The sequence below is a fragment of the Miscanthus floridulus genome, chromosome 10 (assembly GCF_019320115.1).
Source record: "Miscanthus floridulus cultivar M001 chromosome 10, ASM1932011v1, whole genome shotgun sequence".
In the NCBI taxonomy this organism is placed as follows: Eukaryota; Viridiplantae; Streptophyta; class Magnoliopsida; order Poales; family Poaceae; genus Miscanthus; species Miscanthus floridulus.
Window position 1 is genome coordinate 27,097,661 of NC_089589.1, and position 72,089 is coordinate 27,169,749.

General features: G+C 44.3%; 3 protein-coding genes and 1 pseudogene across 3 annotated transcripts; 2 read left to right on the forward strand and 2 right to left on the reverse strand.

Annotated features, from left to right (window-relative positions):
* The first annotated feature begins 4,323 nt into the window (after window positions 1-4,323).
* Window positions 4,324-54,583, forward strand: LOC136488287 (putative disease resistance protein RGA4; annotated as a pseudogene).
* On the reverse strand, window positions 39,288-40,268 carry LOC136485370 (uncharacterized). The gene is made up of 2 exons (XM_066482271.1): window positions 40,077-40,268; window positions 39,288-40,000 (listed from the first exon to the last, which is right to left on the reverse strand). The coding sequence occupies exons 1-2, from the start codon at window positions 40,188-40,190 to the stop codon at window positions 39,680-39,682; spliced, it is 435 nt and encodes a 144-aa protein (XP_066338368.1). The 5' UTR covers window positions 40,191-40,268; the 3' UTR covers window positions 39,288-39,679.
* On the reverse strand, window positions 40,738-43,014 carry LOC136487153 (uncharacterized). Its single transcript, XM_066484280.1, has 6 exons — window positions 43,003-43,014; window positions 42,808-42,916; window positions 41,873-42,722; window positions 41,383-41,788; window positions 41,099-41,291; window positions 40,738-41,007 (listed from the first exon to the last, which is right to left on the reverse strand). Exons 3-6 carry the CDS (start codon window positions 42,702-42,704, stop codon window positions 40,738-40,740), a joined length of 1,701 nt encoding a protein of 566 aa, XP_066340377.1. The 5' UTR covers window positions 42,705-42,722; window positions 42,808-42,916; window positions 43,003-43,014.
* A 13,746-nt stretch (window positions 54,584-68,329) lies between the features above and the next one.
* Window positions 68,330-71,651, forward strand: LOC136488289 (putative disease resistance protein RGA3). The gene is made up of 3 exons (XM_066485274.1): window positions 68,330-69,370; window positions 70,889-71,329; window positions 71,535-71,651. Exons 1-3 carry the CDS (start codon window positions 68,330-68,332, stop codon window positions 71,649-71,651), a joined length of 1,599 nt encoding a protein of 532 aa, XP_066341371.1.
* The last annotated feature ends 438 nt before the right edge of the window (window positions 71,652-72,089 follow it).

The following is a 72,089-nucleotide window of genomic DNA, read 5'->3' on the forward strand; positions in this document are numbered from 1 at the left end:
ATGTTAACTTGGTATTGTAAATGTTAGTGTTCTTCTCTATAAATTTAGTCAAACTTAGAATGGTCTGATTTAGGAGGCAGGGAGTATATATCCATCCTGGTACCCTCCCGGTCTGTTTGGTTGCCTTGTTTGCTACTTGTCCAGCTATAGCAATGCAGGTGGTCCTATGGTTGCCTCGGAAGGGCCTGCAGACTAGCTCTAGCAATGCACCCAACACCCCTTAGCTTATACTTCGTCTGTTGATAGTTATACAAAAATTGTATGTTGTCCCCTTCTATATTCGGTTCTTGTTTGCTTGATTCATGTGCTTCATCTGTTGACGGTATAATAAGGGATTTTTGTCCACAGGACACTAAAAAAAGAGTGGATTTGTGCACAACGCACTGTACTCATTGAATTAGTCACAAACACGTTGCCAAAACATTATTTTTTTCCATGACACGCCATGCCCAGTCAAAGGACCATTCTGCCCTTGACACTCTCTTCCCTTCGACTCATTTCCACATTGGACCATGTTGTTATCGCCAAACCTCCTTCTGTTGGGCTACGCCCGGTAAGCGCCATCGCCCCCGTCCTGCATCCTGCACCGCCAGCTCTAGATGTTAACGCTCATGTGGGCCAGCGCCACATGCTCACGCAGTGTACTATACCGGGGTGCCAAGAACAAAATGTCCACACGCCCGCATCCATGGTCTTCTCCGTGCATGCCCTTCAAATTAGGGCCACCAGTGGCGTTGATTCAGTAGCTTCTTGTCAATCCCGGTGGCTCAATGGTGGACAAATTGCAGCAGCCAGCGGTGGAGCTAGAAACTTATAGGAGTCTCTCTTTGGTACAAACAAAAAAATCCCATTGCACTTCGCCGATGGGCACCTGTCGGCCCCTCGGGGTCACCGGACGGTGGCACCACCACTGGCAGTAGCAAACCATTTCACCCTCGATTGGAATCGAGAGTTCTTGCTGATGTATTACTGCTCAGCGGCAAAGGAGAGATCATAGTCATTTTATTCTTCGCTGTGTTGGAGACATGAAACACAAAATCATGGTGTCCAGCGGACAAAATCGATGAATCAAGTGTGCTACGCACAAATCAGCCTTGTGTTAACAAAAATCCCTATATATAAACATTCTCCTATTCCTTGTGGTTGTGTGTGTTTTTGAAAGATCTGTGTGTTTGTATTATCATTCACAAAGACAAAAACAGTTTCTAAAATGTATACATCACTAATACCATACTTTTTTTTTGTCCTGAAATATATGGATCTAAGGTTGTCCTAATTAGTCAAACTATCCTAATTTAACTAAGTTTATAGTGAAGAGTATTAACATCAATAGTACAATATGAAAGAGGCGAATTACATATGAAACTAGATTTCGTAACTTATCTAATGCTGTTAACCTGGTATTGTAAGGACTTTTATTCTTTTATGTAAATTTTGTCAAACTTAGAATGGTCTGATTTAGGAGGGAGGGAGTATATATACGATACTTTTGGGCAAGCTAAGACACCATATTGAACACAGGAGGCTTCGACCATCAATATCCATGCTTGTTTGCATGTCAAAATTAGATTTGGTAATACTCCGTCCATTAAGGTCTCTAGAGGCTTGTTTGCATGTCAAAATTAGATTTGGTAATACTCCCTCCATTGATGTCTCGAGAACACCTAACAGGGGGTGAATTGGGTGTCTAATTTTAAACTTAAATCCTACAGCTTAATTTAAATTAACACAAGAAAAACCAAGCTACTTTAGCATGATGTGCATTTATGGTTTTTCTAGTTTGGTCTAACTAACCATTCCCACAAATAGTTTTGCAACCTAGAGCCAATTCTATGAACTAGTCTAAACCTAAATCCAATCCTACCACCTGCTAGGCTCCAGCAATGCAGGCCGGCCTATTTGGTTGCCTAGAAGGGCATATAGATTGGGTCCAACAATGCACCCAACACCCCTAAGCCTGTTTTACTGGAAACGACCTCTATAGACATTTCCATGGAGCCCGATTTGACTAGCACATGTCTCACCTCAAGGCCATCGGTCCCTGCCACCTCACCTCTAGTCCCTTAGTCCCAGCTTGGTACCCCACCGTTGAGCACCAGCCGGAGAGCACGACAAGGACCGAGCACCTGCCAAAGAGGAGAGGAGCGCCAAGAACCCAGGCCGAGCACCACGTTGGAACCCTCCATAGAGGAGGGCGAGCTCAACATCATGGTCAGAAGCATTGGCCTTAAAACTTGAGGACATCATGGTCGGAGGCGGTCAACAGCACCCGTTGGCTCGACAGTCGTGCTAGCTCTGCACAAGGTGCCTCGGCCCCTACCTACGATTACATCACCACCATTGCATCTGCGATACTCCGTCCTCATGCTCAACTGCTTCTTCCTACTTTGGCCTGTGTGTTGGAATGGCGTAGGTGCCCGCCTGTGAGGGGGTAGAGGAGCATGCTGGCAGTAGAGATGGTTTGGCATGTGGCTGACCACCTGTTCGATAGAATGCCTCAAAGAGGTAACTTACTAGCACAAAGATGGGTGATTATATACAAGGCAAACTAGACATCCAGTCACACCATTTCTTGTGCATGCTAAGCTAACCAATGTAACCTAGGCTTTGTTGGCTAGCCGAGCCAGGTCTTAAACACGAATCAAACACAAATACTCTCCCTGTCACGGTGTTTGACTTGCGATAGAAAGCTCCCAGCTAACCTAAGGCTATCCCTTGAATTATGAAGTTTCACCACCACCACCTGGCTCTTCTAGTTGCCTTGACCCTGTATACACTATGGATCTTCTCCAAACTAGGGGGGTCTCCTCGTCCTTTGCACACAGACATGGGCGGATTCAGGGTGGGCTGCAGCCCCCCGTGGCCACAAATACAAGGAGGACATCGGCCCAACTCGCTCTCAATTCAGCCCAAAATCCCTATGAAAGCCCAACTCAAAGCCTTTTCCTAGTATTTAGCCCCCCCCTGGGCTGATTTTGGATCCGCCCCTGCACACAGATACGCCACCACTCCACACCAAGAATGGATGATCACCGTCTCGAAGATGTTCAAACTAAAGGGTACTAAGACACACACAAGCAAGTGAAAGGCAAGTTCATATACATAGCCCATCTGTAATAACCACCGGAAAAAGTCCGTCAAATTTCCTGTAAACACTGGACTGATTTACTGTCTTCAAAAGATCCATCACAAGATCATACGGTGTTACTAGCTATTGAACTACTCGTTTACTTTTTCCAATTGTTGGACGATACGTTGTTTGATTTTTTTAATTAATATCGTCGGGTCCTCTGGTGCTTGCAAACACCTTTAGTCACTCCACTGGACCACACCGGATGATCCACCAACTTCACGGTTCATTTCGCTGGGTGGTTCAATGCTCTCTGCCTACCAGGGCTACACAGTGGCCAGGTCTCTGGTCATCATCGAATGATCCATGCTTCTGCCTTTCTACTGGATTGTCCGATACTCAAGCAAGGAATTTTTTTCGTAGGCACTTCTATCTTCAATTGTCAGGTGCATATATTTCTCCCATCGCCAGACTGTCCAACATGTGCTTCTTCAGCGCACCAAGTACTTTTTGCCCCATTTCATCACCGGTTTTCATGCTAATTTCTTTTCTTCCACACCTAGGAACTATTTTCAGTTATCTAACATATATTTAACATATATATTAGTCCTTGTCTTGCGTTGTCATCTAAATCACCAAAACTCAAAGATACGATAATGGGCACATTATCCTTACAATGTCCCCATTTTTTGTGATTGATGACAACACAAGCAAACCAAGCATAATACTAGATAGAATGTAAACAAATGAAATACATATGCACCATGCGTACCACAACTTCCCTGTTCTCTCCCCCTCTCTATTTTTCTGTCCATCCACTTTCTTTCTTTCTTTGTTTCTTATTATTGTTAGATATGTTAGTTATCTTCCACACACAAACATACTCACACGCAGGTTGATATTGGTGTGACTCCTTTCAGATTTTAGGTGCCAAGTATATATAGCAACATCATCCATAGATCAAACGTTCAAATATTTACATCTTCTACTCACTAATTTTTCAGCTCCGTGCTTTTATCTTGTTACTATGTAACAGATCTGGTACCAAAGCCAGGCCCTTGAATTATCATTTTGTGATTAGTTGCAACATTCCCTACTATCAACTCTGTTCTAGTACTTATCTAGTGCTACAGTTTTGCCATTTGAGTAGTGCCCATGTTACGGGGCCTTAATGCGTTCAGCATCTTTAAACAAACCATATTATCAAAAAATGACATTTTATCTAATATTGATTTTCTAGATACCAAACAACAATGGCGGCGGTATTGGATGCTTTAGCATCATACTTCAAAGACATGTTGTTGGAGATGAATAAAGAAGAGGTGCATCTGCTGTTGGGTGTCCCTGATGAGATAAAGAAGATGGACATCAAGCTTGGGGACCTTAAGAGGTTCCTTGCCGATGCTGACAAGAAGAACATCATCGATGAGAGTGTACAATCATGGGTGAGAGAGCTTAGGAATGTCATGTATGATGCCGGCAACATCCTTGATTTGTGCCAGCTCAAGGCCATGGGAAGGGGTCCAAGCATGGATATCGGCTGCTTCAATCCCTTGCTATTTTGTATGAGGGATCCTCTCCATGCTCATGACATTGGTAATCGCATAAAAAATCTTAATGAGAGGCTAGATGACATTGAGAAGCATAGCAAAACATTTAACTTCATTAACCTTGCATCTTATGAGGATAGCAGGCAAAAGTTAGAATCCTCTCGTCGTGCTAGGCGTGAGACAACAGGGGAGGATGAGTTAGGTGTTGCTGGTGAGAAGATTGAGGAGGACACAAGACATCTTGTGGATTTGCTCACAAAGAAGGAGAAAAATATACATGAACACAAAAAAATTATGGTCTATGCTATTGTGGGAGTTGGAGGGATTGGCAAAACCACCCTTGCCAAGAAGATCTTCAACAATGACATCATCAAACTAGAATTTGAAAGAAGAATATGGTTGAGTGTCAATCAAGAATTTAGCGACATTGATCTATTGGAGAGAGCTATAAATGAAGCGCAAGGAGACCATCAAGCAGCTAGAAACACAAAGGCTGCACTAATGCGAACCCTGAAGGAAGCCTTGTAGGGGTGCCAGACACTATTGGTGATGGATGATGTCTGGGACCACCATGCATGGGAGGGTGTCCTCAAAACTCCATTATTAAGCATCCTAGAGCAAGGTAGTTGTGTCCTCGTTACCACAAGACATGACATGGTCACTAAAGGCATGATGGCGGAGGTGCCCTACCACCATGTCGACAAATTAGAGCAAGAAGATGCCTGGTCTTTGCTCAAGAAGTAGGTTCGTATAAGTTAATTTATAGATTTATTTTGTTACAGATTCATGCCTGCACATTTGCATCACTACCTATTTAGATGTTGGTAATCTTGCGCATGTGATTCACATTTGCTTCACCATGCTTCACTATCTATTTATAAAATTGTGTCCTAAGAGGGATCATTTCACTCATCAAAATGATGTGGCACTCTTACAATCCACATAACGAAACTCTATACTAAGAATGCCCTTATGCACTTGGTTGTACAAAATTGTTAAGGGCTATAAATTAACCTAGACATTTATTTGTCTTAGCATTAATATTAGAAATCTAGGGTTTGTAAACCACTTTCAAAACACTACTACACAAACATTATCTCCGCCGGCTTGAAAACCACCACCACCACTGGTTTTGCGGTTCGGCAGTGATGCTCACCTTCATCACCGCCACATTGAAACCGATATTGAAAATTGAATAAAAATAATTAAAAAGTACACATGTCATGTGTGCCTGCAGTCGTCTATGCTGGTCTGCGCCAGCTGCCCCAAGTGGCGAGGATTGTGACATCGAGGTCCATCTCTATGTTGGGTGGTGTCCGCCATGCTGCCGAGGACCATGGGTGGTGTCTGCCACCTGCGCCGATGCTAGATCCAGTCTTAGGGCCGTGGTGGTACCGTGGAATAGAGAGAGGGCCGGGAGGGAGTGCGGGTGAGGGAGAGATGGGGCGGAAGGAAGTGCTCGGGTAAGGAAGAGAGAGGTGGTTGGGAGGTGGTGTCGGTGAGGGAGAAAGAATGGGCTAGGGTTTCTGGCCGGCTATATAATCAAGAATGGGCTACGGAAAAATACATCATATGTATGCTCATTGCTTCAAGCATTCTTATTATACACATGTTCTTTTTTTAATATGACAAATATAATACATTTATTACTTAAGTGAGTAATTAAGAAGAAGAATATGTGGAACATTGACTGTCATATTTTTTATAGTAAATAATAAGTAGGTGATTTACATACAGATTCAGGGGTTTTTATGTTAATTTTAGTAACGATGGAGGTGGATAATCTATATAAAATTACAAATTTAGGGGGTTACTTTACAATATTTTCACAATGTCATACGCGCGGATATTTCCACGCAATTTCTCGTCCTTGGTACGTACTATAGAGCTTGCTTGGCAGCCTACTATATATATTACTGCCTCCTCTCACAGTCACCGCCGCATACCTAAACCTCACCATTGGCCTTAATTTGATTTGATCTCGCCCCTTACACACTGGGCTACCGCCTACCGGAAACCTCACCATTGGCCTTCTTCGCTGCCTCCACGGCCTCAGTCGAGCTGTAAAATCAGATCTCGGAATAAACCACAGCGGCAACTGTTCTGGCCACGCCAACCTCAGGTTCGTTTCTAGCATGGCCGTTTGTATTTTCTTGCATGCATGCATAGCTCTGCCTCCCATTTGTCAACAACAGGTTCTCTGCTTGTTCGTGACGAGTAGGATCAATCAAACCACCCCAGAGATAACATCTGATTTGTGATTAGTTGAGAGACATATGAAACTGCAAAGTAGCCATTGTATCAGATTACGATATGTTCATTACGGCAACGAGTGCGTTATTATTGGACTCCTATGCCTCTGTCAAAAAAAAAGGAATAATGCTATATTTGTTTTAGGGCCTCCCATTTTACATCAATTATTAGAAGTGTTGTACTGCATAAGTCGCATTAAATTTATGAATAATTAGCATCTGCATCACCGGCAAAAAAACATGCAATGCAGAGAATCAATACTTTAACACTACCGTCCCTGACTTTGGGTAGGAAACAATAATACACATTTTAAGAGGCTAGAAGATATGAATTGTTCCATATGCATATGGTCACCGAATGTGAGGTGCAACCACTCCAGTGCTCCCTTCGTCCCAAATTAGTTCAACTTCTAGAGTTGTATTAAGTCGAACTATTTAAATTTAACTAGATTTATTGAAAAGAGCACCAAAACTTCTATCACCAAATTAGTATCACTAACTACATACCTCATGGAATATATATATATATATATATATATATATATATATATATATATATATATATATATATATATATATATATATATATATATATAATGTACGTATTTCGTGCTATAGATATTTTCACCCTCTTCTATAAACTTGATCAAACTTATACTGTTTAGGGTCATTCTAGGAATTGATTTATTTTTGGATGGACCGAGTTTATAGGCTATTGAACCTATAAATGATGGTTTTCTTTTGTTGCAGAAAAATAGCCATACAAGCTCACTGCCATGGTGGCTGTCCTTGCTGTTTTGGCATCCTACATCCCACACATGTTGGTGAACATGGCTAAAGAAGAGGTGCATATACTACTAGGGGTCACCCGGGAGATTGACAAGATGGGAGTCAAGCTTGGAGATCTCAAGAACTTCCTCACAGATGCTGATAGGAGGAACATCACTGATCTAAGTGTGAAGGCATGGGTGGGAGAGCTTCGGGATGCCATGTATGATGCCACAAACATCCTGGATCTGTGCCAGCTCAAGGCCATGGAGCAAGGCCCAAGCCGGGACATGGGATGCTTCAACCCATTGCTATTCTGCATGCGGACTCCCCTCCATGCCCATGATATTGGAAACTGCATCAAGAACCTTAACAAGAGGCTAGTGACATCAAGGCACGCAGCGCGTCATTCAACTTCATCAACCTTGGTTCCTATGAGGACGATGGAAGTAAGAAGGCATCATTTGGTTCAAGTACACGTGAGACATCGGGGACCCTCGATGGATCAGGTTTGGTTGGTGAGAAGATTGAGGAGGACACAAAAAATCTAGTGGCGATGCTCACAAAAGAGTATCAAACACAACAAGAATATAACAGAATTATGGTTTTCGCCATTGTGGGAGTTGGAGGGATTGGCAAGACCACCCTTGCCCAAAAGATCTTTAATAATGACATAATACAACAAGATTTCACAAAGAAAATATGGTTGAGTGTCAACCAAGACTTTGATGAGATTGAGGTGTTGAGGAGAGCAATCTCTGAAGCTGGGGGATACCACCATATTGCCGGAAATGCAAAGGCACTGCAAGAGCGAGCTCTAATGGAAGCCTTAAAGGGACATAGGACCTTATTGATAATGTATGATGTCTGGGACTATCGTGCATGGGAGGGTGTGCTTAGAACGCCCTTGCTCAATGCTGCCCTAGCTCATGGTAGCCGTGTCCTCATCACCACTAGGCATGACAATGTCGCACGACGAATGATGGCAGAGGAACCCTACCACCATATCAATAAACTTGACCCTGGGGATGCATGGTTGCTTCTCAAGAAACAGGTCCATACAAGCTCACCCATTCTTTGAAAATTTCCTTTGGTTTTCATTCAGACGTCGTGCTTGTTAGCTGCATCACATTATATTTGGTGCACTCTTAAAAGTAAGGGCTCGATCTTCTACCACTCACTACTAGAGAACAGACTTTAGAACGATGTCCCAAATTAGCATTAGCCTCGGCATTTTTTGCCCCCGGGACTAAAGGACCCTTTAGTCCCGGTTGGTAATACCAACCGGGACTAAAGGTCCCTGCCCAACGGTCGTCCGCGGGGCAGGGATCTTTAGTCCCGGCTGGTATTACCAACCGGGACTAAAGGTTTACCTTTAGTCCCGGTTGGTAATACCAACCGGGACTAAAGCTTTTAGTCCCGGTTTGGGTGATGCCCCGGGAATAAAGATTAATCTTTAGTCCCGGTTTGGACCCCTAACCGGGACTAATTATCCCGGCCTATAATCCAGCTCATTTCTTCCTCCCCGAGCCCGAGCCATTCCATTCAAACTCACTGCCTCTGTTCTTCAGCTTGCTGTTGTTCTTGCTCTCTCCCCCTCCATTGGTGTTGCTCTTCGATTTTGGAAGTAACAAACTTAATCCTCTTATGTTTTATCAGTAGCTTATCTCATTTTGCGATGTAGATGCATGTGTAACTTTATATGTTGGACTTTATTATGATTTTATATGTCATTTTTAGCTCAAAATCACATGATGATTTGCATATATGTTTGGATAAACAAAAGTTAAATTAGTTCATCAAAATCACGCCTCGCTCGTCCTCGCTGGAGCACGCGCCATCCTCGTTCCCGGTGGCTTATGTGATCTTAGAATTAATTTTTCCATGAAATGAAAAACTTAGAAAATTGTTAGAAAATTGTAGAAAATCCGTACTAGTTGAACTTGCGGACCGTATTCAGCTCGGCAAGCATGTTCTCTGCCGAGCGGTAACGGACGTCAAGGAGGAGCTTTGATTCTACGAGGGAGAGCGGCAATGGTCGTAGAAGACCGTGTTCCCTTTCTCGTAGAATCGGAGCTCTTCCTTAGCAAGTACGGTGCCGTCCGGTGGAGAAATGCTCGTCGAGATGATCACGTAAGCAAGGTCAACTAGTACGGATGGTTATTTATTGAAACATGTTTTTGAGCTATAATTTGATGGATATTTGATAACTTCAGACCTACAAATGTCATCTACAAATGTTACTATCCTCGGCAACCTAAACGCCCACGAGCTCGCCGATGTCGAGCAGGTCACTTAGAATTATTTTTTTCATGAAATGAAATACTTAGAAATCATGCCTTTTATTTTTTAGAATTAAATTTTCCATGAAATGAAAAACTTAGAAAATAGTTAGAAAATTGTAGAAAATCCGTACTAGTTGAACTTGCGGACCATGTTCAGGTCGGCGAGCATGTTCTCTGCTGAGCGGTAACGGACGTCAAGGAGGAGCTTTGATTCTACGAGGGAGAGCGGCAACGGTCGTGGAAGACCGTGTTCCCTTTCTCGTAGAATCGGAGCTCTTCCTTGGCCAAGTACAGTGCCGTCCGGTGGAGAAATGCTCGCCGAGTTGATCACGTAAGCAAGGTCAACTTGTACGGATGGTCATTTATTGAAACATGTTTTTGAGCTATAATTTGATGGATATTTGATAACTTCAGATCTACAAATGTTACTATCCTCGGCAACCTAAACGTCCGCGAGCTCGCCGATATCGAGCAGGTCACTTAGAATTATTTTTTCCATGAAATAAACTACTTAGAAATCATGCCTTTTTTTAGAATTAAATTTTCCATGAAATGAAAAACTTAGTAAATAGTTAGAAAATTATAGAAAATCCGTACTAGTTGAACTTGCGGACCGTGTTCAGCTCGGCCAACATGTTCTCTGCCGAGCGGTAACGGATGTCAAGGAGGAACTTTGATGCTACGAGGGAGAGCGGCAACGGTCGTGGAAGACTGTGTTCCCTTTCTCGTAGAATCGGAGCTCTTCCTTGGCCAAGTACGGTGCCGTCCGGTGGAGAAATGCTGGCCGAGATGATCACGTAAGCAAGGTCAACTAGTACGGATGGTTATTTATTGAAACATGTGAAATCCGTACTAGTTTTGTTTAAATATATCATTTTAGAAAATATGAAATTTACACTAGTTTGCAAAAATAAGTATAGAAAGTAGATGACAACTGGTACCGGATCATCGGCCTCTCGTTCGGTTGCGAAACGACTGAGGCCAGAACTCCCTCTCATTATCTGCGGCAAGTGTAAGTAGAAGATTGTGATGGAGTACCGAGTCAAGAGACAGGGACCCAACAAGGGTCGTGTTTTCTACAAGTGCCCGGATCGCGATGTGAGTTTCTTACGCATTTTATCTTTATGGCTAATTGACCTGCTTTTCTTGAATATTTTTGACTAAATATTTTTTGGCTTTAATTACAGTGGGAGGGCAATGGATGCGATGGTTGGTACTGGGAGGAAGATTATGCTACATACGTGCAGAATTTGGGTGCGCTTGAGGTAGCGGCTGCTGCTGATGAGGCAGTGAGCCAGCAGGAGAAGCTTATTGATATTCAACAGAAGAATGATTTGTCTGTTTTAGTTGCGTACGATCACGAAATAATTATGTTACTGAAGTGCATTGTAGTTTTAGTTTGTTTAGTGATAGTTGGGATTGCTTACGTTGTAGCCAGACTTAGTTAATTAATCAACCGTGTGTGTGTCATTTATGTTGTGTAATAAAATACTAAATTATGTTCAAGGTTTTCATAATTTGTCGTGTAATACAGATTATGTCACGCCATTGGATGTACAATGCTGATCGCCGCTCCCAAGACTTTATTGAGGGCTTGCACTATTTCTTAGGTGTGGCTGAGGCAAATAAGCGGGATGGTTTCATGTGCTGTCCATGTGCCCTATGTAAGAATTTAAAGGAATATTCAAGCTCAATGAGTCTTCATTCACATTTGCTTAAGTCAGGTTTCATGTCAAACTATATATGTTGGACTAAGCATGGAGAAAGCGGGGTCATGATGGAAGAAGGTGAAGGAGAAGATTTAGACATTGATGACATTATTGCTCAGTATGGTGCCTTTGATGATACTACAATGGGGAGAGATGAAGAAGAGGTAGCGGTAGAAGATGATCTCGGTGATGCTCTTGGCGATGCCATTCGTGATGCACAACAAGAATGGGAAAGTGAAAAAGAGAAAGTTAAGTTCGAGCGCATGCTTGAGGATCATAGGAAGTTGCTATACCCGACGGCCGAAGAGGGGCAAAAAAAGCTGGGTACAACACTGGAATTGCTACAGCGGAAGGCAAAGAATGGTATATCCAACAAGGCATTTGGGAATTTATTGAACCTCATAAAGAAGATGCTTCCGAAGCCAAATGAATTGCCCACCACTACGTACGAAGCAAAAAAGGTTGTCTGCCCATTGGGATTAAAAATCCAGAAGATACATGCATGTCCTAATGACTGCATCCTCTACCATGGCAATGAATACGAGAATTTGGATGAATGTCCGGTATGTAAAGCATCGCGGTATAAGATCAGGCGCAATGATCCTGGTGACGTCGAGGGTGAACAACGTCCTAGAAAGAAAATCCCTGCCAAGGTTATGTGGTATGCTCCTATAATACCACGCTTAAAATGTTTGTTCAGAAATAAAGACCATGCAAAGTTGTTGCGGTGGTATAAAGAAGACCGTAAGGTAGACAATATGCTGAGACACCCAGCTGATGGGTCCCAGTGGAGAGCGATAGACAGGGAATTTCCAGAGTTTGCAAATGAGGCTAGAAACTTATGGTTCGCCTTAAGTACAGATGGTATGAATCCTTTTGGAGAGTAGAGCACTAGTCATAGCACTTGGCCAGTTACTCTATGTATCTACAACCTTCCTCCATGGTTATGCATGAAGCGGAAGTTCATTATGATGCCGATCCTCATCCAAGGTCCGAGGCAACCTGGCAACGATATTGATGTCTATCTGAAGCCATTAGTTGAAGAACTTCTAGTTTTATGGAACAAACCAGGTGTACGTGTCTGGGATGAGTACAAACAAGAACACTTTGACCTACGAGCAATGTTGTTCGTAACAATCAATGATTGGCCTGCTTTAAGTAATCTTTCAGGTCAGACAAACAAAGGATATAATGCATGCACACATTGTTTTGATGACCTTGACAGTATATATTTGAAAAGATGTCGAAAGGTCGTGTACCTTGGCCATCGTCGATTCCTTCCGTTGAATCACCAAGTAAGAAAGAAAGGGAAGCATTTTAAAGGTAAGCCAGACCATCGGAAGAAGCCTCATAACCGAACCGGGGAAGATGTACTCGCAATGGTCAAGGATGTGAAAGTAGTATTTGGAAAGGGACAAGGCAGTGAATCTGTTCCCAAAGATGCTAAGGGACACGCACCCATGTGGAAGAAGAAGTCCATCTTTTGGGAGCTACCCTATTGGCAAGTCCTAGAGGTCCGCAACGCAATCGACGTGATGCACCTGACAAAGAATCTTTGTGTGAACGTGTTAGGATTCATGGGTGTGTACGGGAAGCCAAAGGATTCACTTAAAGCACGCCAGGACTTGCAGGGCATGAAAGAATGAGACAACCTTCATCCAGAGAAGATAGATGATGGACGTCATTACTTAAGTCCTGCTAGCTACACGCTTAGCAAAGAAGAGAGGGACAGCATGTTCGAATATCTAAGCAGCATCAAGGTCCCATCGGGATTCTCCTCCAATATAAAGGGTATAATAAATGTGCCAGATAAGAAATTCCTAAACTTAAAGTCCCATGACTGCCACGTGCTTATGACGCAATTGCTTCCAGTTGCTTTAAGAGGAATTCTACCTCCACATGTACGTCTAGCCACCGTGAAGCTATGTGCATTCCTCAATGCAATTTCTCAGAAGGCAATCAATCCAGTGGAACTAGCTACTCTACAGAATGATGTGGTTCAATGTCTTGTCAGCTTTGAGTTGGTGTTCCCTCCATCCTTCTTTAATATCATGACACACATCCTAGTTCATTTGGTGAAGGAGATTAGTATTCTTGGACTTGTGTTCTTACATAACATGTTCCCCTTTGAGAGGTTTATGGGAGTCTTGAAAAAATATGTGAAAGTCCGTTCTAAGCCTGAAGGAAGCATCGCCCAGGGCTATGGAACAGAGGAGGTCATTGAGTTCTGTGTTGACTTTATTCCTGACCTTGCCCCGATTGGCGTTCCCGAATCACGACACGAGGGGCGACTCAGTGGTAAAGGAACTTTAGGGAAGAAAACATATATCGTCATGGAAGACGATTATTTCAATAAAGCACACTACACAGTTCTTCAGAACTCATCATTGGTGCATCCGTACATCGAGATACATAAGGAGTTCTTACGATCCAAATTTCCAGGGAAGACTGAAGCTTGGATTAGGCGTCAGCACATGGAAAGTTTCAGTGGTTGGTTGCGAAAAGAATGTCAAGGCGATGACAATATTGATGAGCAACTGTATTTGTTGGCTAGGCAGCCATCGTGGCATATCCTCACGTACCAAGGGTACGAGATAAATGGGAATACATTTTACACAGTTGCCTAAGATAAAAGGAGCACCAATAAAAATAGTGGTGTTCGCATAGATGGAACAGATCCAAATGGGAATATACAAACATATTATGGCCGCATAGAAGAGATATGGGAACTAGACTACGCACCTAATTTTAAAGTCCCTTTGTTCCGGTGCCAATGGGTGAAGCTGACCGGAGGAGGGGTAACAGTCGACAAAGAGTATGGAATGACAACAGTGGACCTCAACAATATTGGGTACAAAGAGGAATCATTCGTCCTTGCTGCCGATGTGAGTCAGGTGTTCTATGTGAAAGACATGTCTACAAAATCAAAGAGAGGAAAAAACGAAGACATCAACTCAATGATCAATGAGCCAAAGCGCCACATAATTCTTTGTGGGAAAATAAATATAGTGGGAATTGAAGACAAGTCAGACATGTCAAAAGATTACGAAAGAAATGTCCGAATTCCACCCTTCATAGTGAAGAAAGATCCAAGCATCATGTTAAATGATGAAGACACTCCATGGTTACGACAAGATCATAACCAAGGGTCATACGTCAAGAAGAAATTCACTATTGTGCCCGCATGATACAACGATGCATGTTTAATATATTATGTTTTAGAGACAGATATTATGTAATATGTTATGACTTCACAATTGTAGATCTTGCTGAGATGATCAAACTTGGTATTCAAAGTTTTTTCATCTGAGGTCATTTAGTGTCTCATTTGAGCAAGTTTGACCAAGTCAAATTTGGTCAAATAAAAAAACAACACTTTGACTCTAGTATTATGAACTCTAAATGACTTCAAACTGAAAAGTTTTGAATACCAAGTTTGTTAAACTCAAAAAGATCTACAATTGTTGTTTTGGTCAACTTTCCATTTGAGAAAGTTTGGACGGTTTAAATTTTTTATTTTTAAATTTCGACGCCTACAAACTAGTTTTCAGGACCCTAGATTGTCTCAAATTGAAAAGTTTTGAATACCGAGTTTGTTAAGCTCATCAATATATACAATCCTTATATAGGCCATTTTTTCATTTGAGAAAGCTTGAACAAAATGTAGTTCAAATTTCACAAGTGTGACATAGTTTTAGAAAGTATTTATGAGATTCAAGAAGTTGTGACTAGTGTTTGATAAAAAATTCACAAATGGGAAAATAAGCTATGTAACAATTGTAGATCTTGCTGAGATGATCAAACTTGGTATTCAGAGTTTTTTCATCTGAGGTCATTTAGTGTCTCATTTGAGCAAGTTTGACCAAGTCAAATTTGGTCAAATAAAAAAACAACACTTTGACTCTAGTATTATGAACTCTAAATGACTTCAAACTGAAAAGTTTTGAATACCAAGTTTGTTAAACTCAAAAAGATCTACAATTGTTGTTTTGGTCAACTTTCCATTTGAGAAAGTTTGGATGGTTCAAATTTGTGATTTTTAAATTTTGATGCCTACAAACTAGTTTTCGGGACCCTAGATTGTCTCAAATTGAAAAGTTTTGAATACCGAGTTTGTTAAGCTCATCAATATATACAATCCTTATATAGGCCATTTTTTCATTTGAGAAAGCTTGAATAAAATGTAGTTCAAATTTCACAAGTGTGTGACATAGTTTTAGAAAGTATATATGAGATTCAAGAAGTTGTGACTAGTGTTTGATAAAAATTTCTCAAATGGGAAAATAAGCTATGTAACAATTGTAGATCTTGCTGAGATGATCAAACTTGGTATTCAAAGTTTTTTCATCTGAGGTCATTTAGTGTCTCATTTGAGCAAGTTTGACCAAGTCAAATTTGGTCAAATAAAAAAACAACACTTTGACTCTAGTATTATGAACTCTAAATGACTTCAAACTGAAAAGTTTTGAATACCAAGTTTCTTAAACTCAAAAAGATCTACAATTGTTGTTTTGGTCAACTTTCCATTTGAGAAAGTTTGGACGGTTCAAATTTGTGATTTTTAAATTTCGACGCCTACAAACTAGTTTTCGGGACCCTAGATTGTCTCAAATTGAAAAGTTTTGAATACCGAGTTTGTTAAGCTCATCAATATATATACAATCCTTATATAGGCCATTTTTTCATTTGAGAAAGTTGTAAAACAAAAAATACTACATTTTCTCTATTTTTATAGGTTCAACAAAAAATTCCTATCAATTTTGGTCAAAAACCGAGAAAAAATTGAAACATTGACGTTACAATAATGTGATAATAAATTTCTTATCGAATAATATTAGTTTTATTAATTTTAAGTTACAAATATATTTTTGCATTAACAAAATACTTAGTATTTGTAACATTTATATTCTATATTCATAAAAGAAATTAAAAACTTTAGGTTACAAAATTTTCCTATTTACAATAAATAATTAGTTAATCAATAGTATTTTTTTAAAATAAATATTGCAAAGTATTGAAGTTGCTATGGAATTAATTGATTAACCTAGTATTAAACAAAATCAAAATCCCAGGCCTTTCCAATTACGCGGGCGGGTTGGCAAAATTTTCAGGGCTTCAGTCCCGGCCCAGACCAAGAACCGGGACTAAAGGGTGGGCGGCAATTTCGGTGCCCGCCAAAAAAATACCTTTAGTCCCGGCTGGTAACACCAGCCGGGACAAAAGGACATTTAGTCCCGGCTGGTAAGACCAACCGGGACTAAAGGGTTGGACATTTAGTCCCGGCTGGTAATACCAACCGGGACTAAAGGTCATTTAGTCCCGGCTGGTGTTACCAGCTGGGACTAAAGGGTTGCGGGCTATATATATCGAACGAACGTCTGTTCTGTTCATCTTCGATCTCGCCTCCGTCGCTCAGCCCCGCCTGGCCGTGCCATCCGCCGTCGTCGAGCTCGTCTCTGCCGCGCCGTCGCCGTCGTCTACCCCCGCCCGGCCGCGCCATTCTCCAGGCCCACATCGTCGCATCCCGTCTACGCCGCCGCACCCGACCCCACCCTCCGTCGCCGACGCTTCCCGCGCGCCCACGCCGTACGGCCTCCGTCGAACTCGATCTTGATCTGCTGCTCTCGATCGGCCATGTTTTTTAGATTTTTTTTTACAAAGTCTCGGCTGTATGTTAGATTAAAATAAGTACATGTAGTTTATTGTTAGTTTTTTAGTTATTTTTAGATAGTTTTTGATATATTAGATTTAAATGTATTAAAATTTAATTAGTATTTTATTTAGATAGTTTTTTTAGATAGTTTTTTATTATAGTTTTTGATATATGTTAGATTAAAATGTATTATCTATTACTAGTTTATCTAATTTCATGTTAGATTTATTTAATTGGATTTAGTAATTATATATTCTATCTCTCTAGATATATTATATCTAGAGAGAGATTCTATATGTATACATATGTACTTAATTATTTCTATATGTATATATACATGTACTTATTTTCATGTGTTGAGCGAGAGAGAAAATTGTATCTAGAGAGATATTCTATGCATGTGTATCACATGCATATCTAGAGATATAGACATATGCACTTATTTCTATGTGTTGAGAGAGAGAGAAAATATATTGTATCATTCTATGTGTATATATATACATGTACTTATTTCCATGTTGATGAAATATTATGTGTTATTATATTTAATTGGATTTAGTAATTCTATATGTGTTATCACATGTACTTATGTTATGTACCATAGTAATTCTATCTATGTGTTATCTTGAAGATACAAATGGCTGCTCCGGATGATAACTTGAGTGATGACATAATGGCGGATATTATCAACGCCGGCACCAATGTGGATGTAGATGACACGAGTCAGTACTTTGCTGATTATGAGGATATCCTGAATATGCCGGTGGTTGAAGATCAACAAATTGTCGCGCAAGAAAATACTGGCGAGGTATATTCGATTATCTATCATCTCTTATAGATGCATGCGTACGTATATTTGTTGTTAATCATTGTGTTTCTACTCATGTAGCCGGTCTCTGGATCTACATCAACCACCGACAAAAGTAGGAAAGTCCGAGGGCCAAAAAAGCCATTAGAGGGCCGTTTCATAATATCAGAATTCGACACCGACACCGGCAAACCATTGGGACCACATGCTCAGACATATGTCAATCAATGTGGGTTCGTTGTAAGGGATAGGATCCCAGTTAGTGCTCGTGAATGGAAGCAGAAGATATCCGCTCCTAATGTTAGTTTTGTATCTGATCGTGACAAGAACCTAGCTTGGAGAGATATCACTCAGCATTTCACATTACAAGCAGATGATGCTTTGAAGGAGCTAGTGAGGGATTGGACAATGAAGAAGATGGCAACATTATTCCAGAGTTGGAAGAAGACATTGTATAAAAAGTTTATCTTGAAGAATGCTACGCCGAATTTCAATGCTAAGGCGTTTGTCAAGTTGGAGTCCCATTGGGATGCCTTCGTAGAATACAAGACATCCCAAGACAGTGAGGAACGTGTGACGAGGAATCAGCAGAATGCCCGACAGAAGCAATACCATCATCGCATGGGATCAGGTGGTTATAAGAGTGCTATTCCCAAGTGGCAGAACCTAGAAGTAGAGATTACTGCCAAGGGAATCATGCCTGAAACAATAGAGAAGAACTGGCCTCAACGCGCGAAGAATTGGGTCTACACTCATGGGGGAAGCCTAGACCCAGACACTGGCAAGCTAATTTCCGGCCAAAAAATTGAGAGAGCAACATAGAGACTAGCTCGTGCTAGGGAAGAAGCTGATAGTGGTGTTTTTAAGCCCAACAGAGAGAAGGATGAATTGACATATGCCCTAGAGAATCCCGAACACGGTGGTCGAACAAGAGGCTATGGGGCGGTTCCGTGGCTACACGCATTCCCATCAGACAAGGATACCTACAGAAGTCGCCAGAGAAAGAAGGATGAGGAGGCAGAACGAATCCGTGCATTGGAGCAATTTGTTGATGAGTCACGACAAGCATTGCTTGAATCACGTGAACGAGAAAAATCTCTTGAGGCAAGAATGCAGGAGGAGATCAAGAGGCAAGTGCAGCTAGCAATGAGTCAAATACAATCGCAATCAACGCCGGGAGTCACCATAAGCCCCGTTGGTCAGATGAAAAGCAGTTGTGCTTCTACGGAGCTACCAGTTATTCAAGACGACGCTGGGTTGCGCTTCCCTGTTGATGACATTACCGAGCCTCTAACAACATGTGAGCTGCACATTCCAGATGGTAATAATGCATCAATCATGGTGGCTGTCGGGGTTGTATCTCCAATAGACCAAATGAAGACACTAAGAATCCATGGGTCAGTTATTCAACCTGGATATGCTAGCGTCTCGGTCGATAGAGTGCTCAAAGGTTACAGCAATGTTCCTCTTGACATTGAAAGCGGTGATGGGGAGAAGACACTAGGAGAAGCAGAGAAGACATTTATTCAATGGCGCAAACGCTTCATCATCATTCCTGGGGTGCCACCGCTTCCCCTACCTCACCCTAGGTACGAATGAAAGTGAATGAAATATTATTTTCCATTAATTTTCTATTGGCTTAAAAAATAATTGACACACAACTTGTTTTTGTAGCAGGGTCTCCCCCCAGCCTAGCCTAATCATTCATTCCCCATCTCATCACAGCGTCGCGGGGGGCGAGACGACTTCATCCCCACGGCGATCGCCAACTCCTACACCGGCCCCATCGCCTCCACAATGATCTCCAACTCCTACACCGGCCCCACCGCCTCCACAACGATCTCCAACGCCTCCACACCGGTCTCCACCAACACCGGCCACATCGCCTCCACGCCGGTCTCCAACACCGCCCCCACCCCCTCCATAGCGACGCACTACAAAGACGTCTAAGGTCCCGGCGGCAAAGAAGACCCCAAGAAAAAGAGTTATTTCTCAAGAAATACTTTCTGAAAAGACTGATGAGCAAATAGCAGCTGAAGAAGACAAAAAAGTGAAAGATTTTTTTATAGATACCAAAAAGAAGAGTCAAGCGAAGCTTAAGGAGAAGCCGTACTTTTACCTACCACGAGAGGTGCTGAGGCAGAAGGTCGATGCTCACAAGAAAAAGATGATTGAACTTCATAAGCCTTCGCCACTATCAGACTATGACCGCTCCCTCGTGAAGTCACATGATGCAGATAAGAAAAGGAAAAGAGCATCAGGGAAGGATGTCCCACAGCTCGGACAACAGAAGCAACCAATGCAAAATCTTGTTGTTGCTAATCAATATGGTTCCAACATAGAAGTCTATCGACCAGACAACTCTGGAGAAGTGTCGGTTCAAGCCCTTAATGCTTTTTTTCAAGATACTGGTTTAACCTTGGATCAATTGACGGGCAAAGCTCCAATCCAGAACCTGGAAGTTGATACCTAGAAGACTTATAAATATGGCAAAAGTCTGTACAACCCTGCGGCTCTGAATGAATTGGGTACGCAAATGTACTTGCTCAACAAGTGGTACATGCAGGCGTGTGGCAGGGGTGAGCAGTGGATCTTTGTCAGATTTAGAGACCATCATTACTTCCGTGGCGATGACATCTTACATATTAGTTTCGAAGAATTGCATCAACTATACCACATGGACGCTCTGGACAAATCAATCATTAGCTCCTTTTGTTTGTAAGTGATTCTTACTTTTATTTAATAAACTCACTTCCATGCGTACGTGTATATAATTATCCTCACATGTAACTTATATTTATATACAGATTCCAGATGTCAGAGCTCCAAAGAATACAAGACACCAGTGTTGGCTTCATTGATCCTTATATCGTATTCAAAACCGGTATTATTGTCAAGGAGCGATGGGTATCTGAAGCACAGGAGAATATCATGATGTTCTTCGTGAAGCAGCACGACAAGACAACAATACTTTTCCCGTACAACTTTGAGTAAGTGTTAATAATAATGTAGTCTACACATTTTATGTAATATCAATACAACTTATATGCATGTACGTGTGTGTATAAACCAATGCAGTTTTCACTGGATACTCATTGTCATTGAGTTAAACTCAAGTCGGTTACTAATCTTTGACTGTTGAGAAAAGAATGGGCACTATACCAAGATATGATAGACATTATCCAGGGGTAATTTCGATCTCTCGCGCACAACTATTATTGAATAGACTTTGCCATAATTTATTAACGATCGTACATTATTGGTCGCACAGGGTTTGGAAAGAGTTTATTCGGCAACATCGCAAGGATTGCAAGGCACCACTTAATGTAGTTGAAATACCAGTAAGTTGTACTATATACACTTCCCCACGTGTTTAATTACTATATCGTACTTCAATTTACGTGTGAGATGATGAGAATAATCTTCTTCTCGTACAGTGGTGTTTGCGGCAGGAACCAGGTAATAACTTGTGTGGATACTACGTTTGTGAATTTATCACTGCGCACATAAGAAGAACTCCTGAAGATGTCCTCAGAGTACGTATATATCAATTTTTATTTATTTTTAAATGAATATATATACATATATGTGTATTAATACTTTTCCTTTTATTTCAAATGCAAGACTGAATGGTTGAAACGAAGGGTCATGCAAAAAGACCATCTGAAAGCAGTTCAAGAGTCAATAGCAGGATATCTTCTAGAAAAAGTGCTAAATCCCAACGGCGAGTTCTACTTTGATCCTAAGGAATAAATTATGTAAATTAAATGTTTATTGATATCGTTATTTTCGAGAACAAGATTATGAAAGTGTTGTATATATACATATATATATATATCTATAATATATATAGTTTCATACTTTATTCGAATATAATAATGCTCAAGATGAGAATTAGATGTAATTATACGCATGCGTGTATTTATATTACCAGCGTAGAATACGTACATAAAAACATATTATATATTAAACAAATACGTGTAACTGAACTGAAAACAAATTAAACAAAAAAAAAGGAAAAAAAAGGAACCTTTAGTCCCGGTTGGGGTTACCAACCGGGACTAAAGGGTGAACCGTTAGTCCCGGTTGGTGTTACCAACCGGGACTAAAGGGTGCGCCAGGTTTGCTCGGCTGGAGGGCCTTTAGTCCCGGTTGGTGTTACCAACCGGGACTAAAGGTCCCTCTTTAGTCCCGGCTCGATGACCTGGGACTAAAGGTGGCACCTTTAGTCCCGGGATTGTTGTCCCGGCGCGGTAACCGGGACTAAAGGCCATTACCGCCCGGGACAACAAGTCCATTCTGTAGTAGTGACTTGCAGTATTCCTTTTATGTTGCAAAAATCTAGTATATTTAGTATATATTGCGATATTACAAATATAAAGCGTCAGTTGCCTGATAGTTTCATATTTTAGGGACCCCACCAGTTATTCACAGTTTCATCAAGACATTCAAACAAGAACCTGTACATCAAGTCTACATCATTTTTTTTTGTGGGAAAAGTGCACGGAATTTTCATGGTTTTGTAATGGAAATTTTGAGTGCCATTGTGTAACACTGACAATGAAGGCAATAAGAAATGGTAAATTCCCTAGAAAATTCAGTTTACAGACTTAGGAAACAATAATAAGTTCATTTTATGGTTTTTTATGAGGTATAATTAAGAAAACCTTACCTTTTTCTTAGTATGGACATCTTGCGCTCAAAAAGATCAGTGGAGAGCTTACAAACCTTCGTTGTGTTCAAGTAAAAAGTAGCATAGCAGCATAATAGAAAGTTTAAAAACTATATGACATTTTTTTGGTGCCATGCCTGCTAATCGCACGTACTACAAATATACTATAAAACAGAGTAGTACCCTTGAGCCACATCCTAGCTAACTGATCTGAAAAACTGTTGCGAGCGGTGCTTGTGTTATGATAGGATACACTTTTTTTATCATACATGGATTTTGGTAGTATGAGTGATATCGATAATGCATTGTGGATGGACTTCACTATAGTAGTGTGAACAATTGATTTTCAGTTGGGAACCACCTCTTGGTGTGGTGATGCATGTGTGATGATAAGATTCCACAAACCAAGTTCAAATGGGGACTTGGGTATGCCAGTATAGGGGCTTGAAAAGAATCCATAAAGGAAAAGGAAACTAGAAAAGAAAAGAAAAATAAAAAGGGACCTTAACCGGGACTAAAGATGTCCGCCCCCGGGAGTGGCCTGGAGGCCCTTTTAGTCATGGTGTCCCGGTTGGTGTTGCCAACCGAAACTAAAGGTCCCTTCAGTCCGGGCTGCCTATGCAAGGAGTAAAGGATAGGAAACCGGGACTAAAGGGGTGTCCTAACTGGAACTATAGGCCCTTTGTGTACTAGTAAATAGTATGTGCATGCATGGGTAAAAATTACCATGGAATTGGGAAAAATGATTCTTTTACGCGTGACTCTTGATATTCTCGGTCCGAATTTTATATAATACCCCAATAGTATCATCTCTGATTCATTCGGCCCATCTACTTTCCCCTTCTTCTATGAGCAAATCGTAACAGCCGACGCTGCCATCGCCAAGGCCTCAACCCTAGCAAATCCTTTGCTCTATCAAGCTGTTATTGAAGCAACCTTCTTTAGATTCGGATCTATTTTGGCTGCAATGGCGACCAGTGACCATGTCCCTGAGGTATGATTTCAAGCTCCCGTTTTCCAAGTATCAGCCGTTACCCTGCATTTCCTTTCTTCTCAAATTTATTTTATCTGGTTCCTAGGAAATGAAGGACGAAATTTTGATTCCATCGGCTGTTGCTCCCAATGTCTATTTTCTTGGGCCTATGGGTGATCCCGATCCATCTGACTATATCCGTCAAGAAACCAACCGAATCCCCTTCAAACAATCTGCAGTGGATTTGTCCCCTTCAAACAATCCCGCATCGGCCATAACAATTGTTGTCGATGTTGGCCATCTCTTCAAGAAGTTTTATAGAGGGTTTGATGCAGATATCCTGACTTGGCTATCCTATGATGAGGATGAGAACAATGAGTTGATCTTCCCTTTCAAATTTTGATTTGAATCAGGCTGCTCAGACGAAACGGCAACTGCAATCTTCAATTCCTTCATGAAACCTTGTGTTCTTCCAGCCAAATTTCATCATGGCCACGGCAAAATGTCTACATGCTTCTTCCTTTTGGGCAACCTTCCAACCTATAAGTTTTACAACCCTTCTTTTGTAGCTCGTCGGTTTGGTCTTGGTCAATTGCCTCCTCAATTGTTCTTCAAGGATATGCTGAAGCCAAGAGAAGGTATCAGTGAAGTAATGGAAGCCTCCAGAGTTTTTGAACTAGGATCAGATCTTCCTTCCTTTTACTTGCATGACTGGACAAGAGTCAACTTCTCTTCCAACCTTTTTGACTCCTGTTGGCCAGAATGACACTCCCATCTCTTCTGTGGGTCAGTCCATCCTAGATCCATAGCTCTAGATGGAGATTTTGATTCTGACAGTGAGGTAACTTACTATTCTTTTTTAGAAAAAATATTTGATAAATTCCCCTACCAACTATTCTGACAGAACTTTTCAGGACACCGAATTTGATCCCCCAAGCTTGGACAGGAAGGGGCGTCTTATAGAGTATCATCCACCATGTCTAGCCTCAAGACTGGGATCAACTGCACCCACACTAAGAAACTAATGAAAATTCAAGCTGCCTCTACCATTGTAACGTATCAATCCTCAAAACGCAAGGCAGCCCAAGGGTCAACCTAGAAAACTGTTACTGGGAAAAGACTTCGTAGAACGAGACCATCAACTCCCTAGGTAAACAATTCATCTTTTCCTCAAAATGATATTCAACTTCTAATTTCCTTTCTTCACAGTTATCAATCAATGCATCCCAATCGGCTCTGGGTGCAAAACTGTTGTCCCAGGCGTTTAATTTAGCATCAACCGAACCTTCATCGGCCGATCCTCAAGAGGAGCCGTTTTTGGTTGATCCAACCGATGCTTCTAAGACTGTAGAAGATGAGAACCTTTCCACTTCAATCCCTGATGTTGCCAAGGTATCTCCTCAAAATTCTTAATTTTATTCAATTTTCACATTTCTCTGACCATTTACCATGCCAGACAGTCCCTGAGGATACATTCATACAAGAGCAGGAGTCTGACAGTCTCCCTATTGGAAATGATCCTGTTAGCATTGAAAATGATCCTACCGTTGTCAATGCCTAGACTATCGATTTCCCAGTTCAGCACACAACTGATGGTAAGAAAATCATATATCCATTTTATCCTTCTGCAACAATCATGAACTAAAAATCCTCCTTGATGTTTGCAGATACCAATATTGAGAGTTTAGAGCCGATTCAACCAGATACCATTGGTGCATCATTAGCTGTTCCTTCTTCTCAGATGGAAGCTATCTCAGAGAAGGTACCGTATTTACTTCATCATTTATCTTATTATCAACTGCTTCAATCCTCCTAACAAGATTTCCTTATATATAGGTACTTAATCTTCTAGCTCCGAGCTACTCTTTCAACCTTGAAGAGTATCTAGATGAAGATGAAATTAGCTTCTCAGCCACCTCTTCTAAAGAAGCTTTATCATAAGAGACCAGAAATTGGCTAAGGGATATATTGCCAATGCTTGAGAAGAATATAGCCGATTTGGTCCAAGATGCGGATTCAATGCAGAGAGTCTCCTTGGCCTTTAAGGATAATTCATCCCTGGTTCTTACCAAGGTCTTGTCATCTTTGTCTATCATCGAAGATCAAGCCCCAAAGGTGAAAAAGGCTCAGAGGAACCTGTCTAACCGTGAAGCTTTAGTGGCCAAGAAGAACTCCAATAGGCAAGAGGCCAAAGAGCTGACACAGCTGATCGATGATTTGAAGAACTCCTCCCTCAGGATCGATCCAGAGCTGACCCAACTGGAAACCAAGCGTGCAGAACTTGAGAAGGAACTAGACAACGTGAAAGCTGCCATCGATCGCGATAAGTCCAACCTGGCTCAAATACCCGATGCCATCAAGCAGAAGAAACAGGAACTGCTGACCAAGTTCAGAGAAGGCAGGGCCATCTATAGTAGCCTTGAGGATATTCCTGGATCAGCCGAAGAGGACAAACAACAAATCGTGGAAGTTGATGCTATCCGGCTAGAAGCATTGAAAGCAATCTAGGATGTTCTAGACTTGTAATCTGTGTATCAACATGTACCTTGTGTAGAATCAATGATAACCATATTTTCTGCCGATCCATTGTATTTCTTGTCTCGACTAAAGAGCCGATTCGAAAATAGCCAGTCCCAGACCTCTGACCTTAATCCAATTAAGTCTAAAAACATGGCCTTTATTAAGAAAATTCCCCAATCTTCTGTCCTCAGTTATCAACGCCGCATTCTCTTCGGCATTAGTCAGGTGGCACTTCGCCTCCTATTAATTGCGGTTGCCTTTTGCACGTCCCGAGACGTCCACCACCTCGCCTCGTGGCTACAAATACCAACCAAGTGTTCCGACCTCGAACACATCTATACTCACAACTGCTCCTATTCCTTTGCACTTCTCCGCCTTCACAAACGTTGTAGCAGTTTTCTTCCCCCTTCTCGTAGATCCAATCCACCTTATGGCCGACGAGGACAACCGGGGCAAACGCGTGGCGGAGGAGGTTTCAGAGGAGGATCTACCGATGAGCCAGCGCCTCCGCTGTATGAGGTAAGGGTTGATATCTTCTGCTCATGGCAATAGACTTCTCTAACTTGTTTATAGGTTCATCTTGAATGAGAGCCTTCATCCGCTTCCTTCGAGGGCCGGTGAGCCCTCCAATGCCGCATCTGATGCTACCTCCACGCCAGACTCATCGTCGGACTCCTTCGATTCTTACAATGGCGATGACGCCCGGTGTTTCCTCCAGGAGTGGAGGGCTGCCCAGAACCATTATTCCGAGGCAACTCGGGAAAACAACCAGCTTGAGATCTGCCTCGGGGTCTCTCAAGCCGCCCTTCATGCCGCCGAGGAAGAGGCCAGCGCTGCTTGGGCACGGCTGGCCGAGTCTGACGCCATGGTGGCAGGAAAGATGGACTCCAAGAACACCTTTATTTTGACTTCCACTATCTTTATCTTGATAGCTCTTTTGTTTCTGTGATCGCCAGCCCTAACGGTGCAGTTGGAGTCCCTCCAACTGGTGGCGAACATGGCTACGGCGGCCGTCAACGCCTAGGGCCCCCTCATCAACGCCCGCCTCCACGACGTCCCAGCCCGCGTCCAGGAGATCGCCCTTCATCATGGCGCATCGGTGGCGCTGGCCGCAACGCAGGTCCAGAACGGGTACGAGCTCCATACCATGAAGACTGGTTTCCCAATGTGCGATAGCCCTGAGTAGCACGAGGACTTGATCGAGGAGTTCGTCGATGCAGCGGAGGCTATTGTGGACATCACATCCGCTCACGATGTGATAAACAATGTCTTCGATTAGTTTGTATTTAGGGCAAACTGATCAACGAATAAAATCTTCCATTTTTCTATGATTGTATCTGTGTACTTTCTGCAGTGTCATGATTGTTCCTGCGTTTGTTTTTGCTCTATAGGCAATACATCTCATATCGGCTTTTCCCCCTTTCTGGGGTAATTTTGAGCTAAAGGCGATAACCTTCTGGTACCGGCTGTTACAGCCGACGACTGAACAAATTGGCTATCAAGTGTTGATCCAAATGCTAGGATAATATTCCTTCAAACATTTTCCATCGATCACTTCTTGATAGGTTGCACTAGAATCTTTAGACCAAAGATTAAACAATTTACGATCTAGGCCAAACATCTCATTAAGCAAAACAATCTTTAAATTTCCTTTAATAAATCTATCAACTCTGGCTTGTACTCAGGATTCGTCTTAGTGCTCACATACGTCGGCCTAGGCCTATCTCCAGGACCAATGTCTATTTCCTTTAATTCACCGGCCGACATGAAGCCATGCCCTAGCTTACCATCTGTATCATCTATCGGGTTATCCATTAAAACAAACTCTCAGAGCCGATTGCTTGGATCGGCTGTTGACTTTCATCATTGATCTTAATGAAGCCTCATTCCCATAGCTTGCCAGAAAAACACTCGAAGTCTTCCAGTTCCCAATATACTGGATCGGCTGTTGCGATACTTATAGAATCATCAGCATGAACCAGCTCAACATCGTCTCCATGCCACTGAATCAAGCACTGATGCATAGTCAATGGTACACAACAATTTGCATGAATCCAATCACGACCAAGGAGTAAATTGTATGACCCTTTTCCCACTAATGACGAAGAATGTGGTGAGCAAAGTTTTACTTCTGATTGTCAATTCGATGTTTATTGCCCCCTGGTCTTAGATGCATTACCTCCAAAATCCTTAAGCATCATGTCGGTCTCAGTCAAATCTCCTGGTCCTTTGCCAAGTTTACAGAAAGTGGTATAAGGCATAAGATTGGCAGAAGCACTTCCATCCACCAACATTTTGCTCAACGGCTTCCCATCAACGAAACCTTTCACATATAAAGCCTGCAAGTGCCGATGCTTGGCTGGCTTATCGAATATAGCATGATGTACAACTGCCAGCTTGGCAACTATCTTCTCATACTCTGATTCATCAAAATCAGAATAAACTTATTGGTCTGCTAGAGCTCTAAATTCCGACGGCAATAGAAAAGCCATTTCAATATTAGCCAAAGGTTGACCTCTATCGGCTGTTTGTTTAGCACGCCATACTTGAGGTCTACCAGATGCCTGAGCCTGTTCAAACTCTATGTTCCTCAGGCATTGCACCCTTCTTTTCTGGCTTCTTGTCAAACCTCCTGGATACCATTGCCCTTCCTGCCAAACATATTCTTCCTCATTATCTTCTTCTCCATGATCAGCCCAATTTTGATCAACAACTCGCTTCCCAAGCTCCTAATATTGCCCACTGCACTCTGGGCAATTATTTTTAGTAGGCAATTTCAAACCTTTATTCCAACAATATCTGAAGAATGGACAATTCCAATGTAATTCAACTTGGTTTCTTTCATACCTCTCTTTCCCTTGTTGACGCTGGTATTCTTTCTCTTCTAACCAACACTGATAATCCTTTTCCGTCTACCGCTGCCATTTATTCAACAAAATACGAGATGTAACATGCGGCCTTGTCGCCCCATCCCTTGACGTCTCTCCCTGCTTATATCGGCTCTTCCATTGGTCACGATGCCTTTCAATCTCTCTATATCCATCAGCCGATATTTGCATCTTCGGGTTGATGGTTCCGGCTTCTTTGGCCCTAGTTGATGTTAGGACTTTAGTCTTCCTTTTGAGTAACCTAGCATCAACCATGTTCTGATCTCTTGGGAAAGGATTATCGTCAACTTTCATCTTTCGAGGTGTATCAAATTTGAGCCTCCCTTGCTGAATAGCCCTCTGTATATGTTGCCGGAAAACTCTGCACTCATTAGTAGAATGAGAAGTAGCGTTGTGAAATTTGCAGAACTTCTTATTCTTCAACTGATTGGGAGGCAACATAACATGATTGTCAGGCAACTTGATCTGTCCCTTCTCAAGCAAGAAATCGAAGAGCTTGTCCGATTTTGTGACATCGAAATCATAGCTCTCTTCAACTCCTTTTCCCCAAGGACTTGGCACCATCACTGTCTTCTTACCCCAATTCCATTTGGCTGCAGCAATCTCTTCTTCTTCGTTGCCCTCATAGCTGTCATCAATTGAATATGGATTATAGGCTTCGGCAATTGCGGCATTCTTCTGGAATCGGGTATCTTTACGCATATTCTGGAATTAGCTATTGAGCGCTACCACTCGTTGAGCCAACTGACCGAAATTGTCCAATTCTTGCCCGAGTAGTTTCTCTCTCCACATTGGCAACATTCCTTGAACGGCCAAAAGCAGCTAGCTGATCATCGGTCAAGTTCAATGAGAAGCACAAATTCCTAGTCTCTCAGAAGCTCTAAAGAAACTCGGTGCCCGATTCATTAGTTCTCTGCCTTATAGTTGTCAAATTGGTAATTTTCTTTTCTCCTGTCCCAGTATAAAAATATGTATGAAACTTCTTCTCTAGGTCAGCCCAATTGGCAATGGAGTTAACTGGCAGCGATGAAAACCAAGTGAAGGCTGGTCTTGATAGGGACAAGGAGAAGAAACAAACTCGATGGGCCTCTTCAACGATTGCTTTGCCCAACTATGTAAGGTACCAACTGAGATGTTCTATTTGTGCTTGTGCTATCCTGGCCAGTGAACTTAGCAAACTCTAGGAGCCTGTAATTTGTAGGAACAGCGACCAAATCATACCACTCTGGATACGGGCATTTGTATGAGAAGGTCTGCCCTTTTGGCTTCAAACCGAACTGATTCTTCATCATCTCGGTCACTCTGAGCAACAACTCATCAGCACTTGAATCTGGATTTCTCTGCAATTGTTGACCCATCTATGGATTAAAATTTCGGGTACCTTGATCCTCGGATTTGAAATCATATGAAGGGTATTATAATCTGTGCCATAATGATATCTTTGTGGAATCTCTATCTGTTGGGTCCTTTGCTGGTTTGCTGCTTGAAGTCTCTGGTTGTAGATGCTAGGATCTGTATCTCTACGAATCCTTTGGACTGATGGAACTATTTTTTGAGCCGACGACGGTATTTGGCCTGCTGTGCCAAAATTAACCATTTGATTCTGAACTTGTCCCGTCGGCTATTGCACATGCGACGCTGACAGTCCAGGATTATACTTCATCTGATTAGTAGTAGCACCCTGAACTTGCTCAGATGAGCTCTAAACTGCCTGGACATCATCGTTACCAGCTGGTACTGCTTCTTGATGGCTAGTACCGGCTTGATTAGTCCCCTAAGTCGACGGATGTGGAATATTGTAGTAAACCGGTCCAACCTGATCAATTGGATATCCATGAAACACCTCTTTCATGGTGTTGTGGAATATGTTCAAGAAAACTGTATTATGGTTCAATATGGCATCATGAACAGATTTGTTTACAGCCTCTATGAAGAAACGCGTATCTTCAGCTTCGTTTGTATCTGACTGCCCATGCAACAGAACTCATGGTAGTGGATATTTCTGAACAACTTTATTGTCACGTGTCTTGGTGTAGGACAACAAACACTTGTTCTGCAATTCTTCTATAGCTTTACTGATGACATCTTTATCCTCATCAGGTAAGTCTTCATAAGGCACCATAAGGATGTCACTGTTGTTGTAAGCCGCCATGACGATTGTGGTGTCCCACCACGCATGCCAGAACGTGTGTCGGCGCAAAAACGTGTCACTGCGCCTGGCACATAGCAAGCCGGAAGGATTTGCTTGATGGAGCAAGCCTGGAGATCCGCGGCTTTTCACACAAAAATCCACGCATTGCACGGTCTGGGATTCAAACCTGAGACCTCTGCCCCCACCCATAGCTGCTCTAACTACTTCAACCCTAGGCCACTTGTGTCTATATGGCATATTCATTTTCCTAGTATACACTTCTCAGGATTTTAAAATGAATATTTAGGACCTTAAACAATTTTAGATGAAAAAGTCATCAACTATAAAGTTGTTGTTCTAATCGAGATCTATAACTTTGATGTTGGTCGTTTCTTCATCCGATGTCGTTTGAATAATTAAAATTTTAATGTGTGGGAACTTCAGCCATACTTTTGTGACCCCAAATAGTTTTAAACGAAAAAGTCATCAACTACAAAGTTGTAGTTCTCGAGATCTAAAACTTTGATTTTGATCAATTTTCCATCCGAGGTCATTTGAAAAATTTGAATTTCAAAATTTTAGAACTTCATATACAAATTTGAGACCATAAATGATTTGTAATGAAAAATTATCAACTATAAAGTTGTAGAACATAGCATGATCTATAACTTTGCTTTGGATCATTTTTTTCATCCGAGGTTGTTTGTACAATTAAAAAATTGAATTTCAAAATATAAGAGCTTCAAACATAATTCTGGGACCGTAAATAATTTCAAATAAAAAAGTCATAACTTTGATATAAAGTTTATATCCATCCAACTTTGTTCGAAAATGTTATGAATTTTATTGTGCTAGCATAATTCATCACTGCCCGTTCGTATTACGAACCGTCAGTGAAATGATTTTCACCACCGGTTGGTACCACAAAGAGGTGGTAAAAATGGGCTGACCATCACTATCGGTTGGTAACACAAACTGGCTATAATGATAGGTTATCACCGCCGGTTCGTGTTACCAGCCGGCGGTGATAATCACCCTCATTTTCACCAACGGTTCGTAACTCGAACCGGTGGTGAAAATTATTTCACCAACGGTTCGTAATATGAACCGACGGTGATGAATATCAACGTCGGTTTTCAGCAAACTGGTGGTGAAAGTGGCGGAAGTGATTATCAATTCTATAGTAGTGCTAGTGCAGTAGCTTGAGCCCACGTCCCAGCAAATCCTCTATTTTGTATTTTGTCTCAGAACCAGTTCGGCACAGCTAAGCCCGACAGCATGTCCGATGTCTGGTAACTTCATGGCTGGTATAGTTGCGACATGATTCGTGCTATATATTTCGATTATTAGCATAAAGTAGAATCAACCTACATACATTAGGGTATATTTATTAATGAGTAAATTTCACTGCAGGTCCCTGAATTTGTTCTAAGTTCTCGACCAGGTCCCTATATTTTCAAATTGCAAATGCATCTAACTAAACTTGTCCCTAGTTCTCGTCTAGATTCTGGTACTTTCAAATTGCTGCCGACTGGTGTGATGTCGGCGTGGTCGAGGCTGTCTTCAGAAGCGTGGAGCCGCTGGTGTGGTGTGCTTCGCTGGAGGTAGACGAAGCCGATGGCTCTGCCCGGCCAGGCCAGGCCATGCCTGCGTAGCCGATTAGTGTGGCAGCAGCGTGGTCGAGGCCATCTTCAGAAGCGTGGAGCCGCCGGCGTGGCGCTCTTTGGTAGAGGTAGTCGAAGCATCATCTTCATTTTCACGTGGCATTTGCTAAGTAGCGAGTATATTGGTCGTTCTCGACTGAATTTTCTGTCGCTGTCTGCATGAATATGATTCTGATTGATCTGGCTTGCACCTACCGTGTGCGTAGATGAATAATTCAGCTGGACCGAGTGACCTAGGTACCATTTCATCGTGTCAAAGCAGTGACAATATGAGAGCAACTTCAGCGTGGTCTCTATTTTAGCCCTCATAGCTAAATACGGGTGCCTAGCCCAAAATCATAACTCCAGGAGGGTCCCAACTAGAGCACCCAAATTTAGATGGCCACCCAAATTCTCTCTCTGGCACCCTTTCGTGGGGATCTAGGCCATGCGTGCAAAAGACCGTTTCATTCATTTTCCCCGTCCGCTCGATCCTTCCCTGCTTGCGCCCTAGTTTTTTTTCCTCCGCGCTTGTCGTTTTCCCCCACGAGACACTACTCCAGTACCGCGCGTCTGCACGGAGATTTATCGGCGGAATGTGACACCCGGCGCGGTAGACCCGGGCTCCCCATGGCGGACCCATGATGACGCGCTGGGCACACCATGGAGGCGCCAGTTGCCTCGAGAGCTCCGTCTTCTGCGGAGCGCACTGATCCGCTGCGCAGCCACGGCAGTCCGCCTCCTTGCTCATGTGGCTAGACCCATGGCGGTCCGCCACCTTGCTCATGTGGCCAGACCCTACTCTGCTCGGGGTGCCTGCTTGCGGTGTCCACGCGCAACTCGCGAGGCCAGGCCGAGGACCACAGGGAGCTCACCTGCCGGAGTGCCCACAGGGCCACAGCGGCCAGAGCCGACCTCAGCCATGGGAGTTGGCTGCATCTGCCCGGTGTCAACGGGATCTGCCCGGCGTTGCCCAATAGGAGGGAGAAGAAAGAAAGAATATAATGGCAAGCGGGCTCCGTTTGTCATTATCTACTAGAAGAGGTTTGAGGGCTCAAATTTGGGTGGTACTGTTGGAGTTCAAGCAAAAAATTAGGCTAACAAAAGTAGGAGTAGTACCCAAATCGAAAATAGAGGCCCTGATTCGGATGCTGGAGTCACTCTAATACACTTGGCACCCTAATGTTCATTTGTTAAAGCAACCCGATGTCCTCAATTAGTTCACTGGCATGGTACCTGCACCCGATGCAGTCACACGTGAAGCTTCCAGCCAATCGAGGCAGGCACCCGTGGACCGAGGTTTAGGGCGTTGAGCACCATGCATGCCACACTAGTAGAGAACAGATCTTTCATCCGAGACCAAAATGGGCTCTAGTCCCGGCATTTTTTGCGCCCGGGACTAGAGAGACCTTTAGTCCTGGTTGGTGTCTCCAACCGGGACTAAAGGTCCCTGCCCAACGGCTACTGCGCTCGGCATAGTGGTAGGGGACCTTTAGTCCCGGTTAGAGACACCAACCGGGACTAAAGGTGGACCTTTACTCCCGGTTGGAGCCACCAACCGGGATTAAAAGTCCTTCAACCTTTAGTCCCGGTTGGTAACACCAATCGGGACTAAAGGGTGACCTTTTAGTCCGGGTTGGTATTACGAACTGGGACTAAAGGTCTCCCACCCGGGACTAAAGCAACCCGATGTCCTCAATTTGTTCACACGTGAGGCCGAGGCATCTACACGGTGCATCTAGAGATGGGCGATCAAATTGTTAATTTCGTTCCATCTTGCAACAGTAACACATCAAATTGGCATGCACCCAGCCACACATCTCTGCTACCCAACTCTGAGATCCAAAAGTCATCTTGGCCCACGTGTCTATGCTGTCACCACTAGGTCCACTCTGCCATTAATTGGAAACCACCACCCGATCAGTAAGCTGTAGATTAAGCAGCCATGGGAGACTTGACGTTCCACCTTCCTTTACAGGACGTTCTCGACTGTCACACTCGTGCGTGCAAGCGCGGTGATACAAACATGCAAGTTGATACCCCTCCCTTCTAAATTTAAATTCTGTCATTCTAATTTTCTTGTAGAATTAAAGTATATTAAGTTTGTCCAAACTCATATGATAAAATAATAATATTTATGATACCAAATAAGTATCACTAGATCCTTCATCAAGTATACCTATTTAGTGTCATAAATCTTTATAATCCTCTTTATAGTTTTAATCAAACTTGACATACTTCGACTCTCTAAAAAAGTTGGGAGTACATTATTAGTGATGAAGTAGCAATGTCTCTTTTGGTTTGACTTCCTTGGTTGAGCCTTACCTTTGCTTTTTGTTTGACTCCACGCTGCACACTCAATGCAGTTGCCGAGTTGCACGGGATGGTTCATGGAACCCTAGGTGATGAACTGAGTAGGAGTAAATACAGTGAAGTGTCTATAAGTGGGCTTTATATTGAGGCCGGGTAAAGAGGAGAGCAGAGAGAAGAGGAGTGGGCTGAGCCAGCTTATGCATAGGAACGAAGAAACTTCAAGAGAAAAAAAAGTGAATTATAGATTAGCCAACTACTATATAAGTGGACAGTAAATAAATGTACATACAACAAACAGAGGGCCAATGCATATTATTGGCCTTGCTCTAATAAGCTCATGGATCGGTCCCATGTGTAAAAGTCGTATACTACCACAAAAATCATTTTTACAATAACCGCCTCCTATTTTTAGGCCTTGTTTAGTTCCAAAAAGTTTTCCCAAAAAGTGCTACAGTAGCCATCACATCGAATCTTATGATACGTGCATGGGCCATTAAATGTAGACGAAAAAAAAAACTAATTGCACAGTTTGGTTGGAAATCGCGAGACGAACGTTTTGAGCCTAATTAGTCCATGATTGACTATTAATTACCAAATAAAAACGAAAGTGCTACAGTAGCCAAATTCCCAAATTTCACCCAACTAAACACGGCCTTAAGAGTCCAACCTCTATAAATGTTTAATGCCCTGTAGCTTACAAACCGGCTCTTGAAATCAATTTCCTTTGGAAGTTAGCTTAATAAAAACCGTCTCTAAAAAATCTATGCATTTATTTACTACCATTTTTAGAAATCGATTTTCAGGGACGGCTGACTAAGTCAACTAACCTTGAAAATAGCTGCCAACCAAATAAATTCATAATTGTCTTAAATGATATCAGATGAAAAACAAAATCTATATTATAATAGTAGAGTTGGACAAGATCTCAAACATTGTAGTTGATAAATTCTTAATTATCTTAAATGATATCAGTTGAAAAATTGAAAATATCAAATTTTTTAATTTAAAGTTTTTGAAGTTCTCAAACTACCTTCGGTGGAGACATGGCGTATACCAAAATTGGAGTGTGTCATTTGTTCTAAAACATTATAGTTGAACGATTTTGCATTTGATACTCTTTAGTAGCTAAAATTATCAATACAAGATTCATAAATGTTAATACAAAGAGGTAGCATCTTTGTTACAAGTGACTTCAGGGTGCGGTGTGCAGGAGAGATGCATGCGCAAGAGGTGACTGTAGCCCTTGGCACATTAAAATATTTTTTTTATTTTTTTAAAAAAAAAACAGGGTTGTTTTCAAACAACCTATGAAAAATTCTTGTTTCTACAATCATAGCATCGCTGCTGTTTCAAAAATTGTTCCTAAAAGTTGATTTTGTCTGTCTGAAGAATCATCTATGTGCCAGTAGCAGGAGCCCTTATTTAAGGGCTCTTGAAGGACTTGAGTCCCAAAAATTTAGCCAGCAAAAGTATAGTAGCCCACAAATAAAAATATGAGCCCTAACTTGGGAGGGCTTTTACGTACTGCAGTAGCTCTAACAGAGTATCCTCTTGTTACTCTGATCCATTGGTAGTACTGTGTTGATTTATATCTTCCACCAACCCATCCTGCATGGGCTTTCAAGACATGTTTTAAAAATGCATGTATGTTTGAGATATCTTTAGTTGAAATTTTTGCTTGAGTGTCCAGTGGTCAAAACGATATGGGAAAGGGTGGGGCTCTGGGTGAGTGCACCGTGCCTGCAGCCGGCAAATTGGGAAGACGCAGATAATATCAAGGAGTGGTTTCTTCAGATGATGAACAGACTACCGTCACCAATGAAGGAGAGGCTGCGATCACTGATCGTGTTGACCATCTGGGAAGTGTGGCGTGAAAGAAACAACAGAGTTTTCACGAAAGAATGCAGGCAAGTGCAGAAGATTATGGAATCCATTTATGATGAAGCCAATACGTGGGCACATGCAGGAAACAAAGGGCCGCAACTTATACTGCCGGGTAGAGCGACGTCCAGTCTCATGTAGTGGATCAGCCAGAAATGGCAAATGGCCTAGTTGTTCCTCCAACATATATAAATTAGTCCTCAGGCAAACCAGGGGTGGCTTGGACCTCACTTAGCTGAGCTCCGAGCATAAATGGGTGTTGGCGTAGCTTGTGCCAGAACTTTTACTGTAATTATTCTCTAATCTTATCGATGAAAGCCGGTAACGGATCTTTCGAAAAAGAAATTTTTGCTTGAGCTAGGTATGTCTGACGGAAAAATACATCATATGTATGCTCATTGCTTCAAGCATTCTTATTATACACATGTTCTTTTTTTAATATGACAAATATAATACATTTATTACTTAAGTGAGTAATTAAGAAGAAGAATATGTGGAACATTAGACTGTCATATTTTTTATAGTAAATAATAAGTAGGTGATTTACATACAGATTCAGGGGGGTTTTATGTTAATTTTAGTAATGATGGAGGCGGATAATCTATATAAAATTACAAATTTAGGGGGTTACTTTACAATATTTTCACAATGTCATACGCGCGGATATTTCCACGCAATTTCTCGTCCTTGGTACGTACTATAGAGCTTGCTTGGTAGCCTACTATATATATTACTGCCTCCTCTCACAGTCACCGCCGCATACCGGAAACCTCACCATTGGCCTTAATTTGATTTGATCTTGCCCCTTACACACTGGGCTACCGCCTACCGGAAACCTCACCATTGGCCTTCTTCGCTGCCTCCACGGCCTCAGTCGAGCTGTAAAATCAGATCTCGGAATAAACCACGGCGGCAACTGTTCTGGCCACGCCAACCTCAGGTTCGTTTCTAGCATGGCCGTTTGTATTTTCTTGCATGCATGCATAGCTCTGCCTCCCATTTGTCAACAACAGGTTCTCTGCTTGTTCGTGACGAGTAGGATCAATCAAACCACCCCAGAGATAACATCTGATTTGTGATTAGTTGAGAGACATATGAAACTGCAAAGTAGCCATTGTATCAGATTACGATATGTTCATTACGGCAACAAGTGCGTTATTCTTGGACTCCTATGCCTCTGTCAAAAAAAAGGAATAATGCTATATTTGTTTTAGGGCCTCCCATTTTACATCAATTATTAGAAGTGTTGTACTGCATAAGTCGCATTAAATTTATGAATAATTAGCATCTGCATCACCGGCAAAAAAAACATGCAATGCAGAGAATCAATACTTTAACACTACCGTCCCTGACTTTGGGTAGGAAACAATAATACACATTTTAAGCGGCTAGAAAGATATGAATTGTTCCATATGCATGGTCACCGAATGTGAGGTGCAACCACTCCAGTCACTACAGGAAAACGCCTCTTTGCCGACTGCTTTCCCCGGTCGGCAAAGGCATAAACCCAGTCGGCAAAGGCTTTGCCGACCGCAAAGCCACGTGGCAGTCGGCAAAGAGCAGTCGGCAAAGCCTGGGTCGGCAAAGGCGGATTTGCCGACTGCCACGTGGCACACAGTCGGCAAATCCTTTGCCAACTGCCACGCCAGCAGTCGGCATAGCCACGTGGCGCCGTCAGCCCTGACGGCAGGCTTTGCCGACTGCTGTTTCCTCGGCAGTCGGCAAAGAATTTTTTTTCAAAAATTGTTTGCCGACTGGCCGCCAGCTCGGCAGTCGGCAAAGAAAGAATTTTTTTTTTTGAAATGTTCTTTGCCGACTGCTTTCGGAGTTGCAGTCGGCAAAGGTTTGACCTCTTTGCCGACTGCCTCCCATTGCAGTCGGCAAAGACTCTGTCCTGGGGTTTTTTTGCCCAGCTTTGCCGACTGTAAACAGTCGGCAAAGCTGGAATTTTTTTTTTTGCTTTTGTTTTCTGTTTTCTCGCATCAAAACCCTGCAAAATCACAAATTATAATCCAATTTCACCAGAAGCACCGGTAGCACCATTTATATCACAATTTCATCACATTTGTCGCCAACATCACCACATATATCACAATAACGCACAACATCACATATATGTCACAATAACAACCACACAAGTGCATTACAACCATCACATGAAGTCCAACACGTCGAACACCACAAGTCGACGTCCATCACACGAAGTTCAACATAACAAGTCTAGGTCCATAACGAAGAAAAGAAATACATGACAACAACTTCGACGATACGGTGGATACATGATAACAGAATCGACAAGTACCTAGCTCGTCGCGCCGTCCCCGGTCTCGTCGTCCGCTCCACCCCCAGAGCCCCCAGGGTTTGCCCACGGAAACCCCCTTGGACCAAATTGAGGCGCCTGCGCGTACTGCCACCCTCCACGCACCGGTGGCCACGAGTACGTCGGAGGAGGGCCACGCGGAGGTGGATACGGTGGATAGGGTGCAGGTGGTGGATACGACATCATCTGATGGCCGGGACCTCCAGGAGACGGGTTCGAACCCGTCGACTGTACCTGCACAAGTTAAACGCCAAGTGATGTCATTAGTATCTGCAGCATGGACGCACAAGTTAAAGCAAGAGTCAATATACTCACCGGGGTCCCTCCAGGAGCGACAAGAGCAGGCACAGGAAAAAACTCTGAAGGAGGAGGCGGTGGAGCGAACATTGGAAGAGGAGGCGGTGTAGACGCCCCGGGCGTCTGCATGGACTGGAAGAAGCTGGCCATGTTCTGCATCTGAGTGTTGTAGTGCTGCTGCAGGCTTTGCTGGTAAGCCATCTGTTGCGCCATCATCTGCGCGTGCAACGTGGCGATCCTCTCCTCCATCTTGGCCTCCATCTGGGCCTGCAATATTACATCCGCAGTGTTGATTGTATGTACAGGTGCGAAACGAGTGAACGACGAACGAAACGGCACTTACCTGTGACGCTGACTGCCGCCGGGGCGCTACGGGGATGTCGCTGGAGTTCATGGGCGTGGATCGAACCTGGGTCAGCGTAGGAACCTGGGACGGGTCGAGGGCGCTGTGGGCCATGTAGTAGCGGCCGTGCTGCTTCCCTGGTCCCAACCTCTGCAGGAGGTCTGTGTCCAGGGGCTCGGCGGTGGGGTCGAACGTCTCCCCGTAGCGCTGGCGAGCCGCGACAGTGTACTCGGTGGCCTTCTCGTAGGCGGTGGGGTTGGTGTACGCATCGGGCCCATCCTCCGGGTTGTAGACGTTGTTCGGATCCGTCGCCTTGCCCTTGTGAGAGAGGAGGTACGCGGTGTACTCGTTGATTTCCTGCCCACCGTGCGTCTGCGTCTGCATTGAAAACACAAACATGGTTACAAGTATTGACAATTGAGCGCAAGGATTAAGACATGAACGGACGCATACCCATCTTGTCGCGAACTGGGGGAGGGGCTGATTCCCTTGGTGGTGTGACACCCCTCGCATCTGCGCGCGGCGGCCCTGACGGTCGGCGCGCCTCGCGTACGCCTCATCCGTGCGCCACATGCGCACAATCTCCGTCCAGCATTCCCTGTGGTTGTCGCACCACGACGGACACACCTGCATGACATCAAGTATTTGACATGCGAGAAGATTAGTGTAATGTTTCACTGAAGGAATCTGAACGAATGTTGTCATACTTAATTACCTGCTCGTATTGCGCTTGGGTGAGGTTGGCCTCCCTCGAGTTCATTCTCTGGCGGATTTGGGGCTTCTTGATGTTCTCTCCAAGCACGTTGGCATGGAAGTCGCGGATGGCCTGTATGCGCGCCTCATGGTACAGGTCCTTGAGACGATCTTTGCAGACCGCCTCCTGCACTCGCGCCGCCTGGGCTGCTTTACCCTCCTCGCACGTGAAGAAGTCCTGCACACAGACACATCATGTAGCCTTTCCTTTTTGCAAGAAGTCCGACGAATGCGTACTATTTAGCAATGTGGTGCGATGAAAGACTCACCCAAAACTCCCTCTTTATCTTTGCCGCGATGGTCTCGCCACCCTCCTCGACGAGGTAGAAGTGGGACCACTTGGTGGGCACCTTCATCTCGCCGTTGACGTTGACAAGGCCAGGGTAGTACTCCTTAATCAGGAGGCCCTGGATGCCATTGATATGGCGTGCTTGACCTGCTCCACTCACAATCTTCCAGGAACTGCACGAGTCATTAAGAACAATTATTAGTCTTCAGTTCGATTTTTGACATGTCATATGAACAAGTAGTGAAATCAATAATGGTTACTTACGTCTGGCCCACGGGTGTGATCACCGGGCGCTGGTGGAATTGCGGCCGCACCCTAGGAAGCTGCGTGGGCCCGCGCGAGTACACCTTGGCCACGCCTGACGAAGTCGAAGCCGTCTCGCCTGGTGTAGGCGCGTCGTCGCCGTCGTCGTCGTCATCGTCGTCGTCGTCGTCGCCGCCGCGCTCGTCGTCACGCGACGTCGTCCCCCCTTGCGAGGACGAGAACGGCAGCCTCCTGGTCGCCTGGCGACGTCCGCTGGGGGGCTGGGACCCCCTACTGGACGACCCGCGCACAAAACCTCCTCCTCCTCCTCGTTGTCGTCGGTGGTCTCCTGCGGGGGGACCTGGTACGCCGAGCGTACTGCTCGATGCGGCCGCTGCCGCCGTCCGCCTGGCATTTTGTCGAGTACCTGCAATGACAAAGAACAAAACTGTTAGCATAAATAAATGACAAGTACTTGTAAAGGAACATAATAATAACAATATAGTATTACATGGCCTCGTAATTATCTCCGCGAACGGAAATATCTCGGGCGTGGAGTCGTCATCTCTATCACTATCGTCGTCATCGCTATCAATATTGTCGAGCTCCCTTAAGTCATCACTGTCATCATCATCCTCATTGTCTCCATAGTCATCATCATGTACCTCCTCCTGGACAACTCCATCGCGCTGCATCTGCCATCGCTCAAGCATTCTTAAGTCCCTGGCATCCTGCACCTCCTCACCCTCGTCCTCATCGATTTCGTTGTCTACTTCCATGCCCATGAGCGAACCAATGTCGATCTCCAAGGTACCTTCTAGCCCCTCAGGTTGATAGAACTCATCGGTGCTTGGGTCAAAGTTGTAATCGTCGTCGTTTGGGAGAGGCGCTTTGCCGCGCGGCGACACCAAATGCACAAGGCTCCACCCCGCAAGCTTCTCGTCTTTTTGGCACGCCCATGGGAGGTAATAAACTTGCGTGGCGTCTCGGTTGGCCACAATGTAGACATCGTCTCCTTTATAGCTGGAGTCCTGTCGAATCTCGACTTGACCTATCGTAAGGTCTTTCCTCGTGATATCAGGATCGAACCAATGGCATTTGAATACCACCGGCGCTAAAGTCCCGGCACCCTTAAAGTTGAGCTCGTATATCTCTTCGACTATGCCGTAGTAGTCCTTCCCATCCGTGCCGGGCGTACGAACTCCGCAGCACATGGTTTTTAGGTTGGGTCGACTCTCCTCGTAGCTTCTCGTGCGAAAGCGATAGCCATTCACATCATAAACGGTGAATGACTTCACCCTACGGGAGAAGCCACGGCCCACCTGTTTCAATTCATCGCTCATTTCTGCATCCGTTCGGGCCTGCAAGGGTAGGAGATCGTTACATAACTCGCTCCGGGGAGCAAAGTGGAATCACAAAGTCGGAAAGAGGTTAGTTGGTTGGTACCTTTGTACAGAACCAGGAGATGAAATCGGGCACACCGTGTCTAAGAAGATTGTCTTCTTCTTGCTCGGTAGGAGCCCTATTGCCTCTCCAGTATTGACTAATAAATTCCCTGAAAGAAGGAAGAAACTAGAGGGTCAGACCATGATAGATGGAGGATAGTGACAGGCGTAGGTAACAAGCTCATTGAGAACTTACTTCTGATAAGGAATCACTTCAGTCAAGGTTGATCAACAATGTGAACATGATAGTCTGCCACTCCTGATGGTTCAACTGCTTGTTGGTACCTGCGCTTCCACTCCCGAGATCCCCTTGGAAAAGGCTGAGTATCGATGAGTTCTCGTCAGCGTTGTAACGAGGGGTTGGATTGTGCATGCTGGGAAGCTTCTCAGTATAGTACGCCTGTGTGAAGGTCGACACCTCCTCTAGAACGGAGGCCTCTCCCACGGAAGCCTCAATCTTGGCTTTATTTCTACAATTTTTCCGAAGAAGCTTTAGACACCTCTCGATTGGATAGCACCAACGGGCCTGCACGGGACCCCCCAACCGTGCCTCGCGCGGTAGGTGCAAGATCAGATGCTGCATGGACAGAAAGAAGCCGGGTGGAAATATCATCTCCAACTTGCAGAGCAACAGAGGTGCAGCCTTCTCCAGTTCAACACAAACATCTCGAGACAACTCCTTGGCACAAAGCTGGCGGAAGAAGAAGCTCAACTCTGCCTAGGACGTGCCACACATGCTCTGGGAGGTATCCCCGGGTCATCGCAGGAAGGATCCGCTCAATCCATATGTGGAAGTCATGGCTCTTCATCCCTAAGACTTTCATAGTCTGCAAGTTCACACCCCTGCTCAGATTCGCCGCATACCCATCGGGGAACTTTAACGTCTTGATCCACTGCAGAACTTCCTTCCTATCTGCCCTTTTCAGGATGTAATCGGCCGGCCCCCTTTTCCATTTCCTGCCGGGCGCAGGGGTCTTCATCACCAGGTTTGGTCTATCACAGATCATCTCCAGGTCCAGTCTAGCCTTGACGTTGTCCTTCGACTTTTTGCCAACGTCCATGAGTGTTGCCCAGAGTGCCTCGGCCACATTCTTTTCTGTGTGCATTACATCGATGTTGTGTGGAAGAAGAAGGTCCTTGAAGTAGGGGAGCCTAGTCAAGCCCGATATATGAGTCCACATGTGGTCTCGAGCATATCCCTTAAACCCACCTGTTTCCTCAGGTTCGAGAGCCTGTATGTCGGCAAGGACGGCGGCAGGGCTCTTAACCTGCGGAATGGGGCCGGTGACTTGAACGCCTTTCGTGAAGTGCTTTACATCTAGCCTGAATTCATGGTTCTCAGGCAGGAATTGGCGATGCTTGTCGAAAGAAGAAAACTTGCCGCCCTTGGCCAGCCAGGTGAACATCACATCTGCCTTGCATGTCGGGCAAGGGAACTTCCCGTGAACACACCACCCGCTGAATAAGCCATACGCCAGGAAGTCATGCATTGAATACTGGTACCACACATGCATTCTAAAGTTCCTCTTCGTAGCCCGGTCGTACGTGAGTACCCCCTCTTCCCAAGCAAGTTCCAATTCATCCCACACCGGCTGCATGAACACACCCATATTGTCGCCCGGGTGTCCAGGTATTATCAGCGTCAAGAGCACGTTCTTAGGTTCAAACATGACGCCGGGGGGGGAGATTGAGGGGGATCACAAACACGGGCCAGCAAGTGTACGGGGCCGCCATCATTCCAAACGGGTTGAACCCATCTGTTGCCAGCGCTACGCGTACATTCCGAGCCTCCATAGCCTTGACAGGATTCATGTTATCGAAGTGCTTCCATGCATCACCGTCCGCCGGGTGTACCATCTTGTCAGGATGGTATCTTTTGCCATTCTTGTGCCACGTCATCTGTTTCGCGGACTCCTCCGTCATATACAGCCGTTGCAGCCTCGGTACGAAAGGAAGGTGCCGTACGACCTTCTCGGGGACCTTTGACTGTTTCATGCTGCCATCAGAGCCTTCTACCAACACGAACCTAGAGGCATCGCACTTCGGACAGGTTTTTGCTTCCTCGAGGTCTCCCCTGAACAGGACGCACCCCTTCGGACAAGCATGGATCCCCTCATACGGCATCTTAAGTGCACGAAGGAGCTTCTGTGTAGCGTAGGTGTTCGTCGGCAGGACATGATCTGCCGGAAGCAGTCCCCCAACAATGCTCAACACGAGATCGAAGCCGTTTCGACTAATGCCCAGCTGCGACTTCAACCCTATCAGGCGTGAGACGGCATCCAGTTGCGTAAGCTTTGTCTTCTCGTGAAGGGGCTTCTGTGCCGACTCCATCATGTCGTAGAAGGCCTTCGCGGTTTCCTCCGGATCTTCCTCCACATCCATTCCTTCGCCAAACCGTGCTTCATGGAAGTCTGCCATCATGTCTGCCATCCCGGCATCGCCATCATACTCCTCGAGGACGGGTCGCACCACCTCGTCCCTAATAGGATGGTATTCACCATGGTGGCGCCAACGGGTATAGTTTGGAACGAACCCGTGCTTGAACAGATCTCTCAACACCTGAGCCTTTACTTTCTTCTTCTTGTTCCTGCACTCGCTGCAGGGACACGGCATCCGAATCGACCCTTTAGCAGCTGGGCCAAATGCATGCTCCTAGGAACTCAGTCGTCCCCCTGATCCATTCGTGGCTCTTACTTGCGAAGCCCGAGTACATCCACTCACGGTCACCCATGCTCTGTCATGCGGCAATGTTAACATGTGATAAAACCAGCAAGTGCATCTACAACGCGCTCCTACCATCTAATAGGTGAAGGATAGGTCCTAATCCCACCCGAGCATGCGCAGACGAGGTTAGCTTCCATGCTCCGCTCCCATCCGAGACAGAATTTCGGCAGCACCTCCCCGCTGTTCTCCCGATACACGTCCCGGCGGGGAGAGTGTGTATCCAGAGAACAACGGGGAGGTCCTGCCGAAACTCCGACTCGGACGGGAGCGGAACATGGGAGCTAACCTCGTCTGCGCATCCTCGGGCTATCCAGATAACGTGGACAATCCAAAACGGATACGGTTATACATATGCGAAGAACGCATACTTCCAACCGTATCCGTTTCGGACGGGAGACGCCTAACTGGGTAACGCGACCTACGACTACAAGTGGCAGAAAGAGGGGTCATACCGCAGGTGCCGGTGAAGAAAGGCTAGCGGGGCAGTGCCGAGTCGTGCTCCTCCGGCTAGCCTCCAATGGGAGCCCTCCTGAAAAAGAAAAACAATTAGTGAGAACGAAAAATTTCGGCAGCACCTCCCCTGTACGGGAAGGTTACCAAACCTGCAAGAAAAGACGGCACGATGGCCGACAAACACATATACATGTCAGGCACGATGGCCGACAACCACAAATGTATTTCCAATCCATGCAGAAGAATATAAGCAGGTATTAATAAAGTAAACTACTACTACTAGTAGTACTACTACCTCGTCGTCACGGACGGCGTCACCGGCGCGTGGAGCAGAGGCGCGCGCGAGGACGGCGAGGCAGGGGACGGCGCGGCGAGGCGAGGACGGCGAGGCGAGGACGGCGCGGCGAGGACGGCGACGCAGGGCCGGCGGACGGCGAACGGCGCGCGGACGGCGGACGGCGGACGGAGCGGGGCACGCCGGATCGGGGCGGGGCAGCGACGGCGCCGGGGCGGGTCGGGGCGAGGCCGCGGCCGCTGCGGGGCCGACGCCGGAGCTGCACGCGGCGGCGCGCCTGGCCGGGGCCGGATCGGGGCGGGGCAGCGCCGGTGAGGGGCCGTGGCGGGGCTCCGGTGCGGGAGGGGCCCAGCGCGGGGGTCCTAGCGCAGGGGGGACGCTCCGCGGGGGGTGGCCCAGCGCGGGGGGGGAGCGCGGGGGTCGGGGGGGCGCCGCCGGGGGATTGCCGCGCCCGGGGTGTTGAACCGAGCTCGGGGGGGGGGGGGGCGCGGGAGGCCCGCCGCCGGCGGGGGAGGGCTCCGCCCGCCTGGGGGGGGCGTGCGGCCGCTGGGAGGGCGCGCGCGGCCGCCGGGAGGGGCGCGCGGCCGCCGGAGAGGGCGGCTGGGGGAGGGGGGAGGCGCGGGGGGGGGTGAGGGCGCCGCGCGGTGGGGGCGCCGCGCCGCCTGGGAGGGGGCTGCGGGCCTCGGCCGGCCTTGCACGTGTGTGTCGCCGCGCCGCCGGGGATGCGCTTCGCCGCCCCCGCGGTCGAGGGGGCGCTGGGGCGGCTGCCATGGGATGGTTCGGGGGGGGCCGGGGTGGGATGCCGGCGGCCGGCCGGGCGACGGCGTCGACGGCGGGGGCGGCTGGGTGGCGCGGCGGCGGGCGAGCAGGATTTTGGGGAGGGGAGGGCGGGCCGAGCGGATAAGGCGACGTTTTCCTTTTTTTATTATTTTTTCCCTTTGCCGACTGCCAGCATGTGACGCAGTCGGCAAAGGTCTATTATTTTTTTTTCAAAAAATTATTTTTTTTAATTTTTTTTAAAAATACTTTGCCGACTGCTCTGCTCCCTGGCAGTCGGCAAAGGTTATTTTTGATTTTTTTCTCAGAAATTCTTTGCCGACTGCCATCCTCCCTGGCAGTCGGCAAAGGCTCTTTGCCAACTGCCACTGATGGCAGTCGGCAAAGAATTAATTTTTTTTTTCGATTTTCGATCCCAGTTTTTTTGTGTTGCCTTGATACAGTAAGTACATGATATATTCCAAGTTTAGGGTCATTTTGATTTATTTTGCTATATTCCGTAGATTTTTTCTGTTTCTTTGATTTTTTCCGACAGCTCCAGATTTGAACTGCAGGTACATGAAATAATGGAATCCGGCCATTCAGAAAATGATATTCATGATGTTTGGAGCATGTTGAGGCCATGTGCGAGGCCTCGCGTGAAATTTCGACTGTGTTGGTGTCGGAACACGCCGAGCCACGCGCGTGAAAAGTGTTTTTAAATTTTATAAAATCGAAACGGAGTCCGAAAATGACGAAACTTGACGACGTGTCTTGTCATCGCATGCGGAGGCTGTGGTAAAAATTTGAGAAAGTTTCGAGCAAGTGGCGACGTCGGGTGGCTAAAACCTGGACATCTCCACATGTGATAACTTATCACATGTGGACGTCGAGTGCAGGAACAAGTTATCACATGTGGAGATGTCCAGGTTTTAGCCACCCGACGTCGCCACTTGCTCGAAACTTTCTCAAATTTTTACCACAGCCTCCGCATGCGATGACAAGACACGTCGTCAAGTTTCGTCATTTTCGGACTCCGTTTCGATTTTATAAAATTTAAAAACACTTTTCACGTGCGTGGCTCGGCGTGTTCCGACACCAACACGGTCGAAATTTCACGCGAGGCCCCGCACACGGCCTCAACATGCTCCAAACATCATGAATATCATTTTCTGAATGGCCGGATTCCATTATTTCATGTACCTGCAGTTCAAATCTGGAGCTGTCGGAAAAAATCAAAGAAACAGAAAAAATCTACGGAATATAGCAAAATAAATCAAAATGACCCCAAACTTGGAATATATCATGTACTTACTGTAGCAAGGCAACACAAAAAAACTGGGATCGAAAATCGAAAAAAAAAATTAATTCTTTGCCGACTGCCATCAGTGGCAGTTGGCAAAGAGCCTTTGCCGACTGCCAGGGAGGATGGCAGTCGGCAAAGCCTGCGCCTTTGCCGACTGCTGACGGAGTGGCAGTCGGCAAAGGTGACGGCGTGGATGGCGTCAATCATGGCCTGCCTTTGCCGACTGCAATTCTTTGCCAACTGCCTGGCAGTCGGCAAATCCAGGCAGTCGGCAAATCATGCTTTGCCGACTGCAGGAAATTCCAGTTGGCAAAGGGACCTCTTTGCCGAGTGTCGAAAAAAAACAGTTGGCAAATAAAATTGCAGTCGGCAAAGAGCCAGTTTCCTGTGGTGAGTGCTCCCTTCGTCCCAAATTAGTTCAACTTCTAGAGTTGTATTAAGTCGAACTATTTAAATTTAACTAGATTTATTGAAAAGAGCACCAAAACTTCTATCACCAAATTAGTATCACTAACTACATACCTCATGGAATATATATATATATATATATATATATATATATATATATTCATAATGTACGTATTTCGTGCTATAGATATTTTCACCCTCTTCTATAAACTTGATCAAACTTATACTGTTTAGGGTCATTCTAGGAATTGATTTATTTTTGGATGGACCGAGTTTATAGGCTATTGAACCTATAAATGATGGTTTTCTTTTGTTGCAGAAAAATAGCCATACAAGCTCACTGCCATGGTGGCTGTCCTTGCTGTTTTGGCAGCCTACATCCCACACATGTTGGTGAACATGGCTAAAGAAGAGGTGCATATACTACTAGGGGTCACCCGGGAGATTGACAAGATGGGAGTCAAGCTTGGAGATCTCAAGAACTTCCTCACAGATGCTGATAGGAGGAACATCACTGATCTAAGTGTGAAGGCATGGGTGGGAGAGCTTCGGGATGCCATGTATGATGCCACAAACATCCTGGATCTGTGCCAGCTCAAGGCCATGGAGCAAGGCCCAAGCCGGGACATGGGATGCTTCAACCCATTGCTATTCTGCATGCGGACTCCCCTCCATGCCCATGATATTGGAAACCGCATCAAGAACCTTAACAAGAGGCTAGATGACATCAAGGCACGTAGCGTGTCATTCAACTTCATCAACCTTGGTTCCTATGAGGACGATGGAAGTAAGAAGGCATCATTTGGTTCAAGTACACGTGAGACATCGGGGGCCCTCGATGGATCAGGTTTGGTTGGTGAGAAGATTGAGGAGGACACAAAAAATCTAGTGGCGATGCTCACAAAAGAGTATCAAACACAACAAGAATATAACAGAATTATGGTTTTCGCCATTGTGGGGTTGGAGGGATTGGCAAGACCATCCTTGCCCAAAAGATCCTTAATAATGACATAATACAACAAGATTTCACAAAGAAAATATGGTTGAGTGTCAACCAAGACTTTGATGAGATTGAGCTGTTGAGGAGAGCAATCTCTGAAGCTGGGGGATACCACCATATTGCCGGAAATGCAAAGGCACTGCAAGAGCGAGCTCTAATGGAAGCCTTAAAGGGACATAGGACCTTATTGATAATGTATGATGTCTGGGACTATCGTGCATGGGAGGGTGTGCTTGGAACGCCCTTGCTCAATGCTTCCCTAGCTCATGGTAGCCGTGTCCTCATCACCACTAGGCATGACAATGTCGCACGAGGAATGATGGCAGAGGAACCCTACCACCATATCAATAAACTTGACCCTGGGGATGCATGGTTGCTTCTCAAGAAACAGGTCCATACAAGCTCACCCATTCTTTGAAAATTTCCTTTGGTTTTCATTCAGACGTCGTGCTTGTTAGCTGCATCACATTATATTTGGTGCACTCTTAAAAGTAAGGGCTCGATCTTCTACCACTTGCAGTATTCCTTTTATGTTGCAAAAATCTAGTATATTTAGTATATATTGCGATATTACAAATATAAAGCATCAGTTGCCTGATAGTTTCATATTTTAGGGACCCCACCAGTTATTCACAGTTTCATCAAAACATTCAAACAAGAACCTGTACAACAAGTCTACATCATTTTTTTTGTGGGAAAAGTGCACGGAATTTTCATGGTTTTGTAATGGAAATTTTGAGTGCCATTGCGTAACACTGACAATGAAGGCAATAAGAAATGGTAAATTCCCTAGAAAATTCAGTTTACAGACTTAGGAAACAATAATAAGTTCATTTTATGGTTTTTTATGAGGTATAATTAAGAAAACCTTACCTTTTTCTTAGTATGGACATCTTGCGCTCAAAAAGATCAGTGGAGAGCTTACAAACCTTCGTTGTGTTAAAGTAAAAAGTAGCATAGCAGCATAATAGAAAGTTCAAAAACTATATGACATTTTTTTGGTGCCATGCCTGCTAATCGCACGTACTACAAATATACTATAAAACAGAGTAGTACCCTTGAGCCACATCCTAGCTAACTGATCTGAAAAACTGTTGCGAGCGGTGCTTGTGTTATGATAGGATACACTTTTTTATCATACATGGATTTTGGTAGTATGAGTGATATCGATAATGCATTGTGGATGGACTTCACTATAGTAGTGTGAACAATTGATTTTCAGTTGGGAACCACCTCTTGGTGTGGTGATGAATGTGTGATGATAAGATTCCACAAACCAAGTTCAAATAGGGACTTGGGTATGCCAGTATAGGGGCTTGAAAAGAATCCATAAAGGAAAAGGAAACTAGAAAAGAAAAGAAAAATAAAAAGGGACCTTAACTGGGACTAAAGGTGTCCGCCCCCGGGAGTGGCCTGGAGACCCTTTTAGTCATGGTGTCCCGGTTGGTGTTGCCAACCAAAACTAAAGGTCCCTTCAGTCCGGCCTGCCTATGTCAGGAGTAAAGGATAGGAAACCGGGACTAAAGGGGTGTCCTAACTGGAACTATAGGCCCTTTGTGTACTAGTAAACAGTATGTGCATGCATGGGTAAAAATTACTATGGAATTGGGAAAAATGATTCTTTTACCAAATTAGTTCCCAAAGTTTATAGCTATGTTACTCTAAAATAACTGTGGACCACTGATTTAATTATATTTGAATTAATATGCTCAAAAAGTGACTTATTTACATTTCCTTTAATATAGAACATTGAAAATTGGGGAAAATCAATGTACAAGATCTAACTTCACTAGGACGATCTAATGTGAAAGTGCACGGCAGACATGAAAAATAAAAAAATGTGTATAACTAAATATTCAGTGGACAGTTCAAGGGTTCATGTTAGATTGTACTTAGCTGAAAGGCATGCCCCGCCACAAAATATCTGTTGTGTATTTGATCTTGTTTTGTCTTTCCTCCAGATCGATGTAGCTAAAAATTAGTAGCATGTAGATTGTTAGATGCCTTTTCTATTTTGTTATGTGCACATGCATATATAAATGGAAGAGGACCAAAAATTGTGTGCCACCAGAGCATTAAAAATTTGAGCTTGAAGTTCTGTCTTGGTAGTGACAAAGGGACAGTGCAATTTATTTATCATGCGCTTTGTATTAACCTGATCTCCACATTTGCCGTACTGGTGAAAAAATGAATGCTTATCTAATTAGTCTGATATGCTTGCAGGTAGTTAGAAGTGTAAATGATGAGCCCCAGCTTGAAATGCTAAAGGATATTGGAATGGGAATTATAGAAAAATGCGATGGTTTACCACTCGCGGTCAAAGTTATTGGAGGTCTGCTACGCCAGAAAAACATAAGGCCAGTCGACTGGGAAAATGTCTTAAAGGACTCTCTATGGTCAGTTTCTCAAATGCCTAAAGAGTTAAGCAATTCAATATATCTTAGCTATGATGACTTGGGTCCAGGCTTGAAACATTGTTTTTTGCACTACTCCCTCCTTCCTAAGGACACAATTTTTTTGGTTGATGACATTGTTGGCATGTGGATCAGTGAAGGATTTCTTCATGGAACCTCACGTGACTTAGAGGAAATAGGAAAAGAGTACTATGACGAATTAATTCAGAGAAACCTTATTGAGCCAAATAAAAGGTACATTGATCATGCTGTTCGCAACATGCATGATGTTGTTCGCTCTTTTGCTCAGTATGTGGCAGGAAATGAGGCACTAATGGGTCACAATAGTGAAATTGGTATTATGTTGAATAAACTCAATTCACAAAAGTTGATTCGTTTATCCCTGCAAAACAAAGGATCAGAATCAAATGATTTAGATTGGTGTTCTCTACAAGCACATACATCACTAAGAACACTGATATTGGTTGGGCATGTAAAGACAAAGCCTAGTGATTCATTGGATCCCTTTTCAAGTCTTCGGACACTACATTTGGAGTCCATAAATAATTTTTATTTATTAGTTGAATCTTTGTATCAACTCAAACACTTGAGGTATTTATCAATAGAAAACAGTAACGCATCTAGCTTACCTGAGAATATTGGCAAGTTGAAGTTCTTGCAGTATATTAGCCTTTTTAGTTGTCAGAGTTTGGTTAAGCTTCCTAGTAGCATTGCAATGCTACAACACTTGAGGTTTCTTAAACTTAGCAGGACATCTATAAAAAGTATACCAGAGGGTTTTCGTGGTATAACCTCTTTGAGGAAATTACATGGGTATCCAACCCACATGGATGGTGACCGGTGTAGTTTGCAAGATCTGGGTCCTCTTTGCCAGCTAACAGAGCTTGGTATAAGACTCATGGAGAATGTATCTTCTTCATCATTTGCTACAGAAGTCAGGCTTAGTGTAAAGGAATGCCTAAGAGAACTGGCACTAAGTTGCACCAGTAGACTTGGAGCTGATGGTCGGCTGGAAAAAGATAAAGAAGGCGACTCTGAGAAGGAGCAGTTACAAATTGAGGAGGTTTTTAATGATCTTTGCCCTCCATCTTGAGAGCTTGAGAATTCTGACAATGGATGACCTGGCCTGCTGCACCGAACTTCCTGATGGCCTGTGTCAGCTCCCCCTGGTTGGAGCTCCTACAGATCGACAGGGCCCCAGCCATAAGGCGTCTTGGGCAAGAATTCGTGTGTTGCAAGCGTTCTCGGGTAGTGCTGGGTTCTCTAGATTGCTCAAGCTAAATTTTATAGGAATGGTGGAATGGGAGGAGTGGGAGTGGGAGGAGCAAGTGCATGCCATGCCTGTCTTGGAGTATCTTCAACTCCAGAGATGCAACTTGAGTCACGTGCCACGTGGCCTTGCCTTCCACACAAAGAATCTGAGGGAACTCCATGTAAATGACGTCGACTGCCTAAAATCTTTGGACCACTTTTCTCATGTTGTTCTGCTTGATGAAGCGTTCAGAAACACTGACCTGGAGAGGATTAGTTTTCTACCAAGCCTGAAGAATCTTGTCATCTGCAACTGCCCCAGAATGAAGGTATTGAAGGGTGTACCGGCGCTCCAGACACTCCTGCTGGAGGATTATGGCGTGGAAACTCTACCAAGATATCTGAAGGATGTAAACCCAAGGCATTTGGAGCTACACTGCACCTTATCATTGCTCACATCGATTGCGTCAAGGAAATCAAGCCCTGAGTGGGACAAGCTGAAACATATCCAGCATGTCGAGGCCTATGCCAACGGTAATGGCAGGAAATGGTACGTGATGTACACAAGAGATCCTTTCCACTTTGAGACAAATATCAGTCGAGCTACCATTGGTCAAGGAAAAAATTAACCCAGCAGCTCCGTCTAAAATAACTTTTATTATCAGAGACTCTGTTCTTTTAGCTTCCTCCTGTTGAAAAAAAAATTAAATCTCTCATCCTCAGGCAGGTTGGCACGTGCATGGTTTGCTTACTGTCAAACATGTCCGATTGAAGACGAAATGCTGGTAGGACGACGTGCGCATGCTGACAAACGCCTTCCCCTCTGTGCACGATTCAGGTAACTTTGCCCTCGCTAGTTAGTGCTTTCCGCTAAATTTCTTCACTCCATGTGCCGTTTCAAGTGATTCTCAAGGATCACTTGAAACAGCTACTCGTACATTGCTCTTTGTTTCATGCAGTAAACCAGAATTGATCAACGCGTGCAGGTGCAATTCTTATCGTCATGTGGTCGCCTGGTTGCGTGGGGCATGTCTGCACTGCAGTGAAGCCATGGGCGTCGCCTCCTTGTCAGAGCAGTGGATGGAAGCAGTCGGGTATGCAGCATATATTGGTTATCAGACGACATATGGGCGGCTGCAACAGCAAAAGGAAACGTCATCACGAGTGTAGCTGAATATGGATTTGGGCGTTTGGGTGGTCGATCTGGGGTTGTACTACAACTAATTTTGCTGGTTGTGCCTACAGTATGTGTTCTTGATTGAGACCTGCGAGTCGCACTGTGCATCGGATGAGGACAAAAATATATCTCATTCTTCTCTGATGTTCTTGAAACCTGATTAGCAGTGAAACAAACACACTAGCTAAATTTACCATGAGTCCATGACTGCGTCTTTTTCTTCTGCATCATCAGCTTCTGTCGCGACAGACAGACACTATGTAAGAAAAGCTAATCACAGACGCGTCTTCATTCACTTCGCATACAAGGGTTCGACGCGTCAACACGCGTCTGGCCACCCTGATTATTTAGCAAAAATTGCCTATTTTAAAATAGCACTACCCAATCATGATGGTGATCCAGTCTGTGTAAGGGCATCTAAGGAATGGTATATACCACATACATATATCATCAGTTGACTTCTAAGTTCCAACACCCTTTCACAGATCATTCCCAGCCAAGCAACACGGCGTCATCTTCTTCTTCCATCTCCAGAGTCCGCCAATAAACATGCGATCATCGGTGTACAATAAACGGCCACGCGACACTCCATGACTCCAAGCAGGTCGTCCGGCGTCTCATTAATTTTCGCCCGCCAACAACCATGACACTCGCATATGCCATACGTCGCCAGCGCGATGACAGCGCGCCAGCCGATCGATGAGTTGATTATGTATTTAGTTTACCATCGACGACCTTAGCTTCTTGTCCTTCGTTATATTCGGCATGGCATGAAGAGAGTTGAACTTCCATGGAGGAATCTTTTTTTGTTTATTATCGCCCTCGGAGGCACGTAGGGCACAGGTAGATTAAACTAGGGAGGGCACAGTAGTTGAAGCTCCGACACCGTCTTTTCAATTCGCACTGCCAGATGATCCAATCGGTAAAGGCATCCAGGCATGCCAGACTTGCAGAACCCAACGATCTCTGTGTCTGGATGATCCTCTCTGATAACCGAGTACAAATAACTGGTACCTAGCCTTTTTGGTAGGTTTTGTTTCTGAACTGACATTATTTTGGCAAACTCAACCTAAAAATATAAGATGGTTTTTAACTAGTATTTGATAAGTTATATACACACTACACAAAGTAATTATATTCAAGGTTTCTTCAAGATAGATTTTGGTCTAATCATTTATCTTCTCTCTCCTATTGTCCACATCTTATATCTCTTTCAAACTTAGTTTCTCGTATAGATATATTTATGGGCAGGCACTACTGGAAACAGGGCCTTTGCCGAGTGTCAAAAATCGGGCACTCGGCAAAGAATTGCACTCGGCAAAAAAGGGCACTCGGCAAAGGACTTCTTTGCCGAGTGCCAGGCTCTTGGCAAAAGCGCGGCACTCGGCATAGGCTGCCCCGCGTAACGGTGTTCGGCTACGTCCTTCTTTGCCGAGTGCCTGCTGTTAAGCACTCGGCAAAGATTTTTTTTTTTGGAAAATACTTTGCCGAGTGCCCCTGACACGACGCTCGGCAAAGATTCAATATTTTTTTTGAAATGTCTTTGCCGAGTGCCCACTGATTCGGCACTCGGCAAAGAGAGGAATTAAAAAATTACTTTTTTTCTGAAATACCTTTGCCGAGTGCCCTAGGGCACTCGGCAAAGAGAATTTTTCTAAAAAAAAATTCAAAAACCCTCTTTGCCGGGCGCCTTATTCTTGGCACTCGGCAAAGACCCCATTTGCCAAGTGCCATGCCCCGGCGCTCGGCAAAGTTTTTTTTTTGTTTTTTGGCCTCCAATTTTTTTGTGCAGCCCTTTTTAAGTACTAACTCCTCGTTAGAATTTGGGAATTTTTTGTGGCTTTTTGATATATTTAGTTACTTTATTTCGTTTACTTGAATTTTTTCGAAAAATATAAATTTGAACTGCACGTGGTACGAATAATGGAATTTAATGATTCGAAAAATGATAGTCATGTTACTGAGTGTAGTGTGAGGCCGTATCCAGGAACGGACCCAAAATTTCGGATATCTCGTTCACGAAACATGACCGCGAACTTCCGTGCGAAGTGTTTTTAAATTCTATAAAAAGCAAACGAAGTCCGAAAATCATGAAACTTGTTGAGATGTCGTGATATCGTATGTGGAGGCTATGATAAAAATTTTAGAAGATTTTGTGCACGTTGTCACATACGATGCTTACAAACCACAAACAGCGGAGTTGCTACGCCCGACACTGATGTACTCGACTACTATGGAAGAATTGAAGAAATCTACGAACTATCATTCTATGGTTCCAAACCTCTTACTCCTGTCATATTCAAATGCCACTGGTTTTATCCTGGAGTAATGAGACGGACCCCTAAGCTTGGGCTAGTCGAGATTCGACAGGATTCCGTCTATCCAGGAAAAGATGTCTACATTGTGGCTCAACAGGTCGTCCAGGTTTATTATACGTCATACGCGTGCAAAGACACCGAGCATCTTAAGGGTTGGTCTATTGTGCACAAGGTATCGCCACATGGTAAACTACCTGTCCCAAACGATGAAGATTACAACTTAAACCCAAACACATATGATGGAGAGTTCTGTCAAGAAGAGGGGCTTCAAGGGAGGTTTGACATAGACTTAACCGAAGAGATAGGAATGGAAGTAGACAATGAAAGGGATGATGACGAGGACGCTGGAGACGAGGTGCGAAATCTGAAGGACATACAAATGCTTGAGCGATTACGTTTAGGCAATGACAATGAAGACAACATTCCTCCTTCGGATAGTGTTGATGAGTTGGACAATGTTGATAGTGATGACGAGACATATGATCCAGCTAATCTCAATCATAAAGATTATTTCTAATACATGTAATACTATGTTTTTTGTAATTATGTTTTGTTCATTTTTGCATATATTTCTAATACATGTATTACTATGTTTTTTGTAATTATGTTTTATTCATTTTTGCACCTATTTCTAATTACGTCTTGTTTTTCTTTTTTATTGCAGGTGATTGAACAAAGATGGCGGGGTGACCGTCATAGGTCCGTAAACTTGATTTACCAAAGACCACGCCGGCTGCAGGAGGAGGCGGAGGGGGCGATGGAGGGATCAGACATGAGGAGGTGGAGGAGCGCCAGCCGCAGGAGGGGGCCATCTCCTCCCACGACGCGTGAGGAAGAGCTGGAGGAGGAGGTGGCGCCCGTGGACGAGTTGGACAAGGAGCTAGTTCGGCAGACGGACGAGGAGGAGGGGTCGCACGAGGACGACGAGTTAGATGCGGTAGGCATGGGTTCCGCTTCCTCCGACTCCTCTTCGAGTGTCTACTTGCGAGGTCCCGTGAGCCTCCCACAGGTTCCGCTTCCTCACCAACGCCTAGTGATTCGCCCCGAAGGGCAAAAGTAAGTAACTTTATATGTTATCACCACTACTTCATATGATATGATGAAAAAAAACTAATAATTTTTCTTAATCACTTGTGCAGGAACTGGGTGGTTGTGTCGGGTGGTAGCGCACGGCTAATCAACGGCATCCTGGGTCTTCTATGCAGGCAACACTTCCCCGGCATTGTCACGTACGCATCGAAGACGGAGCTGGCCTACTCGTTTGACCACTACGTCATCGCCCTCGATGCGGAGTACCCCAACAAGGCGGTGCAGGTGAAGGCAGAGTTTTGGGTAAGTCTCCCTCGCACAACATTGCTCAATACGTCGTATTCATTGGACTTTTCTTGAAATAATGAATGGATACATCGCTTTTGTATGCAGACTTATTACAGATGCGAGGAGGGATTTAAGGCCAGGGTGGAGCAAGTGACTACCAAAGCCTGTAAAAAACTCGTCACCGACATGCATCACGAGATACGCATCCAGACCATCGTAACCTACTACGGGTCGAAGCTTGGGGAGAGGAAAACTAAGAAAGACGCAAGAGAGATGCAGCTGATCCAGGAGCAGTACCTTGAGGTAAATGAAGAACATCAATATTGATTCGTTTTGACATTAAGTTGGTTTAATTTGATCTTCTTATATGTCCAATACTTGATGACGTGTAGATGATTCCCTGGTGGTGCCAAGCGTACCCGAGTGCTGGGCGATGATGGTGGAGAGGTGGTTCACGGAGGAGTACCTCAAGATGCACAGGAATGCCCGGGACCGTCGTTTGCAGATGCAAGGTCCAGCACACCATCAAGGCAGCCACAGCCTCGCCGGATACAAACAAGCATGGGTACGCGAATTCATTTATCTATTGTGACGCTCAGTTCTGCCTGATTTCTAATCATCGTGCTGTCTTTCTCGCAGTTGGCGTCACATAGTGGCCAGGCTTGCTCGGACTTCCAGGCATGGTGTATGGCCCACAAGGGCAAGGCGACGTCGACGTCTCCTTCAACCTGGAGGACCCGCCCGAGGCATACACGAACCCGAGCATCCACTCCCGCATCAGTGAGTACACTGAGGTGGCAAGGTCGCTCCATGGGCCAAACCACGATCCGAGCACCCAGGACTTCGATGGAGAGGCTGTCATGAGGGCGGGGCAAGGCAAGAAGCATGGGTGGAAAACCATTTTTCCAGCTTTGCCGAGTGCCATGACCATGGTACTCGGCAAAGAATTTTTTTTAAAAAAAATTCAAACTTTGCCGAGTGCCGGCCAGAGGGCACTTGGCAAAGAATTTTTTTTAAAAAAAATTCAAACTTTTCCGAGCGCCGGCCAAAGGGCACTCGGCAAAGAATTTTTAGAAAAAAAAATAAAACATCTTTGCCGAGGGCCGGATAGAGGACACTCGGCAACGAATTTTTTTTAAAAAAAATTAAAAATCTTTGCCGAGTGCCTGCAGGGTTAGCACTCGGCAAAGCGACCATCAACGGGGCCGGCGCCGTGACGGTCGCTTTTCTTTGCCGAGTGCCCCTGGGGCTCTCGGCAAAGAGGACTTTGCCGATTAATTTTTTGCCGTGTGTTCTTTGCCGAGTGCCACACTCAGCAAAGGCTTTGCCGAGTGCCTCAGGCACTCGACAAAGAACCTGAATCCAGTAGTGAGGGCCACCGCAGGCCACAGTATAAAAAAGGTTTTGGGAGAAAATAGTGACACAAGAACCAGATAAATGTCAGCCGCTATTAATCATTTATACTAGCAAGCACCTACGGCCATTGTCTCTACAAATCATCAATTTATAGAGGCAGTAGCCGCGCCTTTGTGAATCAATTAAGATAGGTGACCAACTTCAACAGAAGCCCACAAACCAAGGCCCCTACTTTAGATTCGTGGGGTCCCCTTACTTTTGATGGTCTGGTTTTTTTACATATAATCCAATAGAAGCCCTCAACTCCATCAGCCTGTTCGTTTGGCTGTGGCTTGTCGTAAACGATCGTAAATTTCCAGCCGGAACAGTATTTTTCTCTCACACAAATCAGCCAACAGTACTTCTTCACGAATCAGCAACGATACGAACCGGTCAACCGAACGGGCTACATTTCTGTAGACATACATGACCCACTACCCATACATAGCCTTGTCGGGGGAGATTTTTTTTAATTTTAACACTTTTTTTAACTAATTTTAAATCTAACACTGTTTGTTTTTTATTTCCAAATCTAACACTTTTGGCCGCGCCTATTGTCATGGCGCGGCGAAATGCCTGTGTCGCGCCATGCATAGTGGCACGGCAAGAGGGCTGACGTGGCGACGACTGGGACGCTAACCGGTGACGTGGCAGGGTCTGCCACGCCACCGATCCATCACGGCGCGGTAGAGAAGAACAGAGAGCGGCCGCTGGGATCAATGCGACGTGATGGGTGCGGCAGACACAGCCATGAGGCGGACTACGGACTGCGGCGTGCGGCTGCTACATGCGCCCCCCTACCTTGGGACGCGTGGCTGGGTTTGCGGGGTAAGCTGTCCTCACACTGTGAATCTATGACTGGCTGGGTTCACGGCACATAGCAACAGGTTCACGATACAGAGCACAATGTTCAATGTAAAGCTCGAATTAATGTGACACTGTGATCAATGCGACGTGATGGGATCAATGCGGCAGAGAAGAACAGAGATGCCAAGATTCCGACGACTGCACCGAGGCCGGATCTGGCCATCTCCAACCTTGCAACTGATAGCCAGCAGGCGCCGTTCCACAAACCACGCCGGCACTTGGTCCAACGTACTTCCAGTTCCATCCAGCCATCTCTCAACAGGTACGTTGTTCCCATGACGCAGTATTTCTCTACATTTAATTTTACATGCCTAGCTAGCTCTACGTCCAAACTTGTGTACTCGTTTATATATACTATTATACATACATGAATCGCAAATCTAACAATTCGGCATCTCTATCATAAATGCAACAACTAGCCCGTCCCGGCCAGGCATTTTGCTCTACTCCCACAAGACCACAACAGACCAAGGAACTGCAGGACACAGAGCATTATCTGCCCCCGCTGCAAATCAAGGTGCAGATGCCACAACAGACCAAACCCTTCGCCACGAATGGCCGCCCAACCAACCTTCAACACGCCTTTCACCTCACCTACAGTCCACAGAATCATAGATTCAAAATCTTCACTATCCGAAGGAATACAAAGCTCACCTTGGCCCCCATCTTACAAACCCATCACCCTGCCCAAGTTTAACGGAAGGTCAGACTCGCGCCAATTCATCATGAGTTTTGAGGCAGCCATAGCCTCCGTAGGGGGGAATGACACTGTCCTAGCCAAGTCATTCGTTATTGCAGCCGAAGGTGATGCATTGGCATAGTACTCTATGCTGAGACCAAGTTCGGTATACTCATGGGAGGACCTCCGCAACAAGATCATAGCCAACTTCAAAGGGTTCAGCACGGAATCCTTAACCTCAATGGACCTCTTCCAGTGCAAGCAAAATCAAGGTGAGGCCCTGAGGGATTATTTTCAAACATTCGTGTAGCTCAAAGCGAAGGCACCAAACGTCCCAGAAGATGTGGTAATCGAAGCAGCAATTAAAGGTCTCCGTATTGGAGCCTTCGCTGCTCATCTGGCCCGGGAGAAGCCAAATACCACTAGTAGAGAAACGAGCTGTACTCTCGGTTCTTAACCCCCTTCAGTACCGGTTTCCCAACCGGGAGCACGAATCCGGGACTAAAGGGCCCCTCCTTTAGTCCCGGTTTCTCGCCCGGGACTAAAGATCCACCTTTAGTCCCGGTTGGTAATACCAACCTGGGCTAAAGAGGTCTCCCGGCCTGGCCACGTGGGCCGGCCCTTTAGTCGTATTACCAACCGGGACTAAAGGTTTTTTTTCTTTTGTTTCTATTTTCTTTTTCTTTTTTTCTATTTTCAATTGATGATTTGTTCGCATTCTACACTGCTAGCGGGACTTTCAATTTTCGTTCGCATTCTACGCTGCTACCGGGACTTTCAATATTTTTTCTTTTTTTTTGTTTCTATTTTCAATTGATGATTCGTTTTGGCTTTCGAATACGCATTCTACGCTGCTAGAATATACGTATTCTACATGTTTATAATGTTTAGTCAAGGATGCAGCGGTACGATCTTATAGAACAGATCCTATTCAAGTAAGATCGTGGTGCATGGCTCCAGAGCTGAGCTTTTGAGTTAGCTTTCACTCTTCTGAGCAAGCGAGGTGGTGCTAATAGGTGCGACTGGTCAGCAATTCCAGCATATTGCATACTGGGCCGCTCCATTCTGGTATATGATCTCTCCTATGTGTGGGCTTCAGGTTGAGCTGGCCCATCGAGGCTCCTGTAAATGCCCGGGACTAAAAGACCTTTAGTCCCGGCTGATAATACCAGCCGGGACTAAAGGTAAACCTTTAGTCCCGGCTCGTAATACTAGCCGGGACTAATTGCAACAAATGCACGGCAAGTAAAGCACGGCAAGTAAAGCACGATAAGTAAAGCACGACAACAAGTAGAGCCAGGACTAATTGACACATATTGCTACTTCCTAGTACAAGTAAAGCACGGCAAGTAAAGCCCGGCAACAAGTAGAGCCGGGACTAATTGATACATATTGCTACTTCCTAGTACAAGTAAAGCACGGCAACCGGGACTTAAAGCACGGCAACCGGGACTAATTGATGCATTCATTATAATGAATCATGCAGGGCTGCCTGTTACCCTGTCAGTGTCAACCGGGACTAATTGTAAAGCATGGCAACCGGGACTAATTGATACCCTGTCAGTGTCAGCTCAAAAGCTGCCTGTTACAATTTCAAGCTTTAGTCCCGGTTGGAGACAGCAACTGGGACTAAAGGTCCTTTCTAGTCCCGGACAAAGCCTCCAGCCAGGAGTAGACTTTTACTCCCGGTTGGAGGGACCAACCGGGAGTAAAAGTTAACCTTTAGTCCCGGTTGGTAGCTCCAACCGGGACTAAAGGTCCCCTGCAGCAAAAGTCTGTCGCAGTAGCCGTTGGACAGGGACCTTTAGTCCCAGTTGGACCTACAAACTGGGACTAAAGGTCTCTCTAGTCCCGGGCGCAAAATATACCGGGACTAAAGCCAAATTTCGAGCTGGATCAAAGGTCGTTTCTCTACTAGTGTACCATAGAAGAACTATACAGTGAGTTTGAGAAGTATTTAAAGTCAGACAACGACCTTTGTAGAAGGCTAGAGGAGCAAAATCTGAACAAACAGTACCAAGGGAACAACAGGAATGGACAAAGGGGCAACAGAAGCCAAGGCAAGTCAAAGCCCCACCAACCGTCAGATCAACAAGTTTTCAACATAGAGCAGCAAGGGAATAGCCAGCAAGGGCAACAGACGCCAGAGGTAGCCCCAAACAAAGCACCACAAAAGCAGTACTAAGGCAAGAAATACAATCAAATGAAGAATTAGAACAAAAACCAAGAACCAAGACAGCGAAGGCAGTATTGTTTCTTTCATGGAGAGAACAAATGGCACATCACCAGAGATTGCCCACATGCGAAGGAAACTCAGGAGAGAATAAAAAACAGGGCAAATCCTCAACCTCCGCCACAACTACCCGCCAGAGAGGTCAACTACACCTTCGCTATGCCTTCGCGGCAGCCATATTGCCCAATCTACCCAAGTCTTAACTCCAATTAAATTCACCCATCAACCTTAGCAGCCGCATACTACCCCAACTTCCTACCTAAATAGCGACCAAGCACCCAACAGCAAGGGCAGGCAAGTAATCAGCGAGCAGAAGCCAACCTTACCTATATAAATCCAAGGCCTCCACACATAACATTCATAAAGACAAGCCAGCTAGCTCAAGCACACAATATGCAACTCGAAGCACTACCTCCGCCACCACCTCCATCACAGCTACACACCCCAAAAAACGAGCCCAACCCAGAAAACCAGCTCAATCCACATACACCATTACCCATCAACGGCATGATACTACCGATAGCCGGTGGCTCTTCAATGGAATTCCAAACAAAGAAGCAGAAGAAACATCACCTCAGGCTCGTTAACAACATAGCAGTGCAGGGTCCAGTACACTACACAGATTGGTCAAAGACACCCATCACATTCTCAGAACAGGACATCTAATTGGAGAGCTACACCCATGCTAACGCCATGGTGATCAAAGCCAATATAGCAGGTTGAGAAATCAACAAGGTTCTCAGGCCCTGGAAGCTCCGCAGACATCATCTTTGTTAATGCCTTCGATCAGATGAAATTAAGCAGAAGCCAGCTGCAGCCTATGAATTCACCACTGATAGGCTTCGGAGGAAAGAGGATGAATGCATTGGGAAAAATATCCCTGCCAGTCTCTTTCGGAGGCCAGGAAAATGCTAGGACAGATACGTGACTTTGATGTAGTAGACCTCTACTACCCATAAAATGCCATCTTCAGCAGAGGGTTTGCAAACAAGTTCAATATAGCCATCCATATGGGCTACTTGTGTATGAAAATGCCAGCTTTGCATGGCACCATCATAGTGCATGGTAGTCAGAAGGAGGCAAGAAACATAGAAAGAGCCATCTACAAATCACAGCGCAACATCAATTCTGTCGAGGCGGCTAGAAGCAATTCACCGGAGCCTCCGGACATGCCAAAGGGCAAAACAGATCTCAAAGATCAAGAAGAAACAAAGTCAGTCCCATTGGAGAAGGCAGTCCCAGACAGGAAAGTCACCATCAGAGGCAATCTGTAGAAGGAAGAAGAAGCAGACCTCATAGAAACTTTAGCCAAGAAGAAAGATGTCTTCGCCTGGTCAGCCTCTGACATGAAAGGAGTCAACAGGTATATTATACAACACTCTTGACATCAAACCCAAAATAAAGCCAAGAAAGCAGCGACAAAGGAAAATGTCGAAGGACAGAATCTTAGCAGCGAAGGCTAAAGTACAGAGACTGTTAGATGCAAACGTCATCAGAGAAGTCAAGTACTCAGAATGGCTGGCAAATGTGGTATTAGCATCGAAGAAAAAATGTGCATAGATTTCATAGATCTTAACAAAGCATGCAGGAAAGCCCCGTTTCCGCAGCCAAGGATAGATGTCTCCGTTGATAAGGCGACAGGATGCAAGCGCTTCTCCGTCCTGGATTGTTTTTCAGGATATCACCCGTGTGTGTGTGGGTCTCTCATCTGTTTTTAAGACAATGGAAAGAAGAGTTTTGAGGAGTAACAGACCAATTTATTTATTATTATTATGACCTCAAACGTCTCTTGGTAAAAAAAATATTTATCAAAAACCAACTCAAGACCTAATTCTACTATTAAGTAATTAAAGGCACCACGTTAATTCTCACTTGACGTGCTAGTCAAAAAATAGATCCTAGAAACTCTCACAATAATAAGAAACATCTAACCATTAATTTGATAAACTTTAATTGTCATCGTTGATAATAGCCATTGGATATGTTATCATTTATAAAAATACCTACCTTTGCTATTATGAAAAATACATAAAGTAACCTTTGAATCTTGCACCTAAATTATCCACATATACCATTATGAAAGATAATTCAAAATAACCCCCTAAACTTGTATATAAATTACCCACCTCTGTTATTTTGAAAAATAATTCAAGCTAACCCCTAAATTTGCATCTAAATAAACCGCATTTATCATTGTTAAAGATAATTCAAAATAACCCCCTAACATTACATCTGAATTATCCACCTTTGTCATTATCAAGACAATTCGAAATAATTCTCTAACATTGTATCTAAATTACCTACACCTGCCATTATGAAAGATAATTTAAAATACTCCCTGTTAATTTTATAAATTAACCACCTCTATCAAAATGAAGGATAATGCAAAGTAACCTCTAAGTTTGCATTTAACATACCCATATACGCTATTATGAAATAGCATATAATGTAACACCTCTATATTTTTTCTACCACGGCTATTATAAAGAAACAAATAAAAATTCTCAAATCTACATTAAATACTAATATATGCTATTACAAAATAATAATTTAACATTCAACAACCATGAAGTTAAAATTAGCATAATATTATCATTCACATGTATACATACGATAAATATTTATTTTAATAGATTATGAAACATGGAAAAATGTTCACCTACCAAATCAATAGCAATATCACCAATTATTAATTTTAATTTATATTAACACTCCATGATAATAGATTTCATAATTTGGTATTCTGAATAAGTTTATACATTTTGAATAAAAAATTATGTAATATCAATATTAGTAACTTATTTTTTACCATTCTATGTTATATAAAACAATACTACTACAAATATAATCCTGTGTTATAATAAATTCAACGTATTGAGCGTTGGCGTGCAAGCTGTGTTTCAACTTAATCAACATGTGGAAAGCAATACTACTAGGACCTAAACTCTTTTTTAGTAACATGAACAAATAAAAGAAGGCGTTCATACGAATGGTTAAAGAGAAAACTAGGATCTAGACAAAACAATTAACAGAGGTGGCAAGCCCGTTTCTGAAAAGAAGTGTGGTCGAAAAAATAATTCATAGTTTTTTTATACGAATTTGCATGAAGATAAATTTATATCAAAATTATTGACCCTGATACCATCTGTAAGACTATAACTTATTTGAAGTATTTGAAGATGTTCAGACTCTGCCTGCCACTACCAGCTCAGCTCAGTTAACTCGGCGACCATGGCCAACTATAAAGTTGCCTTCGTTCCTCATCTCAAGCTGCCGAGAGAAGCAACCGCAGTTCTAGTCGTCGCTAACCACCTCACATCTCCTCTGTTCTTCGCTTAAGTCCATTTCAGCTTGTCCGCCCCCTCCGGCGCCGGCTAGCAGCAACCCTGGCCATCAGCCCATTCACCACCACCTCCGCCAGCGTCCGTCAAGCAGAGCAGTTGCCACAAACCACGCCGGGATTCGTTCCTGTTCCAGGCTTCCAGGCATCGCTCAACAGGTTCGTTTCCTTGACGACGTATTTCTCTGCAATTATTTTTTTTATGCGTAGCTAGCTCTGCGTCCGAGATCTACTACAAACTTGTGTACTCGTTTATATATACTATTATATATATACACCAACCACAAATCTAACAATTCGGCATCTCTATGGTGATCGATGACTGTAAACCCCAGCGCGGCCTGGCCAGTCCTCTTGCGTTACTCTACAACAGACCAAGGAACTGAAGCACACAGATTATCCTCTCTCTACCGGCTGCAAACCACGCCTAGGCAGCAGGTGCCGTTCCACGCTTAGTCGCGGATCCGGCCAATCTCCAACCTTTGCAACTGCTAGGCAGCAGGTGCCCTTCCACAAACCACGCCTGCACTTGGTCCAACGTACTTCCAGTTCCAGCCATCGCTCAACAGGTCCGTTTCCTCGACGCCTTATTTCTCTGCATTCAATTTTTTTCATGCGTAGCTAGCTCTGCGTCCAAGATCTACTTCAAACTTGTGTACTCGCTTGAAGGAGGCGCGGCCGCCGGAGATCCATGCCCTAGATCTGCCTAGGAGCACAGTCACCGAAGATCCCCACAAGCCGCCACCGCCCTGCTTGCCGTGCTCCTGGGCCGCCCCGCTCGCCGCGCTCCTAGGGCCACGTGCCACGCTCGCCGCCGCGTCCCGCGCCGCGCGCTTGCTGGGCCGCGCGAGCCTGCCCCGCCGCCCGCCGGAGAGGGAGAAAGGGGTGCCCGCCACCAGTTAGCCCGCGAGAGGAAGATGAGATCGAGGTGATGTGCGGCGGTGGGGGAGAGAGAGGAGAGTGGCGCCGAGTGAGGGAGATGAGAGAGTGGGAGGGAAGGGTCGGGAGATGAGCGAGAGCGCACGGCGCCTGGGAGATGAGCGAGTAGTGCCTGGGAGGGAGTGGTGAAGGTTAGGGTTTTCATCCCGGTATATATAGTAGGAGCTAGATATTGGGCAAGGAAACAGTAGCGGGCTAGGCCGGAATTTCCGAGGCAGGCCTTATAGATGACTGCCTCGGTTAATAGATTAACCGAGGCGGTTGCGTTAGGGCAACCACCTTGGTTAATAGGCATTAATCGAGGCGGTTCTGTTAGATTGCCCACCTTGGTTAATAGATTTTAGGAGGCGGTTAATAAAAAATGACCGCCTCAGTTAATCGAGGCATTAACCGAGGCGGTCTAAAAATCTGCCCGCCTCTGAGGCCTATTTGCAAACGCTGCTCAAAATATTTTGTGTAGTAGTGCCTTCAGTTATCGTTAGATGTAATTATTCTAGTACTTATATATCTATTGTTTCAGGGGCCTACTTTTCAATAATTAGTGTTATGGTTACAGGGACCTCGGTTCCTTTACCATAAATATTACCTTTGCTTGAAACAAATCACGTGATATTTTTATCTAATTTTGACTTTGTAGACACAGAAGCAGCAATGGCGGTGGTATTGGACGCTTTAGCATCCTACCTACAACACATGCTGTTGGAGATGGCTAAAGAAGAGGTGCATCTGCTCTTAGGTGTTCCTGATGAGATAAAAAAGATGGGCATCAAGCTCGGGGACCTTAAGAGGTTCATCGCCGATGCTGACAAGAGGAACATCAGCAACGAGAGTGTGCAATCATGGGTGAGAGAGCTTAGGAATGCCATGTATGATGCAACCAATATTATTGATTTGTGCCAGCTCAAGGCCATGGAACGGGGTCCATCCAAGGATATGGGCTGCTTCAATCCCTTGCTCTTTTGTTTGAGAAATCCTCTCCATGCTCATGACATTGGTCATCGCATAAAGAATCTCAATGAGAGGCTAGATGACATTGAGAAGCGTAGCAAAACCTTCAACTTCATCAACCTTGCTTCTTATGAGGACGACAAGAAAAAGGTAGAATCCTCCCTTCGCGCTAGGCGTGAGACGACGGGGGAGGATGAGTTAGGTGTGGTTGGTGACAAGATTGAGGAGGACACAAGAAATCTAGTGAATTTACTCACAAAGGAGGAGAAAAACATACATGAACACAAAAAAGTTATGGTTTATGCTATTGTGGGAGTTGGAGGGATTGGCAAAACCACCCTTGCCAAGAAGATCTTCAACCATGACTTCATCAAATTAGAGTTCGAAAAGAGACTATGGTTGAGCGTCAATCAAGAATTTAGCGACAGTGGTCTACTAGAGAGAGCTATCACTGAAGCACGAGGAGATCATCAAGCAGCTAGAAACACAAAGGCTGCACTAGAGCGAACCCTTAAGGAAGCCCTGGAGGGGTGCAAGACCTTATTGGTGATGGATGATGTTTGGGACCACCATGCATGGGAGAAGGTGCTCAAGCCTCCATTGATAAAAGCACTTTCTCGAGGAAGCCGTGTTCTCGTTACAACGAGACAAGATGCAGTTGCTCGAGGCATGATGGCAGAGGTTCCCTACCACCATGTCGACAAACTAGAGCAAGAAGATGCCTGGTCTTTGTTCAAGAAGCAGGTTCGTATAAGTTAATTTAAGGATTTAATATGTTATGTATTCATGTGTGCACATTTGCTTCACAATCTATCTAGATAGTTGGTAGTCTTGTACATTTGCTTCATAGTCTATCTAGCTAGTCGGTCTGCACATGCCATGCCCCTAAGCTTCACCTTCTATTGTGGTAGCTTTTCTTCAGAAACAAATTTGTTTAGCACGACACTACTGCCCGATGCACATTTGGGCTAGTAAGTTATCTACAAAACCTTTAAGATTTGTTGTAACTTCCATTTAATTGTAAACGTTAGTTGAGGGTAGTTTATTTATGGAAACAAATATATGCATGCAAGGAATTCTTTGGCCATCCAGAATGTTCTAACAATTATAATGTTTATCATTACCATTTGTTATTACTGACTGAGCTTAAATTGGCTCAAGAACAAAGTGCCCCTATGTAATATTTATAATTTATAACATCTATGCATTTTCAGTAGTTTTTATTAGGTTTCTTATGCACACGGATATGCAAATTAACCTAGATGGTTATTTATTTTAGCACTAATATTATGAATCTAGGCTACAAACTACTTTGAAGACACTACTACAGAAACATTATCCCCACCAGTTTAGAAACCGCCATCACCGTCAGTTTTGTGATTTCGTAGTGAAACTGGACGGTGATGCTCACCTTGGTCTTTGAAATCGTTGAAAGAAATATAATAAAACCATTTTAAAATAGATACAAGTGACGTTTTTACATACTGCCATCTGTGTTGGCCCACACACCCCCCGTTGATGCAACATAGGCAGGTGGACAATGTTATAGGGTGAATGGACCATAATGGTATAATAATACAATTTTAGGAACCTTGAGTGTGGAATTTGCAAGTACCAAGACCGAGATGAGAATTCAGAACAAGTTTAGAGAGCTAAATGTGCAATTTACATATACTAGGACCGGGATTAGAACTCATGACAAATTTAGGGAGTTGAGTGTGCAATTTGAAAGTACTAGAACCTGAACGAGAACTTAGGACAAGCTCGAGGACCACTAGTGAAATTTACTCTTTATTTAATAATTAATCAAGAGCTAAAAATCTTCCTTAACAAACCACAAATAAATAATTATACTAACATTTTTTTGTTAATTACATTTATATCTGCATTGGGTACGCCCTTTAATTTAAATAAGTTTATAAATTTTGACAAAAAATATTATGTCATATCAATGCTAGTAATTTAATTTTAATTATTCTATATTTATACAAAATAATATTACTGCAAAAAATTTTGATATAGAAAATTCAATATCTTTAGTGCCACAGTGCAGGGCTTAGAGGACAGTTCATTCCATTCTAGTAAAATAAAATTATAATTATTAAAAGCTATAATAAATACTGGAGTGACTATGGTACATAATACAGTGACTATAAAATACAAGAGCTGGTAATTAGCACTCGATTTTGCCTCCGATTAGGACGAAATGTATATATATATCCATATTCCACATAATTAACTGGCTTAATTAGCTGCTTGCAGGTGGTCGGAAATGAAAATAATGATGAACAAAAGGTTGATACACTGAAGGACATTGGAATGTCGATTATAGCAGAATGTGATGGTTTGCCTCTCGCAGTCAAAGTAATAGGAGGCCTCCTCCTCCAGAAAAGGACAAGGCGAAGCGATTGGACAAAGGTCCTTAATGATTCTACATGGTCAGTATCTCAAATGCCCGAAGAGCTAAACTATGCAGTATACCTGAGCTATCAAGATCTGAACCCTGAGTTGAAGTCTTGCTTTCTGCACTACGCCCTCCTCCCAAAGAACATGGTGTTCTGGTATAAGCAAGTTGTTGCCATGTGGATTAGTGAAGGATTTGTTCATGGAAACTCACAGGATTTGGAAGTGTTAGGAAAAGAGTACTATGACCAGTTAATAGCTAGGAACCTTCTAGAGCCTGATCAAGGGTACATAGACCAGGTAGTTTGCAATATGCATGATGTTGTTCGCTCGTTCGCTCAGTATTTGACTAGAGATGAAGCATTGATAGCTCACAAAACTGAGCCTGGCCATACCAATAACATTAACCCACAAAATGTTATTCGGTTATCACTAAAATCCAAAGAATCAGAGTCAAATGAGCTTCTTTCAGCTTGGATGGTTTATGGTGTGTCTGAAAATGCAGCTTGCCAAGTGGATGTACATAGCAAGCCTCACTTCAGTTTCTGGTTTGTTAACACTGGAAATGGTGTGGGCTGCTTCTATCTATCTCAAGGCAGGTCATGGAAGACCGACAATGTAAAGACCAGATCCTTTGCGCAAATTTACTCTTGAATCAATCATATTGCCAAATTTTTTTTCTTCGTGAATTGTAGCTTGCACGAGACCATGTTAGGAGAACATGGAACTTCTTGAGAGTTATTTTCAGATAACAATGTATACTCGGTGCTTGCCACAACGTTACAATTATTCAGGCCTGGTATTGTGGTACATTTCAATGTGCTCCATTACAGAAAACAAAACAAAAAACATGAGTTGACTTCTATGAAATGAATTCTTACAATCTAACACCTACAACTGTCATACACTGATAATAGCAACATTGATGTACTATAAAACGCCTACAACTGTCATACACTGATGCACTATGAAACTGGAACACCCAGAGAAGAAGATTATGATCACATATCATTGTTCGGCAGGCTGGGGGATCTGTGCTTCTCATCATTAGCTATGTCCA

What these genes read in the sequence shown, in the direction of transcription:
- LOC136485370 (XM_066482271.1), bottom strand. Translation starts at nt 40,190, where the DNA reads ATGGCCCACAGCGCCCTCGACCCGTCCCAGGTTCCTACGCTGACCCAG. An exon ending in GGCGGCAGTCAGCGTCACAG is followed by an intron (nt 40,001 to 40,076) that starts GTAAGTGCCGTT and finishes GTAATATTGCAG; the next exon opens with GCCCAGATGGAGGCCAAGAT.
- LOC136488289 (XM_066485274.1), top strand. Translation starts at nt 68,330, where the DNA reads ATGGCGGTGGTATTGGACGCTTTAGCATCCTACCTACAACACATGCTG. An exon ending in GGTCTTTGTTCAAGAAGCAG is followed by an intron (nt 69,371 to 70,888) that starts GTTCGTATAAGT and finishes AGCTGCTTGCAG; the next exon opens with GTGGTCGGAAATGAAAATAA. An exon ending in ATCAAGGGTACATAGACCAG is followed by an intron (nt 71,330 to 71,534) that starts GTAGTTTGCAAT and finishes CTGAAAATGCAG; the next exon opens with CTTGCCAAGTGGATGTACAT.
- LOC136487153 (XM_066484280.1), bottom strand. Translation starts at nt 42,704, where the DNA reads ATGAGCGATGAATTGAAACAGGTGGGCCGTGGCTTCTCCCGTAGGGTG. An exon ending in GGAGATAATTACGAGGCCAT is followed by an intron (nt 41,789 to 41,872) that starts GTAATACTATAT and finishes TTGTCATTGCAG; the next exon opens with GTACTCGACAAAATGCCAGG. An exon ending in ATCACACCCGTGGGCCAGAC is followed by an intron (nt 41,292 to 41,382) that starts GTAAGTAACCAT and finishes TGACTCGTGCAG; the next exon opens with TTCCTGGAAGATTGTGAGTG.